The sequence below is a fragment of the Parasteatoda tepidariorum genome, chromosome 5 (genome assembly GCF_043381705.1).
Source record: "Parasteatoda tepidariorum isolate YZ-2023 chromosome 5, CAS_Ptep_4.0, whole genome shotgun sequence".
In the NCBI taxonomy this organism is placed as follows: domain Eukaryota; kingdom Metazoa; phylum Arthropoda; class Arachnida; order Araneae; family Theridiidae; genus Parasteatoda; species Parasteatoda tepidariorum.
This window is the reverse complement of record NC_092208.1, coordinates 77,073,968-77,146,056: the sequence shown is the minus strand read 5'-3', so window position 1 is coordinate 77,146,056 and position 72,089 is coordinate 77,073,968. Positions and strand designations below refer to the sequence as shown.

General features: G+C 28.7%; 1 protein-coding gene across 2 annotated transcripts; it reads left to right on the top strand.

Annotated features, from left to right (window-relative positions):
• Nucleotides 1–26,452: 26,452 nt before the first annotated feature.
• Nucleotides 26,453–71,461, top strand: LOC107451332 (uncharacterized). 2 transcript variants are annotated; one of them, XM_043051221.2, is made up of 5 exons: nucleotides 26,453–27,589; nucleotides 65,278–65,481; nucleotides 66,767–66,829; nucleotides 68,172–68,270; nucleotides 70,905–71,461. In XM_043051221.2, exons 1-5 carry the CDS (start codon nucleotides 26,716–26,718, stop codon nucleotides 71,324–71,326), a joined length of 1,662 nt encoding a protein of 553 aa, XP_042907155.1. In that variant the 5' UTR covers nucleotides 26,453–26,715; the 3' UTR covers nucleotides 71,327–71,461. The 2 variants fall into 2 exon arrangements, with proteins under 2 accessions (XP_042907155.1, XP_021003654.2); XM_021147995.3 differs by lacking the exon at nucleotides 65,278–65,481 and adding an exon at nucleotides 62,205–62,408 and having other exon boundaries at nucleotides 26,521–27,589.
• Nucleotides 71,462–72,089: the final 628 nt, after the last annotated feature.

Below are 72,089 nucleotides of genomic sequence, written 5' to 3'. Positions count from 1 at the left end.
GAATAGTCATAGATTTTTATTAAGGAAATATGTATCTTATAGCCATGATGGCTTGTCGGGGTTTTCCATTTAAAAATTGTCTAATTAAATAAAATCTTAAAAAAAACATTTAATTGTCCTTTTAATTTTTAAAAAAAAAAATCACAACTTTTTTTAAACGAACACCATAAGTTTAAGTCTCTTGTATTTTTAAAAACTTCTTCCATTTTTTTTCACATTTCAAATAATAAAAAATTTTATTTTGAAAATCTGCATCTTAGCTGAAAACATTTGTCGGGTTTTCCACTTAAAAAATATCGTTAAAAAAATTTAATCAACTTTTTATTTTAAAAGTGTCTGTTTATTTATTAATTTATTCTTCTCATTCAGTCTTAGGTAGGCCCTGGCCTTCTCGAGAAGATTTTTCCGAGTGTCTCTACATTGGGCGACTGTTCTGCAATTTTTAGTTTTCCTAATTGCCATTGTCCCAATGTCCATTTATTCGTTCAATTTCCTAATATCCTAATTGGTTCAGAATGCCTTTTTCGTGACAGTCGATCCATCTGAGGCCAGATCTGCCTTTTCGTCTATAGGCCTGATTAGAAATAGTTTTCAGAAGTTTCGATCTCCTTCGATTCTAACCTGGTTTCCAACCCATTTTATTCTTTGAGTTTTCAAGTTTTTCACGAGATCAAGCTCTGTAAAAATTTAATATAATTCTATACTTGTTCGCGTCCGCCATAAGGTGTCTACCTGAGTTCTACCACAAATACTTCTAAGAACTTACTTGTCTCTCGAAAATTGCCAACGCTTCATGCTACACATTGATAGCCATAATAAATTGATTAATAGATAATGATATAAACTATTCACATTGATAGCCACCTATCACGTTATCAACAAATGGGAACAACCGTTCAAATAAATTGGCAAAAATAATCTTATAAGAGGAGCACAGAAGACTTATTCCTTTATAGTTACAGCAATCAAGCACCTCTCTTTTTTTTATGTATTATACGTATAGTCTACTTTTCATTCCTTAGGATGCGTTTTTTTTTCCTTCTAAGCTGAATATTTGTTTATTTGTTGATTTCCTAAAGCCACATTGTTAGCCACCTATCACACTATCAACAAATGGGGACAACCTTTCAAATAAATTGGTAGAAAGAATCTTATAAGAGAAGCACAGAAGACTTATTCCTTTATAGTTACAGCAATCAAGCACCTTTCTTTTTTTTATGTATTATGCGTATAGTCTATTTTTCATTCCTTAGGATGCGTTTTTTTTCTTCTTCTAAGCTGAATATTTGTTTATTTGTTGATTTCCTAAAGCCACATTGTTAGCCACCTATCACACTATCATCAAATGGGGACAACCTTTCAAATAAATTGGCAGAAAGAATCTTATAAGAGAAGCACGGAAGACTTATTTCTTCATAGTTACAGCAATCAAGCACCTCTCTTTTCTTATGTATCATATGTATAGTCTATTTTCCATTCCTTAGGAAACGATTTTTTTTTCTTCTTCTAAGCTGGATATTTGCTTATTTGTTGATTTCCTAAAACCACATTGTTAGCCACCTATCACACTATCAACAAATGGGGACAACCTTTCAAATAAATTGGCAGAAAGAATCTTATAAGAGAAGCACGGAAGACTTATTTCTTCATAGTTACAGCAATCAAGCACCTCTCTTTTCTTATGTATCATACGTATAGTCTATTTTCCATTCCTTAGGAAGCGATTTTTTTTTCTTCTTCTAAGCTGGATATTTGTTTATTTGTTGATTTCCTAAAACCACATTGTTAGCCACCTATCACACTATCAAAAAATGGGGACGAACTTTCAAATAAATTGGCAGAAAGAATCCTATAAGAGAAGCACAGAAGACTTATTCCTTTATAGTTACAGCCTTGGGTTACAGCAATCAAGCACCTCTCTTTTCTTATGTATCATACGTATAGTCTATTTTCTATTCCTTAGGAAGCGTTTTTTTTCCTTCTTCTAAGCTGAATATTTGTTTATTTGTTGATTTCCTAAAGCCACATTGTTAGCCACCTATCACACTATCAAAAAATGGGGACAACCTTTCAAATAAATTGGCAGAAAAAAATCTTATAAGAGAAGCAAAGAAAACTTATACCTTTTATACCTTTACAGTTACAGCAATCAAGCACCTCTCTTTTCTTATGTATCTTACGTATAGTCTATTTTCCATTCCTTAGGAAGCGTTTTTTTTCCTTCTTCTNTTCTAATCTGAATATTTGTTTATTTGTTGATTTCCTAAAACCACATTGTTAGCCACCTATCACATTATCAACAAATGGGGACGAACTTTCAAATAAATTTGCAGAAAGAATCTTATAAAGAATCTTTCCATTCCTCAGGAAGCATTTTTTATTTATTCATTTTTTATTTATTTATTTATTTTGAAAATAATATTCAAAATTTAAGCCTCATTTGTATTTTAAAATCTTTTCACGCTTTACAGATTTTGGACAACGAAAAAAAAATCTATACCTTAGTTCCAAAAGCTTGTCAAGTTTTTTCACATACACAGCAAATAAATGTGAAGCGAAAAATTTGAATTATTATTCCCTCTCTAATATTGCCGATATTTTTTCTCATTCGCTTCTTTGTTGAGAAGGAGAGAAAAAACTTTTTAAGTAGAATATTGCGAAAGCATTTGGGACACAACAGAGATTTAAGTAAAGATATTTCAGATTTCTCAATAAGGTCATAAGAATTAATTCGTAAATCGTATGACTTGAGGTAAATGAACTTATCATTCCACAAATCGAACTATTGCATTCTTTTTCATACGAAAAGAAAAAGTTTCTGAGCTGAAATGTTATCCAAGATTTAATATCTCACTTAGACTTCCTTGACCTGAGACCTCCCACCCAACTCAAAGGGCACACGTATGAGCACAATAATCTCTCCATAATCTTCAAACAATTAGTAGCTATCCAGATAGGCGCCTAGAAAGATTCGAATGGAACAAAAGAAGAGGCAGGTCTACCTCTCTTACATCGTTTTTATGTGATTCTGTGTTTTATTGATCTAGCAGTGCTCGTGTCTTGTCACGTGATACGGTGGCTGGGGAACAGTAGTAAAAAAAAAAGTTATATCTTCGTTAAGTGTACTTTATTTTTATAATGGTGCCTTTTAAGTTTTCATTTATTTTATCTGTAAAAGAACATATAACCAGACTTATTTTGATTTATGGCAATTTCTGTCTTAAGACTGACTTAAGAAGTTACTTTAAACACTGTTGGTTCATCATCATAAATTATATTAGTCAAAAATGGAAGAAGAAATTTTTTTTTAGAAAGATGTACTTAAAGCTGTTTTTCGATGGCTATGTCGTGGCATAAAATGATGCCTTTTTGCGAATAATATGATGATTTCATAACTGCTGTGAGTTTGCAACAGTAACTTATGACTGATAAGTCAAGTTTAGCCTATCTTTTGCCAGGGCCCTTAGTTTTATTTTGAAAATGGCGCAAAATGAAAAAAAGCCACAGTTTTAATAAAATGAAAAGCGTTTAAGGTCTAATTTTTTAATATTGAAAAAAAAAAAGAATAAATCATTGATTTTGGTAATTGCCACCTGAGGGAGAAAATGTCACCAAATTGGCAAATATAAAAGAAGTTTAATAAATTTTAGAATATTTGAGTAATTTGTCCGGTCTAAAGCCTTCACGGCAGGATATATAATTTAAAATTATAGCTTTTTCTTCAAGTGAAAGGAGCTTAAACTAGGGCCTTTTTCTTTTCTTTGCCTAAAAAAGCTTAAAAAAACCATGTTAAAACATCCTGCGTAAAATAGTTTTAACAGGGTTTTTCGAAACTCTGTAGCCAATGAAAATATAAGGAAACAAAACCACAGTTTAAGTGTTTTACCACAGTTAAGTGTAAAAACCACAGTTTACACTTGAAGCAAAGCGATGATTTTGAACTATATATATCACCTTGCCATGAAGAATTATATGGGCTTTAGAGTAGACGAAAAACTTAAAAAAAAGATAGTAAACGTTTTAAAAAATCTCCAATTCCATGACATTTTTCCATCAAAAAGAAAATTTTTAAAATCACTGCCTTATTCTCAGTTTTTGAAAATTTTAATGATCCCAGATAGTACAGAATTGGAGTAAGATTTTAAATATCAAAAAATTAGACCACAAACGCTTGTCATTTCCACAAAACTGTGGCTTTTCTCCATATTGATGTTTTTGTGCCATTTTCAGAATAAGAATAGACAGCGCTAACTTTAGGTAGGATAAACTTGTCCTAACAGTCATGAGTAACTGTTACAAACACACAACAGTAATAAAAATAGCATATTATTCTCAAAAAAGCATTATTTAATATGACGACGAAGCCTTCGAGAAACAGCCTTAAGCATGTGAGAAATGAAAACATTCAGACATATAAATATATGACACAGAAATGCACAAATCCAACTTCCAAGAGAGATGCAGAACCTAATCGTAGGATGCAAAATATGCAGGATGCCTCAAAACTCCGGCATAATTCATTTTGGCAGAAAACTTAGGTGTTTAATTAAAAAGTCTGTTTTATTTATTTTTATTTATTGATATGTAAAGTATCCAGTTGTAAATGGTTATGTGCGAAATAACATATCGTGTAAATGGTCTGGATTATATGCACTCTTTTGGCGAAATTTTCAATCACTGTTGAGTTTCGTTTAATTTCAATTAGATTTATTGTTGAATTTCGTTTAATGTGGCTAAATTTCGTCGATACGGCCTTCAATTCCTTCTACAAAGTGTATGTCATTGTTGACTTGTTGGAATAGGTCTTAGACGTCCATAATAAAAAGTCTTTACGATGTTTAATCACATGGTCTAGACGACAGATTCTGATAACAAAAACGGGAAATTATACGTCATGGGAATCACTCAACAATTAAACACATTGTCCTTTCGTATAGTGTTAATAGTGCTCTCTTGAGCCGTGATGGCTCACGTGATAGAACGTTCGCCTTCCAATGAGGTGAACCGGGTTCGAATCCCAGCGACAGCTGGTCGATACGAATTCCACAGTGCTGACGTAAAATATCCTCTGTGGTAGACTGGTCATGGGTTAGAATCCCCTTGCGGTCGTTTCAAAAGTTGGAGGCTTTCGTAATTTTTCTCTCCATGTAACACAAACGTGGGTTAGTTCCATCAAAAAGTCCTCCATGAAGGCAATTTTGTCCCATTGCTTGATCCAAAAGTTCTTTTGTCTTCGGGATTAGGTTCAAAATTACAAGGCTACAGAGTTGAACATTGGTAGTCGTAAACTCACAATTAGGTCGGCTGTTCAACAAGGGTTATAAAAAAGAATAAAATAATGATCCCTTTTAATAACCCCGAACTATTAGTTGTGCGCATATTATTTTCACTTCGGCCACATTTTTTAGTGTATATATGGCTCGAATTTTAAATCTTGGTTGAATTTCGGGACATTATTTAGTATCTTTTTAATAAATGATAGTCATTAAATTTCAACTTGCATTCACTGCGTTTCCATTTTTGCATTGACTTTGAAATCGCTGGTTTTGAAAATAAAAAGCTAGACTAAAAAAAATATTCTATAGTATATTCTATATTATATTCCATTCTATATTATATATATATATAATATTCTTTATTAAATTTCATATTAGCTTGATGATTCGCTATCTTCTGACAGATTTAAGCTTGTCTCCACATTTACATTATTCTTTCTCCTTCGTTAACTACAAATTAATTACACTCCTAAATTAACTACACTATTTTTTTTACGTCAAAATGTTTTTTGTCCCTCCAAGGAACGAAAGAAAAATGTTGGTACAAAATAAATTGCAGAGTATGGAACAGTTTTGATGTAGCCGGTGCAGTTCATATCGCAGGTGTGACTTTCTACAATGTTCGTCGACCAACCACAAATAACCATCATTAACTGATCAGTTGTATGTTCCTTTTCTACAGCTTGTAATGGATTCCTTTTCCTGTAATCAATGTTGTGATTAAACACTGCAAGTTTTTTTTTTTTTTACACGAATATACCTTTTTTAGATTTTAGGCTTTTGCACATTATACACAAGGTCATTTCGGTTAATTCATGCAGCCAACTACTATTAGATTTTTTTTTCTTCCTTTTTTTTAATACTGTCTTACTGTTACAGCAATTGTAAATGGATGGAAATGCAAATATCAGAACTGAATTAATTTAAAAATGTGCATCTATTTTTGTGTCATAAATAGTTATCTTTGTCACTCTACCCTTCTAAAGCAAGTAGCTTTATAAATCCTAAAACAATACCAAAATCTGTCGGTAAATGCAAATTGGGACATGTTAGAGATTATTCAGAAGCGAAAAGTTTTTTATCGCTTTAAGAATTAAAATACTATTTTCCTTGTATTTTTAAAGTCTTTCTCATTCTTATTTAATTTTTGGCGGTGGTAATAATAGTTGAAAAAATTTTTAATTCATAAAAATATTCCACTTCCAATATCTTTCCAACATTTACAGAGATGGTGGAAGCAAAATTTATGTTTCCGTATATTCTTGGTTCAAGAAATTTATTTTAAAATTGGTTTGCCCACCACATATAAAACGCTTTTTTAATCCCGTTACTCGTGATGAGACTTTTAATGGATTTTATTTTATTTTATAACCCGCCATTGAACAGCCGACTCAATTTTGAATTTACGACTACTAATGTTCACCTCCGTAGCCTTGTACTTTTGAACCCAATCCAGAAGACAAGCGAACTCTTGGATCAAATATTGGGGGAAATTTGTCTCCGTGGAGGACTTTTTTGATGGAACTAACCTACATTTGCTCTACATGGAGGGGAAAACCACCCACGGTTAGCCTAACGACAAGGGTACTCTAACCGATGATCTGTCTACCACTGAGGATATTTTACTTCAGCACTGTGGTCGGTGCGAGCCTTGTGAGGAATTCACTTCAACCAGCCATTGCTGGGATTCGAATCGGGGTCAACTCATTGGTAGGCGAGTGTTCTATCCCCTGAGTCACCACGAAAGCATTAGTGGAATTAGCCAAATTTAAGTTAGTTAAAATTTTTATTTCACTACTACTTTGTAAAATATTTTGCAGAAAGCGGAATAGTTGACCTTCTTGCATTTAGAGATTAAATGAAATATTTACCCCGACCTACCCTAATTTAGGGCATACGGGTAAATGTTTATTAAAATCAAGAAAAATAGAAAAGTACATAAAATACAAAAAGGGCAAAAACAAGAAAACATTACAGAGTATGATGAATGCAACAGCAGTAAAGCAATTAAAATGCTCCGAGAGTCCCGCCTTATAGTGCCGAAGCCGACGGGACCTCCCTTATAATGAGCCAAAGACACAAATTAAAATTTTACAACACATCGCAGGATTTTAGTGATTAAATGAAAATTTAAATAAATAAATAAAGCAATAATAATAAATTCCATTATCGGGTTGAGTTAAGGTACTTTTCAGTTAAAAATTGACAGGCCATGTATCCTTAAATAAATGCTTGTCCTATTGCATTTTACTTGAAGGGGATTATTATAAAGTGAAAAAGACATGTTAAAAAGAAGTCAAACTATTGTAACGTATCAAGCTATATTAACAAAAAGCTCTGTTTTCTTTCTTTTTTTTTTTCTTTTTTTTAAATCAAAGCATTTATTTCACACCAACTAATACAGTAATGAAATTAAAGCACCCGTAACGGGACAGTAATAACTTTTCAAACAAAAATAGAAAACCCGCAACAGGCTAGTACAAACCTCAAATTCGAAAAACAAAAAATACTCTCCAAAATATCAACAACTCTCTGATGTTCCATCAAAATCTCATGCTTTTATTTTTTTTATCTCGTGCTTTTAATTTTAATTCATCTCATTATATGTTTTGTTTCTTTGATTCATGCTTTTGCAAGCCCGATAATTTTTAATATTTTTAGACTTTATACCATTATACTGCTACTTTCACTACATGCCAATGGAAAAGATTTAATTATTTATGAGCTTTGGAGATTCTAGGATAATAGAGAGAAATAATTAATAAGGAGAATCAGGATAAAAACGAAAGATTAGAGAATAGATTCCATGGATCTTCTAAGGAAAAAGCGTCATACCTTGTGTGATGTAAGGAAAGAAACTTTACCTGGGCTAATAAGAAGGAAGCAACACTGCAAAGGTGATATATTTATTTAAAAAGTTGTCTTTCGAAGGCCCCGTCGTCTTATGAAATTATGCTTTTTTCGAATAATATGCTATTTTCATAAAGTGTTTTTTATCATTGTTATTATTATTTTGCAACAAGTAAATTGTTATTTTTATAGAAAAGAAAATGCATCCTAAGCCACCATCAAATACAGAAACAAGTTTAAAATAAATTATTTAACCCGAGTCAGGCTAAGCTGGCCTCAATTTCAATCTATATTTCTTTTACACTGCTGTTTAATGGCAAAAGGATTATTACAAATGATTATTATAAATGGTTATATATATGATCATAATAAATGATTATATGAGCAATGTTATGGGTTTCATAGGGACTTCGAAGGGTGAGATGGTGATTTTCCTCCCGTATAAACTAAATAAAAAAAAATCCATCAGAAAAGTGAAATATGTAGCAGATATTTTAGATTGGATCTTCTCTACTTTTGCCTTGTCAGTCCCCAAATCAATTATAAGATCAGAGGTCTGCAACGCGCAAAAAAAAAAAAAAAATATCACTCTAAATAACTTTTGTTCTAATGATCAGATTCGCATGTACTAAGTGTCCATCTTAATGGTACCTGAGAGTGACTTCGAATATGCTAATTAATCAAGGCTAACTATTAATTAAAATCAGTCACAAAATGCACTTTCTCTGAATAAACATGTTTTTTTTTTTTTTTTTTTTTTTTTTTTTTTTTTTTTTTTTTTTTNTTTTTTTTTTTTTCCTTTTTTGCATATTTGAATTTATGAACCTCAAAATAGGACGAATAGACAAAATTTATGAAAAATTTAAAACAAAAACAAAAAAAAAGAATGCACAATAATAAAACTCTTTCAGAAATACGTATTTGTTTTGGAAAATTCCATCTCTGAGTTTTGATCCTTTTTTTTTCTATCCGTGAGGTCCCCCTCCTGTTAGGAAAAAGAGATATGTAGATTAGCTGACACCATGTTTTCATCGAATTTAGCATAGATAAAAAAAAAGGAAGGGAAAAAAACGCAGTGAGTAATCTGTTCCTTTCTCCGTATATATGCGACTTTAAATACTTAAAATGATTTTTTTCGCGATATTTAGTTACTTCCAAGAGGTGTAAGACGTATTTAAATTTTCTATCTGCGTTACCTACTTTTCTATTTACGAACTTAAAACTTAATTATTTACAAACGTGATATATTAGCCGATTTTAAATACAGACATCTCATTGAAAAGAAATCAAGCTATTTAAATAACACATACTCACTTAGACCTTGGTTTTTAACTCAAAACATTGCTCACATAATACAAAATATACATACGAAATTTTTAATATTTCTATAATAGCATGAAGAACTTCACAAAATCAACGTTCTTCAGAAAACGCATTTAAAATACAAGAATATTCTGAAACGTAAGAAAATTCTGAGGAAAAAAATACGTAAATGATTCGAAAATTAAATTCTAAAAATGAATTTTGTCTTAAAAATATAATTTATTCAAATAAAAAAATAAAGGTTAAAATAAAGTCATAACAAAAACATTTTAGTTTCGTTTTCAGGAATTTACTTCCTGTTTCAATTCCGTCTGTTAGCATACTATTATAACTTTATTTCTAGAAATCGGAGAACAAAATTTTAAAGGGCATAGAGAAGCTAATAAGCTGGAAGTTCAAATTACGATAATCAAAATAAAAAATTGAAATTTTCGCTAAAATTGCCAATTTTTAAGCGGTCTGATTCCTTGTAAGTTTAAATAAATTATTTTTTACTCATTTATTTTACATTAAACTTCGCTTTTGTATTCTGAAACTTGTAACTAAAATTCACAGCTGATATTTTTTTACACTTTTTGCATTGTTACGTTTGGTTACTTAGTTATTAGACGTTTTCTTTCTTAGAAATGATGCAATCAAAATTACTGTAGACCTTTACTTTTTCATGATTAAATAAAAAAAATAACATTCATTTTTTGAGAATAATAAAATATAAAAATCATTGAAATATTTTCTATCCAGCACCGCTTTAAATCCATGTTTATTTATTTAATTTCTTTTTCTAATTTAATACAATGCAGCTTACACAACAAAAATGTTTCGAATAATCTATTTTTTAAAAATATTAAAAGAATTATTTTATGAAAGGAAAAGATGTATTTTGGCGAACATACGAGCTTAATTTTATTGTAGTTGCCAAAATTCGGTAACTACAAGCATTCCGAAACACCCCTGTGGTTCATTTCTCCGAATTTTTGTCCAGAGCCGCCATGACTCATAGGATACAGCGCTCACCTCAAATTGAGAGGAACCGGGTTCGAATCCCAGCGATGCCTGGTGGTCGATACAAATTCCGCATCTGGCTTGCACCGGCCACGGTGCTGACGTGAAATATGATAGACGGATCATGGGTTTGATACCCCTTGCCGTCAGGCTAACAGTGGTATGATCTCGTGGTCTTCCTCACCATGTAACGCAAATGCGGGTGAGTTCCATCAAAAAAGTCGTCCACGAAGGCAAATTTCTCCTAATACTTGATCCAGGAGTTCCCTTGTCTTCTGGATAGGGTTCAAAATAACAAATCTTGAACATTAGAAGTCGTAAACCCGAAAATTGAGCCGCTGTTCAACGACGGTTATAAAATAAAATAAAATTTTTGTCCAGATGACTAATGTCAAAGGTTGTGACATCCTTCTTATCTTTCCCCATCTGCACAATTTATGGAGATAGAGAAGACAACTCGTGGCATCTAGAGTACTGGAGATTGACCATAACGAATCGCGCTTCAAGTATCTTCATGGTCATTGACAAAATAACCTTTTCACTTTCCCTCCCCCTCTGAGAAGCAGGAGAAAGAGGAAAATGAGTCATCCCCATGAGTTGCTCCCAAAAGTGCTGATACTGGAAAAGGCTGATCAGGAAATTTATCTCAGATTAATTCGAGCTAGAGACATTGGTCTGGAAATTGTTAAAAATCCCAATTTATGATTAAATGTGAAGGCGGACAAATTAAAAGAAATGGGGAGAAAGAGTCGTTTTTCATATTTCTGTGAAAATCAACGTTTGGTATCCAATTGAGGAAAAGGATATTTTTCAAGAAGTAAATTCATTTTAAATTATATAGAAAATACTCCTGTACATAAGGATTTAGAATTAAGATTTCAATGAAATTCCCTTAAAATTTAGTATGATGAAATTATCAACAAAAAAAAATCTATTAATTAAATGTGCAAAAGAATATTTTTCTTGAAATTACGACATCCATCCATTTTGGATACAATTCTAACTAACAATATAAAGAGGTAGCTAAAAATATTCAAATCAATTTAAATTCAATAAACAAGTTCATATCCCATATTTTCTCCATAGGAACATATAATTCAATTATACATATCATACAGTGTGTTAAATCATTTATCACTGCATTTAAACGCAAACACCAACGAAAAAAAGATCCATCTTCGGAATAGTACTGTAATTATAATTAGTACTGTAATCATAGTGCTGTAATAATAATTAAAACTTCAAATCGACGTCTATTTTTTAAACAAATTGAAAACTCCTCTTACTTACATTTAAACAGTTACTTATATTATATTGAAATCAACAAACAGCTAAACCTTCCCAACTTAATTTCCGTAAAGATAATTGATGTAATATAAAACCTTATCAGCGTTTTTAAGGAGAAAAGAAAAACATTAAAATCAACTTCTATTTTCTAAAAAAACGGTTTCAAATCTTCTTTATTTAAATATCCAGTATATACCAGGTTCAAATGAATGCTTAAAACGCAGACGAGATATCTTGAACTTTCTCTACCGTAAAGACGATAATTCTAAAGTAATTAAATACATCAAGAGTTTGGTAAGCGGACACTAACGGGGTTACCATTTTCCGTGAAAAGTGAATTACAAGAAAAAAGAAAAGATGGCGGGAAAATTGACTTATTCTCCGAATCCAAGAGCTTATCACACGCCCAAATCACTGTAAAGATGAATAGGATCTCACCTGGGGAAGATTTCTTTTCTTTTTTTACTTGACTCGTTATGATTTTCAAGGATATATGTCTCCTTTTTTTTTCTTTTATCTTTCTTTTCTCTAGTCAAACACCATTCAAAATATTTATACATTGTATTTTTACAGCCAATTATTTTTTCCTTTTATGGAGCCAAAGAACTAGATTATGGTAAAGGCTCAATTATGGACAAGTTTCAAAAAATTCAAATGTTCTAATTTTTGATATAAAATCTATTAATTATTTCATTATAAAGTAAATAAATAAACTAACAGTAATCTGGTTAATCACCATATCGAGCAAATACTTTTTATGGGAATTTAAAATTACGTCATTTTTATAAATTATAAATTATTTGATTTATTGTCACAATGACGAAAGTTCGCAAAAGGTTAGTCACACATTTTATTTTATTTCATAACTAATAATTTATAAAATAAATAAATAAACTAACAGCAATCTGGTTAATCTCCATATCGAGCAAATATTTTTAGGGGAGTTTAAGATTATGTTATTTTTATAAATTATAAATTTTTTTGATTTATTATCACAATAACGAAAGTTCGCAAAATGTTAGTCACATATTTTATTATATTTTATAACTGGCGTTCCAATTCTGCTTTTGCGAATGTCAATGTTTAACTCCATAGCCTTGTAATTTAAAACTGAACCCAGAAGACGAGAGAACTCCTGGATCAAGCAACTGGATAAACTAGCCTTCGTGGAGGACTTTTTGATGGAACTAACCCACGTTTGCGTTACATGGATAGGAAAATCACGAAAACACCATACGGTTGAAACGATGGCGAGGGAATTCTAACGAATGATCCATCTACCACTTAGGATATTTTTCATCAGCCCAGTGGTCGTTGCGAGTAGGGAGTAGAGTTCGTATCAACCAGCTACCGCTAGAATTCGAACCTCTGTCACCTCGTTATGAGGTGAATTCTCCTATCCTTTGAGTTGCCACGGCTCAGTTGCTTCTTTTGAAAAGTTTTCCTTTTGTTGTCGAAATAGAAAATTTTATACATTTTACCTATAACTTAGTGTTTCGATAGTCCCTAGTGAGCCCTGAACTCCTTCAAAATTCCATTTTTTGCCGTGTGTTATTATGAAGCTTTAAAGTTTGAATCTTAAATCTCTTTTTACAGAGCAGTTCAGTTCAGAAAAAGTTCGAGAATGTCGAGCTTTAGTTACTTAAGTAGTATCTTTCGTTATATTTTGTTATAATTTGTTATAATCTGTTTTGTTACAATCTTCCATTAAAAAGTATAGCGATTTAGTATTTTCAAATTTTTTTTATTTTTTATTATTATTTTCTTTTACAAGAGTTTCATTTAATAAACTGCACACATCTCGTACACAATGCGTTCAAAATCGTAAAATTTTGAATTAAAGTTCTTTTAATAATTTATAGAATGTGCTATCAAAGAATGATAAACCAAAGAAAAAATTAATTCTACTTACTGTAAAAGCTGAAAAAAAAAATTTTTTGTAGCATATATTTAATTTACTTAATTGTTCGGATTTTATTTATATATATTGGATAAATTGTATTTTAAAAAATATTTTTCTTAAAATTTGAAATTTCAAATTTTTAGTGAATATGTTCAAATTAAAGAGTTATAATCTTTCACAAGAAATTTCAAAATTAAAAAATATTAAGTAAATAAATAAATAATTACAAAAGGTCCAAACACATATTACATAATACGGACTTTCAACAAACTCTAAAAAAGGCTTTGTTGTTCAAATTTTTCCAGTATTCGTTAAAAATAACGATTTTAAATTTTAGGCTACTACATATTTTAGAGTTAAAATTTTATTTCTATGTGTTACATATTTTTAAACAAACTTTTTTAAAAAATTGCAAAAAAGATAGCAAATCAGATTTACTCAAACATACAACGATTTTAATTAATTTTTAAATAGTTTCGTAGTTTGAATGAAGCGAGCTTATAGTATAATTTTCTCTAATAAAAGTTTTTTCTTTTTTTTTTCTTCTTTTTTTTTACCTTACAAAAAAGAAAGTGCTATCCTTTTGAAATGAAGATCAGTTCATTATTCCAAGTCAGTTAAAAAAATAAAAAATTTTTTTAAACATATTGATTTAGTTGGTTTATCTGTTCTGACGACCTGTTTTGGTTTACCTGTGTCGATGATGTCTTTTTTTTTTATACACTCGTAAAAATGTTATAATACAGTATTTCCATTCAAATAGCATCTAAATGAATTCCTTTCTGTACTTGTTGGGACCCTGCTAATCCATACCCATTTTTGATCCAACTATTCGGATAATCCTAATCCAAACCGAACTCGTAAATTTCTGACTAAATAACTATAAATGCACATACAAACATCACTGGACAGCTTTAAAAATTGTAATTGCTAAACTGAAAGGATTAGTGTGAATTAATTATCAAGCTAAAACCTGGGAGGAAAGGAAAGTACAAAAATTTTCCAGGTGTATGAATGAACAATCATTTCTCATGGTGTCAGCTGATTTTGACTGAATAGTCTCACTTCATTCAAACAAGTTGACCTCCTCTACTTAAAAACTGTCTCAAAATCACTGTTTACACAAAAGTTTTCACACGGGGGGAAGGCTCTTTTCCCCCTGACCCTCATTTACAACCCCTTTATGATACTCCCACTGAAAGGAGGAGTGATTTAATAAATAGGAATAGCACTATAGCCATTGTTGTTTTTATTGTTGCAAAATTGTTTTTTGACGCATTGACTAAAAGAGTGTGGCATTAAAGATTCGCCAAGGACAATTTTCTGAAAAGACGGAGAAGGGTAAGAACTGATCATTTTTCAATTTAAAACAAATAAAATAATTGCAAAAAAATTTACTGACAAAAGAACATTCGAGATGGCATGGGATATTGTAAATAAGACTAAGAAAACTGGAACCTTTACAAATTAAGTGGAGGATTTAAACTTTTTTAGCTGAGAAAACAAACATGCTTACTAATACTTTTTTTTTCTTGATGTTTCATAACATTATAATATTATTTATTTATTAAATTTAGTAATCATCAAAAGCTTTTGAGTTGTAAGGTATGCATATTTTCTAATAACTTTAAAATTTATAATTTGACGCAGTATTTTGAAATTTTTATTTCACAAGGACCGTTAGATCATTTAAATTTCTTATTTTGTTATTTAAAACATAATATAAAACTTAAGCGAAATCGTGTTTGAGCAATAAAGGTTCATGACGCGGTATTTTCAAGTTTTTATTTCTTAAACACTGTTCTATAATTTAAATTTCGTATTTTATTACTTAAAATTACATAAGTTAAAACTATTAAAAAATTCCTATAACTCATAATTAATAAATTAATTTATAAAAAATAATAAATAATTGCAAGCAATTATTTGTGTATGAAATTATTTTTCGATAAGCAAGTTTAATAATTATGGTTTATTTATAGTTGTAACCCCAGATTACCCATATTTTGAATGGCAATAATCCAAATCTTCTGGAAAAAAAAAGCTATGTTTATTCAGAAAAAGTACGTTTTTGTATTTGATTTCATAATTTAAATATCAAGCACAAACTAATAAGCACCCTTCGAACAAATTAATAAGCATATACAACCCTTCGAACATCTTTAAAACTTAAAAATTGGATCGTTACGCAAAAAGTAGTTAAATTTTTACTCTTTTTAATTTGTACACTCTATAATCTGTTCAACAATTTCGCTCAACAAAAAAAAAATATTGCGTAAAAAAAATTTCCATGTCAAAATAATTTCTGTATTAAAATTTAAAACTCCAAACCTAATTGGGAATAAAATCTTTGATGGTCAATCTCTTCAAATTCCATTTTTTTAAAAAAAGAATGAGAAAATTTCACATCTAACCATCCCTATAACATGTAAAGATTCAAGAAGATTGATTTTTACACAATTGAACATGGCAACATCTAAAGCCTCCGATACCAACGGCTAAATGGAGGAAATTTGGGAACCATGGGAATGCTACAATTTAGATGTTCATAAAGAATAATTCACAAAAGCAATTGCTTTTGGGTATCTTTGCTTTTTAAAGTTGTCAGAAACATATCATTATCTTGTGAGAATGACTGTCCTCATTCACCTCATTCTAAAAACTGCTTCCTTTGTCCACCCCTTTTTGTTGGTCTTGGTTTCTTAACAATAGTTTCTAAGAACTTCACCTGAAAAGTGTGGGAAAATATCCCTAGGGCGAATATGTTACTTATATTATTGTCCATTATTAGTTATTCTATTTAGTTACCCATAATCTGTGAAACACCCTAATGTGTTGGGTACAAAGTAGAGAAGTTTTATTCCATTCCCTTTCAAGAGCTGCATCCCTTTTCCAGAAGTTAATTCCCTTTTCAACTGATTGTCCACGGGAATTTTTTTGTTCGTTGCTTATATCACAAAGGATTATAAAGTCCACTGCTTCTTGCATTTGGCGCTTTTCTTTGAATACCAAACATACGGAAAATTATCAAAGATAAGAAAAAAATAAAACTATTTTATTTCGAAATTAGTTGTAATTAAGAAACTGTACTCCCTGCTCGATGCCCTCAACAACCCCAAAACTGTTTTAATTTTTATTTCATTTTTTTTTTTATTTTTAAATATAAGAAAGAGACTATCTTGTTTAGACTTTAAACATACAAAAGAACAGGATTTTCTGAAATGAACTAAAAATCTTGAAAATTTAGCAGTTAAGAACAAATTTTTGGAAGTACCTTAGAAGAAAAAAAAATCCTCGTATTAGACATGATTTCCCAAAAAACTAATTCAGCGTCCACTTACCCACTTCCTCTGGAGAAACTTGATAAGAGATTAATTAAAAAATGATAATTAATAAAAATTTGAATTTACTGTTTAGAGGAATGCAAAAATTTGCGATTCCCAGTTAACTTTTAACAACTACCTTGTACAAAATCTTGCCATACAAACTTTAGGAAAAATATGTCATTCGTTCAATATCTTGACAATAAAGAGTGGGAAATATCTATAAAATCATCGAATAAAATTTCGAAAAGTTGTGTTCATCGACTTCAGAAAATAGTTTTAGTTGACTTCTCGATCAAAATGTGTTCAACGCATTAAGCAGAGTTTTCAAAACCCTCCTAGAATTATATTCCAAGTGATTTAAGAGCCCTTTTTCTTCGCCATCTTAGATTTTAGGTTAACTTTTAAATTTGCGCTTCCTTGCTTTTACTTTCCTGCTCTTTTTTTTTCTGCTCAAAAAATAATGCTATTTGTAGTTTTGAGAGAGCAATTTAAAACTACGTGTTTCTTGGTTTTTAGATACTATTTTAAAGTCTAATTTAATTTTCAATTTTAGCATACGAGAACCAATTTGTTTGACTCTAAGAAATTCTTTTAACGTTAATTGCATAAAAACAACGATACTTATCAAAAATCTAAAAACGACCAACTGTATATTTTTTTATATTTCACTTTATAACCGTCGTTGAACAGCCGACCAAACTTTTCGAGTTTAAGACTAACTCCGTAGCCTTGTAATTTTGAACCAAATGCAGAAGACAAGGGAACTCCTGGATCAAGTACTGGGAGAAATTTGCCTTCGCAGAGGACTTTTTGCTGGAACTAACCCGCATTTCCGTTACATGCATTTCTGATTTACGACTACCAATATTCAACTCCATAACCTTGTAATTTTATAACCTAAAGCAGAAGACAATGGGAGCTCCTGGATCAAGTATTTTATATTGTTATTTTATAATTGTCATTGAACAACCAACCCAATTTTATGGGTTTACGACTACTAATGTTCAACTCCGTAGCTTTGTAAATTTGAACCCAATCCAGAAGACAAGGGAACCCCTGGATCGATTATTGTGAGAAATTTGCTTTCGTGGAGCACTTTATGAGGAAAATAACCCGCATTTGCGTTACGAGAAGAAAACCACGAAAACCTCCCACGGTTAACCTGACGGCAAGGAAACTCTATCCCAAGATCCGTCTGTCACTGAGGATATTTCACGTAAGCACTGTGGTTGGTGCAAGCCGGATGCGGAATTCGTATCGGCTGGGATTCGAATCCAGTTTGCCTCAATCGAAGGCGAATGGTCTATCTACTGAGCCATCGCGGCTCTGGATCAAGTATTGGAAGAAATTTGCTTTCGTGGAGGACTTTCTGATAAAACTATCCCGCATTTGCGTTACACGGAGAGAAAAGCCACGAAAACCACCCACGGTTAGCCTGATGGCAAAGGGACTCTAACCCATGATCCATATACCACTGAGGATATTTTACGTCAACACTGTGGTCGGTGCCGAACCGGGTACGGAATTCGTATAGACGAGCCATCGCTGGGATTCGAACTCGGTTCATCTCAAGGGAAGACAAACGCCTGAGCCACCATGGCTTTGTATACTATTTAATTACCTATCAAAAAAATTTTATTCTAGAATTGTGTATGCACAATTATTGTCGCAAAAAATTATTAGAAAATTTAAAATACCGCATGCTTTATATCTCAAATTATGATTGGATGGCAGCCTTTTATTTTACATGTATTGAAAGATGCTGTCCAATCGAGTAAATATCCATCATCGGTTTATGTGTGAAAGCTAAATAAAAATTTATTAAAAGCATATATGGAATTTTCCCTACCCGTTTCCACCCCTTCAACAATTGAGTTCGGACAAGACAACTTAGGCAAATATTTTTTTAAAAATAAGATGAAAAAATTAGTAAATAAATGAAAATAAAAATAAAATTTCTTAAAATTTTACAATTTTTGCAATTTTTTAAAGGAGATTAATATTTCTGCTCAACAGTTTTAAATCACTTCTTGTCTTGTAAAAATGACTCAGTTATAAATTCTAGATGGTCGGGGAAAAAAAGCGAAAGTCACTTACCGCGATTTCCTGTCATCTAACCTTTATAAAGCGGTTAGCTCTTTGTCGGCAATTTATACTTCTTTTCCAACCTGTCTTACCCTCATTACAACATATTGTTACTCTCTCATTAACGTAAACCGATTTGCGAACATTAGCGCATTCTGCGAGAAACAGTAAACCAGAACCACACGCGTAGCATTCGAAACTTAAATTAACAAAGAAATCCACCCATTTAACAAAATAGCTTTATTAGTTCCCTGCAAAATGCAAAATTTTCCCACACAAAATTAAAGAACAGTAAAATGAGTCAAATTATGTTCTCTATAGTTACCAGTCACAGAGAGAATCTTTGTGGCGTAGACCACCCACTGTAAAAATAACCGTGAATTTATCCCTTCTGGGGGTACGCCCCCTTCAACAATGCAGTATTTGCCCGTTGAATGTGATTTATTATACGATTAGCGGAGAAAGTACCACAAACAGCAATTTATGGGTTCTGACAATTCAGGAATCGCCACCTGACAAAGAGGCGGCTCTAATTTCAAAGTCTTTTAACTCAATAGGAAAATACGACTTATAAGTACCCTGTCATTTTAACAAAAAGATCACTTCAAGCATTTTTTGTGAGATTCAAATGCTTTTAGTGACAGGTAAAGGCATAACAATATTTATGAAACTTAATTATTTGAACTTTTGTAAAGGCATCATTAGAGAAGTAATTCCTTATTATTTCATAGGAAATTTTCACAGAACAGCATGAAAATTAAAGATACAACTGAACAATATTTCTCATAATGTATAAAACTTACGCAAGATATAAATTTATTAAAATTTATACATAGTATATACTGAACGATATGCAATCTACTCGACATCTTGTTCACCCAGGAGTGTGTCTCGAGAGATTTTTGTTCTAATTTATAAGAAATTTTCCCGCACGATAAAAAATTGTATATCAAATTACGGTATAAGTATATATCATTCGTAAAATTCATTTTTACCATGAAATATTAAACAGTAATTTTTGCGTATCATATTTAATTAGAGTGATTTGACGGTAATTATTACTGTAAAAATTACGGTAAATCAGATTTTTTGTTCCGTGATATGTTCTGGTAAAAATGGTTTTTACGGTAAAATGCACTGGCACTCATAATTTTTACAGTAATAATTAGCATAAAATCACTGCATCACTCTAATTAAATGATATGTAAAAATTACGGTTAAATACTTTAAGGTAAAAATGGATTTTAGGGGGATGATGCGCACAAAGTGCACGCTCTACACCGTAATTTGATCTGGAATTTTTTTACAGTACGTTTTTACGAGAAATTTTTATTTAAATATTTAAAATGATAGTTCACATATCATTTTTCTAATTAATAAATTTGGTTCACTAACATTTTTATTACTACGATGCATGCATTTAAAAACTGCAGTGATGCTTTTAAATGATGTCAAAATCATTATCAAAATCAATAATGTCAAAATCATTCTGCTTACCTTAACTGTTATTTTACAAATACTTGTGGGCAGCTATAACTTACAGCAGGGGCACCGGGTCGGGAGGTCACTGTGACCCTTCACAAGTTTTTACTGGGAAAGTTGTAATGATATTTTATAACCGTCGTTGAACAGCCGTCCCAATTTTATGCGTTTAAGACTACTAATGTTCAACTTCGTAGCCTTGTAATTTTTAACCCACTCCAGAAGACAAGAGAACTCCTAGATCAAGCATTGGAAGAAATTTGCCTTCGTGGAGAACTTTTTGAGGAACCTAACCCGCATTTGCGTTACATGGAGCGAAAAACTACGAAAACGTCTCACAGATAGCCTGACGGCAAAGGGACTCCATTTCATGAGTCTACCACTTAGGATATTTTACGCGAGTACTGTGGTCGGTGTGGAATTCGTATCGGCCAACTATCCCTGGGATTCAAAGTAGGTGCACCTCTTTGGAGGGCGAGCGTTCTTTCCCCTGAGTTACCACGGCAGTAAATTTATGTTATTAACTTGACCACCAAGTCGTGCAAATGTCCAAATGTTTAAAAAAAACTCTTGCCAGACCTTCTTTGTTCACGAGGAAAAGAGTAGAAAAGTTAATGCTCAGGAAGTATTTAAAAATTGGGCATTATTAAAAACGCTTTGCGAATTGGAGGTCAGTTCGATGCCAATATTTTTAAAAATCATGTGTGGATTATATTGCTAAATCTTATATTCAGCATTCCTCACACATGACTCTTAAGATAATGTACATGTTAACATCATGCTTTTTTTTTTATCTTCGATATCAATTTGTGACTTTAAATGTGTTGATTTTCATAATTGCTTTTTTTTTTTCTGACAAGGACTTAAAAATATATATTATAGGAGGTAATTACAGAATACCTGAATATTCTGTATTTAGTTTGTTCTTTAATTGTTATGTTTCATTTTAATTTTAGTTTTAAAAAAATGTTTTATTATGATCTTTTTTGACTTATTATTTATGTATTAAATTTATGATTAAATATATTTTAATTCGGTTTTTAAATTCTTTTTTATCTGGTAGCAGTTGGAGATCACTCAAATTATGTTTACTGAATTGATATTAATTTATGCCATTGAATGTTTTATGCATTTTAATGTTATGCATTTTAATTGATGTTCTCATTGTTTCTGTCAATCAGGTGTTAACAATTAATTAATTGTGTGGGAATGTGTAGATTTATAATTCGGTAAATTTGAAATTGCAAACTAAGAATTTTTACCCTCCATAAATACGTGCTCGAACACCCCAGAGTTACACGCGTGTAAACTATTGTATTCTAAATAAATATGAGCTTTTTATGCGATGTTTTGTTATTCAAAAGTAAAAAATATCATTTGCAATTAAGATATAAATTGTAAAAAAAATTCACTATCCTGTAGAGAAAAATTGCCGTAATTAATCATACGCGCTAATTTTTTTTTTTTTTTTTAATTTTTTTTTTTTAAAGCAGCTATTTGTGGTGACTATTTGGCAATGTGTATTCCATTTATATTCTTTGGAGAGGAATTAATTCTTGTAAAAGCTTGGTACCTTTTTCTAGGTTACGTACAACTTTTTTTAACTAAGTTTTATTCTTTCTAAAATTTTAAGAATGTGGACATAAATCATACTTAAAAATAAATGCAAAAACACTGAATCGATTGAAAAATCTTATTTCACGCAAAGTGATAACATCAACGAGATTTTAAAAAAATTAATAAATAAAATAAAGAATGTAGTATTCTAAATATATTTCTAATTTTTTAATTCCAGTTTCCAAACTATATTCTTTATCCAATTCATGCTCATCGAGTGGTAATAGTTTATGGTAATAGTTAGTAGTTAAACTTCACTTCTTTTCAAGATTTACGAAAAAATAAATTATTATTTAAATATTCTTTTAATTATTGGTACTTTTAATTATTTAGTATCCAATAGATTTTACTAATTAATTAAAGCTTTCACGAATTTATGCTCTTAATATTGAGCTAATTCAGCATTTCCAGCATAGAAAAGATAGATACTCATTAAGCATCTATCTCAGGAAATTAATCTATGAAAATTAAATTTTTCGTATGAGGCTGGCTTTTGCAATCCACTCAGCATGATGTATCGCACCTTAAATATACTTCGTCTCTGAAGAATATTTCAGTTTCTAAGACAAATATTTAAAATATGAAGCACATTCACTCGTATCCTTAATATTTTCTCCAGGAAGTTGTGTTTTGGGCTTTGCAGTTGCACAGAAACACTTGCATAGTAATATTTTCGTTTTCATAAATTTTTATTTGGCCATCTCATCATGAATCTCAGATTTTTATTGATTGATGTGAATTTCACGTGAAGTTACCTTCAATCTTAGAAGATTTTAAGGCTAATAATTGATTCTATTTTTAAACCAAAAATTGGAGCCAAATATTAAACCAAATATTATAACCGCCGTTGAACAGTTGACCCAATTCTGAGTTTACGAGTATCAATGCTCAAGTGCGTAGTATTTTAATTTTAATAGTAATTTGATAGCTCGCAGTAATTCGATGGGTCACATGCACAATCATAAAAATCTTATCTTTTTAGCTGTAGATTATACGTGAGGCTAAAGCAATCCAAATTTATGAAGAAAAATATATTTTTGCAAATATTTCACGTAACTTAAAAATCGATTTTTTTTAAATATTTTTATAAAGAAAAAAATTTATCCAACATGAAATAGTTAGCACGTACCCTGAGCAAAAACTGCATTGTTGCAATTATGTTTAATAAGGTGGAAGAGAGAAATTAAGTAACAGAATTTAAATATTTTACTGCAATATACTTTTAAACTTACCTTACGGTATATGCCCACAGAACCTTAACACTATAAAAACTGAACATAGCTATATACCTAGAAAGACTGAAGGGGCCAGCTTGGAGAACATTCGATGAGGACTTTTTGATGGAACTAACCCACATTTACATTATATGGAGAGGAAAGACACGAAAATCTCCTACGGTTTGTCTGATGGCAAAGGGACTCAAACCCATTATTCCTTCTACCGCTGTTGATATTTTTACGTCAGCACTATGGTCTTTGTGAGCCGGATGCAAAATTCTTATCGACCAGCCATTGCAGGGATTCGAACCAGGGCAGCCTAGTAACGTTATATGTCTAGATATAAGTTTCCAAGAGTTATATGTATATTAAGTTATGCGTATATAAAATCAGCAAGAAGTTCTTCAAATTTACTAGTCGGAGACTTTTGCACGGCACTGAATGTGCTAGGGCTTCTTAAAGGCCCATTAACGAAAAAGATAATAGACTAGAAAAATTAATTTAATCTGATTTTATTCACATTTTCGTTTAATCTCTGACATTTTCTACCAATAAAGTATCAAAACTATTAGCATCGACATTAGTTGAGCCACGATAATTACGATAGTTATTACAATTTTTTAAAGTTCTTAAATAAATTGATTTTGCTGGTAAAATCATTTAAAAAAAGTCTTTGAGCTTTCCGTTTACAAACAAGTTTTAATTATAAAGGATGAAGTTACAAATATTAACATTAAAATAAGTCTAGATAAGTCTAGTCTGCAACAACTTTGGGATTTTATAGCGAAAAATGTGTCATTGTTTACCTTTTGACTCAGAATTTTTATTAAACGTATTTTTCATGATTTTTTCATTATTTGGCAGTAATCTAGGTCAAAATAATTGAAAAATGTTATATTATAAATGTTAAATAGCATTTTAATAATTTATGGTTATGAAATACAACATGAAACACTGGTGTCTTTTTCTGCTTTAAAAGTAAAATCCTCAAAATATGGCTCAATTTTAAACAATAATTTTTCTAATTTGCTCTTTTTTGCCGTTATTTGATCTAAGCGAAACAGTTATTCATCATTGGAAGTTCTTTAATTTGCTAAATTAATTGTTGACAAATTTTTGAATATGAGCAAAAAAAATAAAAGTTTTTTTTCGTACTTATTTTTTTGGACTTTATATTTTAATACAAATATAATTCCGATAATTTAGCAGTTTTTTTAATAGCAATTGGATCGGTTTTAATAATTAAAAAACAACAAAATATATTTTTGCTTGTACTTAGAAAAGAAAAAATACACAAAAGGGACACTGCATAAACAGTTTTTTCTTTTTAAAAAATTATGTTTCTCCTTCCGTGTTCGTTTTTTTTTTAAATATTATTCTAATATCTTTCAGAATATTACTTTTACATCTTATAACATCTTTTTATGGGTTCGATGAAGAAAAAATAATTTACCTACATAAACAAAAACCACCCTAGTAAAAGTTTTTTTCAAAATTCATAGCAGGTTAAAAGTGAAACTTAACTTAAAAATAAACTTTGAATTAAACTTTGAAAATTAGACTTTGAAACTTTTGAAAAACAAATTCCAATACTATGATTACATTTATATTTAATTTCTAAGTATTAATCAGATTGTCAATACTATTAGATTCTATTAACTATATCATCTGTATGGCATTAATTATAATTATAATATTTAGACTTGTGCAAGGAAATGTGGTTTCAATTCTATTCATTTAGTTTTTTTTTTTTTTTTCAGTCATCACACTTATTAACAACCACTTTCTAACCTCATTACGAAGAAAAAATATGTAAAAAAAGAATAGAAGAAGCAAAATGATGTGAATTAGCATTTGTCTCTCATTTGTTGGGAATTACCGTAGTTTTCCCAGTTTAAAGAAACAATTTTTAGGGTTACAACTCCTACAATCATTTTCTCTCAAAAGAAAGAACTATTCCTTAAAAACTTGTTTATTGATAAATACCTGTATATCATTTTTTTTTCTTCTTTTATGTACCTTTAAGTTAGTCACAGTCGTTGTTTTTGCACATCCAATTTCTTTTTCTTTTATTTATCCAGATCTATCATACTTTTTGGAACTTTATTTACAAAATAATTTTAATAGTTGTTGAAAGCAAATTAACAAATTAAACATGCATTATTTTCAGTTTTTCTTTTCCTCATATGTCTAAATTAAATCTTTAATAAAAAAAAATTTCTCTTAACATAGTCAGAAAAATTTAAACTATTTATAAGGTATTTAAATAATTTTTATTATCGTAGTGATATGTTCATAATATAAAACTAACAAATAGAAAATTATACAGAACTTTCAAAATTAAAAAATTTAACAAATACATAGTTTATGAAAAAATTTAGAAATGCGAAGAAAAAAATCTTGCTTTAAAATCAATAGTGGAAAAAAAATGTCTGCAATTTTAATCCATGGATTTTAAACATAAACCTTTTTCTTTTTTTAATCATTTAAAAAACCATTCCTGAGTTAATTAGTTGAATAACTTTTATATGCAATATATTTTTTGTTTTAAAAATGCACTGCGAAACATAAATGAAAAGTAGTAGCAAAGAAATTGATCAGCTATATTTATATTAAATAATTGTTTTTTTCTTTCTTGCACATACATCTACATATTTTATATTTTAGTTAAAAGTTTAATAAGTCAATTTTGCATCAATCTATGTAAGCAAATGAAAAAATAAAACTATTAGACTATTTGTAATTATAAATTCGCTTTTTTTAAATTAATATTTCTAACAGTCGCTTCGAAATAAAAGAATGGAATAGATTTTAGATAATACCGCCAAATCGGGCGATTTATTGCCAAGAAAAATAAATAACCAGCTTGATCTAGTAACTTCAAAGAGGGAAAAAAAATGATAATTATTGTCAAAGGGTAAAATGAGCTGAATGGGGGTGTTGCAAACTTGCGGTAGAGGGCAGTCAAAAGATCACCTTTTCTAAACCGAATAAACAAACCAATCGCGAGCCTGCTTTACGACTTTCCCCCCTCAGGGCTTCATAGTGCATTTGAGAGGGGTGCTTTATTGAAAGGTCTTTTTTATTGGTAGAATGCCGGAATTGACTTCATTTTCTCTTCTTCGTACTCCCCTTAATATTCCTCCTCATATATTGATATTCGATTTTTATCGCTTGACGTGGATTGGAACTGTTTTGAGAAAATGTGCTCTTTTTACTTTAAAATTTATTAGTGTTGAGGCACTTTAATTTTACCTAAAAATAAAAGTTAATCAAACGGAATATATTAATACTTCTCGCATGGATTGAACAGTATTTATAATATTTTATTACACATCACCTGAAATATGGAATCATCCACGTATTGCCAGAATGATATTAGAAATTATGCAGCCCTTTTTTCATCAACTGAATTTACTGACTTTTATTCCAGTTTTGAAAACTCTTTAAACATGTTTCAAGAATCTGACAGGACATTTGAAATCAACTCTCAAACTCAAGCAATGGAGAAAAAGAAATACGATTTTACAAATTACGAAATTTCAAACAATAGCAATGACTTTGAACTTAATAACTATCCGCAATACTTACCGCCTCTTACGAATCAGAACTTTTTAAAAGAAATAAACGCGGTTTCCCAGCGATGCTTACCATCAAACACAGAAACTGTCTTTACGAACTTGGACGATTTTAACTTCGAAAAAGCCTCTCATCCCTCAATGAAAGAAAATCAATGGTCAAGAACAGTGGGCAGTCCGGATTGTCATCGAAAACGTGGACCACCTCCTCCTTATCGACCTCTTCATAAAGAACCGCCACCACCTTACGCAATCACTCAATCTTGGATCGATAGTTGCAATAATTTTAAAAACTCTATTAGTGATCAAGACATGGAAATAATTAGTGATGACTGGGCTACGGAGGTGCAAAATTCTGACTTCTTTTCATCGGAAAATGATTCCGATTTCCACGGAAGCCGCAGCGAGACGCCCTCACCCTATCTAACCGCAAAATGGAAAGATTCTAAAGCGGGTTTTTTATCGTCGACCGTCGCCTATGATCCTACTTCGAAGTTGTCTTGGAAAACCCCACACTCATTTGTGGATGAGGCAAGCTCCGATTCCGTTCGAGAACTCTCCCCGCCGTCCAAAAAATATTGCTATAGCTCTGAAGATGAGGGATGGAACTATAAAAATAGCCAAATTGTACAGCTTCCTAAAGGTAAGATAATTTTAAAATATTTCATATTTTATGAGATTCGATATTTAGTTGTCCATAACATTTAGCTATATTTTTCGTTATCATAATATAAATACAGCCAAATGTCTACAACATTTAGCTATGTTTTTTGACATTTAACTATAGCTCTGAAAATGAGGGATGGAGCTATAAGAGTAGCCAAATTCACAGCTGTCAACTTTACTGGATTTTCCAGAAGACTACTGGATTTTCCCTGTTTCTCTTGGCTACTGGTTTTTGTACATTTTAGAAAATTTTCTAAAATTTTTTCAAAAAAATCCCTATTGAATTAAAATTTTTGCAGAGATTATTGCTTACTTGAATATTTAAGTAAGTATTGCTAATACATAATAAAGCGAACTTCCTTCATAGGAATCACCTTTTTTGTTCTAAAATGTTCATTTAATTTCTACTCAGAACTCCTTTTTTAAATTAATAAATCAATTAATAAGTCAATTGATAAGTTAATTGCCTTTGAATTGATAAATTAAATGCCTATTATTATTCAAAATTATAAGTAGACATAATACATAACATTTCTAGTTTATTAAATGTCAATTACAACTAGAAAATAATGCAGTTTTTCTATTTTGATGACTAACAAAATTCCTGAAATTCCATATGTGTGAAATATTTAGTACATTATACCGCAATTATCAGGAAATTTATATTATTTTGTAAAATCTCCGGAATTTTTTCCAACCCATAGCTATACAAATTGTACAGCTTAATCGAGGTAAGAAATTTTTAAAATATATAATATCTTATGAGATTATTCGACAATTAGTTGTCTGTAAGCTTAAGAAACTTATTGTCAGGTAATGTTTTGATTGATACACATTTTATTGATGAGTGCCATATTTTTCGTTTCATTATTTTATTTTTCAAATTGTCTGTTAACATCAAAAACTATCAATAACTGCATATAATTATCGTCATCAATGCAAAGATTGTTAATATGTAATATTCTACATAATAGCATATAATGATGCTTCGTCAAAATGAGGAAGTTTAGTTTTATTGCTGCTAACTTGTATTATAATAACTGATTGATTGGAAATTAAAGAATCTAAATAAACTAATTTTTTCCAAACTTTATTTTACAAATTGATTCTTATAATTTTGTATAATTGCATCCGATAACTGGTAGGGCTTCGATAAAAATAATGAAATTGACTTATATTATTAACGTTTTTGTGGCCCGGTACTGATTTATGAGATTTAAGGAATAGGAAAATTCAATAGATTACGCTTTTAAGAAATGTTTATGTAAAGGCGTTAAGATACGTTTTTAATTACTGTTGTGTTAAAATTTTAAGTAAATATACATAACAGTGCCTTGTTAAAATTATGCCGTTTATTATTTTTCATGTCATAGTTTGTTGCTGTAACTAATTAAGAGGGATTAAAGAATGGAATTAATACCAAGAAAAAAAGTTTTAAACACTTTATTTTACATATTGATATTTTTAATTCAGAATAATTTCCTACAATAGCAAATAGAGTTTTCAGCATACTGTGATTAACTTTTATTATTGTCATTTATGTGGCACTGTCCTACTGATTCATGGGATTAAAAAAATTCTTTTTGAATAATTACACAGAATAGATAGTAGTAATTCGTTAAAATAATCAAGTTTATTTTTTGGTGCCATATTATATTGCCAAAATTGACTGAAAAAATAAGTTTTTAATTACTTTATTTAACATATATTCATCAGTTTTAATATTTAAAACTGCGCATAATTGCATGCATTAGATAATAGTAATTGATTTTAATAATACAATTTACTTTTATTCGTGCTACTTTTGCCGGTACTGAAACTGATAGATACGTTGTAAAGAATCTGTAAAATCAATGAAATTAGCTTTTAAATATTTTAATTAATAGTTAAAAATAATGCAACTGTGTTGAAAACCAACATTTATGGTGACACATGAATGTGTTGCTCAAATTGATGGATGAAGGTTAAAAAAAAAATTAAATATTTTATTTTATGATACAGTATCTAATAATGTCTCTTTAACATAATGAGAAAAAAATACAAACAATATGGTCAAAAAATAAAAATATATTATAATAAATATCAAAATGAAAAAGTATGGTCAAAACAAACTGAATATGGTAAAATTTACCGTGTTTCTGACTCGATGGAAACACCAAAAAGGACGGTGAGTTTTACTAAAGTACTTTAGTATTGATTTTGAAAAAATTAACTACATAAAATATGGTTTTATAATATGTGAAAAAAATTTGGTAATTTTACCATGGAACCGTAGCGCGGCGGCTCCCAATTTTTTTTTTTCTCGCCTGCGGAATTTTAAATAATTAACTATCTTTTGGCGGAAACCAGAGACTCTACGAATAAATATTATTAGCAACTCTAAACATATTAATTAAAGGCTATTAATTATCTTAAAAATATTTAATGTTCCAAACTTTATTAATTATTTTGAAAATACTTAGAGATGAATGAAGAGCGAAAATAAATTAATGGAATTTAACCATTAAACCAAGGGAAGTATGAATAGCTATTTTTATGTAATTTTAACTAACTCCAGCATAACAATATTGTTTTATAGGTTCTTATAAAAAGTTTATAACAGTTAAATTATTTCAGTTCATTTTAAAATTTGCTCTAATATCTACTAACTCAATCTCTTATTGTTTTGGAAGGAAACGATAATCTTATTTTAAATTCCTAAATATAATTTCAGCGTATAAAATTAAACGTATTTTGGGCATCTAAAAATTTCTATGAACGGCATCAAATTATAAAAAATGAATTTGAAACCTCGAACATTTTATAAAATCACCGGAAAAGTTTTTTTTTATTCCAATATTTTTAAAATGTTACAGTACCTACAATTAAAACAAAGAATTAATTTTAAACATAGTTTGAATTTGTCATTTAACTTCCTGGAGTTGTTATTAAAACTTGTTTTACTTAATGTTGCGAAATTTAGATAACTTGCATACATTATATATATTGTATTGTACATGTACTAGACATATATGGTACATATGGATACATAGGATGTATGTACATGCGTACATATATTGTACATATCGGTATACATACATTTAACATACATGTATTGTACATATGTTCATACATTCAATGAACATACAATATTGTATACAATTGCATGGGACATATATTGTACATATATGCATGGGACATACACGGTACAAACAATGTTCGTATGTTCGTACAAACAAGAAGCAAGTACATTGCATATACATAAGTACACATACACACGTACCGACGTAATCACGATTATGTGTAATCGAAGATTTCGGTCATTTCTAACCACGATTTCCTGCTATCGCTTCTTGTTATGATTACAATAATCGCAGAATTAAAATTGTTGTAACTTTTGTAACTATTTCTTCTGAAACACGATTACATGCAACTTATTACTATGCATTTTTTACATTTTTTATTTGTATTTAATCACAATTGTAGACAATTAAAGTTTTAAGCGTCCTTTTCTGTTGATCAATGAAGTTATTCATTTATTTTTGACTAAAGAATAATGATTGAAAATAATGACTAATATATTCTTTATTAAAGATATTTCTGACTAATGAATAAATCTTTATTCATAATTCAGGAAAATTTTGACTAATTATTCATTATTTTGAATGACGAATGCCCATCTCTATAGCTAATACTTTTTTTCTAGAATAATGCCATTTTGTTGACAAAGCAACTTTTATTGAATCTTCAATTTAGAATTTGTATCACTAAAAAATTGTTTACTTCTTAATTCAAAACTATATGTAAAGCAATTTGAATGCTTTGTAAGTAAACACTTTTTTTTTCTTTGAAAGAAATACTTTTAAAGACTTTTCTGGTCTTTCAAACTTAGATATTTTTATTTCAAAAGTTATCGAAATTCCTATTGTATTTATTAAATTTTTTTTATATAATTCTGGAATTTAGTTGTATTTAAATAAAATTGTATAGATATTTAAAAATATTTTTGTTTAGTTTTCCCTTTTAATTAGTTTTCCCTTTTTAGTTTATTGCTTAATCTCCCCTTTTATTATCCATTTATTATTTTACAATAACACTATTGATGTGGGATTGATAATAATTATGAATAAAAGCATTATTTTATTACTATTAACTTTTTTTTAGCTTATGAAAAATTACCTTAATCATTTAAAGTTAGTACGGCTTTGAATCGACACTTAATGTGAAAAAGTAATGGGTAGTTTCTATAATAAATTCTTTCTTTGGTTTGACGGGATTTAGATACTAATAATAAGTTAATGCTTCTTCTCTGTAAGTATCCCCTTTTACAATGTAATTTTTGCACTAGTTTGCCCCCCCCCCCCCAAAAAAAAATATTTAATATTTAATCTCGATCAAAAAAAACATCAATTCTTTTTAAAACGCTTTTTTTTTTAACTATTAGACAATTATTTACAACTATTGAAAATAAAATGCGTGAAATATGATAAAAATTAACTCAATATTTAAATTCAAATTCACGAAGCTACTTAGTTTGCAAATTCACATTATACGGAGCATTTTCAATGTCTAAAAACCTCAGAGTCTTGATTCACTTATTAAACTTTTTCTGATAAAATTGGCTTTTTTTTTAATGTAAAAAAAAGTCAAGTTACTACTGTAACATAATTTTTAAAACATTTAAATGTTAGTCTCACTTAGATTGAAAATTATATATTTATATATAATTTAAAATTAAGAAAATAATTACGTATTTGAACATACAGTAATAAAATGTAAATAATATTATAAATTTATATATTAGATATATGTAAAATAAATTAATAGTAATATTAAAATTTCAGTTGCTTCTAATTGAGTGATTTTATACATTTATTTTGAGTAATTTTATATATATATTATTTAACATTTCGTTAATTTCTATCGTTAATATTACAACACTTTTTTTTTTCAACTTATAAACTCTCAATAATTAATTGCCCATATAATATTCCTCTTGTTTAAGTTTGTTTGAAATTAAAACAAAACCAATAAGAGTTGAAATTATAATTTCATTAATTATTTGAATATTTAAACACTTAACTTTATTTCTTATGTAAAATTTATTAAAATAATGTTATAAATCTTAAACTTTTAGCTGCTTCTTATATAAAACAAAATATTTGAAAAGTTTTTACAGGTCAAAAATATGTTTTGAGTTAGAATTCATAAAAAGGAAAATAATAGAAGAAATGGGATAAAATAATAAAAATAAATTAACAAAAACAAAAAAGCTTTTCCAATAATCTCAAATTCATCTTCTCAAGGAACATATCAATCTTGAGAATTATCCATTTTTTTTAAATCAAAACAGTATACAATACGAAATTAAAAATTATTAGATATTTCAATATTACTTTAACAGATTTTAATAGTTATGAGTTAATAAAAATCTAAAATTATTAATGACATACAATAACCTATTTTAATTCGTAAAGGAGAATTTTTCTATAGTAATACAATTAATATAGGAAAAATTTATATTTTGAAATAAGTTCAATTATAAACTTTTCTCTGAGAAAATATTTTATCGCTTCACAAATTTTTTTCATTCAGTAAAATTCATAAGTTATTGAAATAATAAGAATTTTCTTTTAAATATTCTTCCCCATTTATCAATCTAAATATTACTATAAAAATGCAAATCATTGCGGTAATTTTACTATTATAACATATTAAAATAACATTCGTACTGTTCAAAATCTTACTGTTTAACTTGCATTCTTATTTTTTTTTCAACTGTTGATACAACATTTTTCTACACATGACTGCTTTAGATGGTAGCGTTTTCTAATTTTCAAAAATAAATTTTTATGGTTATGTGCATATAAAAACACGTCTTGGAAAGCAACCATTTCTCATGGTTATTCTTTACGTTACTATACATATACATACATACTATACATGCATATATTGTTACCAAGTTGATGTAATTCTCATCACAATAACAATTTTCCAAACTTCTCATAAAAATTATGAACACAAAGTTTTTCTATATTTTTCATTAGAAGACTAGCAATTCATTGCACTAGCATTTCATGAGCAATAACTTTCTGGTAAAAGAGAAAAGGCCTCTACTATCGCCATCTTGGATTTTAGGTAAAATTTTAGATTATCATTTACACTTGATATCTTTTAGTGTCTAACAAACTCTTAATAATATGATATACAACATATTGACATAATATGATATGAAACACATGATTGAATTGATCCTCTTATATTAAAAAACCTCTACTCTAGCCATTCTGGATTTTACGCACAATTTTTAATTTGTATTTTCTTGATGTTTTTGTATTTAACTTTTGATGATATAGTATTAGACAACACAATACCTTTCAAGTAAGGCAGAAAATAAAGAGAACGCTTTATAAGATTAGGAGAAATAGCGCTTGATTATTTTTAGAACTTCGGTTTGTTGTTTCGAGTAAGTAATTTAAAACTACACATTTGTCAGTTTTTAGACTTTTAAAAAAATTGTATCACAGTTTAAACTGAAGAAACCTGATTTGCTAAAAGAAATCTTATATAGTTAATTGAACAAAAACAAAAATATTTATTAAAAATCTAGAAACAGATAATTGAATACAAATTAAATACTTTCCAAAATTTGTTGATTTCAGAATTGTATTATCACAGTTTTACAAGAATTCTCAAATTCTGATTGGTATTTTTCATGCATCGAAAGGTGCTGCCAAACAGAGTAAATATCCACCATTAGTTTAGTGGGGGAAATTAAATTAAACGGATTAAAAGCATATTTAAAATTTATTATTTTATTACAAACATATTGAAAACTTCTATAACAAAATATATTGCGCATGTGGTCCGTTGGAAGACTTATTGAGCGATTTTTTTTTATGCTCAATTCTGACAAACTAAAAACCGCAAAAAATGTTTAAATCGAGTAGGATTAAAGTGTAAATGGCGCCCTTCATCCTTGGAAAGAACAAGGAAAAAAGAAAATTGCTTTACAAGTATCTTATTCTTATAAATAACCTATGGCGACTACAGGTGAAATTGTTTTTTCTTTTATAAAGATCAATGCCAAAGTGCACTTAAAAAATATTCGTTATGTGTCATTAACTGTATTTCAAAAGTTACTTTTTTATAAACAATCTCTTGTGTTGTAAAAAAGACGTAATTATTATCTATAAGGTCATTTTACGTATTCTTTTTTTTTTTTTTTACATTCCTTAATGCAAATCTTCTTTCTTAAACTTTTCCCATTCTGGAACCCTTTTTTCCTATTAACTTGACACTTTTTACACAATTTCATTGATCTAAAAGAGGTATAAGTTAGTGTATAACTATCAATATCTGTATGTACATTCATTTGTTAAAAGTTTAATATGCTTATTCAATTTTTAAAGAAAGTTTATAGTGGCCATAGCATCTATTTTCTATTTTTTTTCACAAATCAGTAAAATCATAGCAAAAGGATTCTGCACTAAAAAAAAGTTGCGAAAAATAATTTTAACATACGTAAAAGTAATTTAAAGCTGAATATTATGAAGAATTTTAAAAAAAATTCCCGCTTTTGCAAACTCACAGCATAGAACCGTGATGGCTCAGGGGATAGAGCGCTTGCCTTCCAATGAGGTGAACCGGGTTCGAATCCTAGAAATAGCAGGTTGATAGCAATTCCGCATCCTGCTTGCTCCGACCACAGTGCTGACGGAAAATATCCTCAATGGTAGCCGGATCATGGGCTACAGTCCCCTTGCCGTCAGGCTAACCGTAGGAGGCTTTTGTGGTTTTCCGCTCCATGTAACATAAATGGGGATTAGTTCCATAAAAAAATTATCTACAATAGCAGATGCTTCCTAATACTTGATCCAGGAGTTCCCTTGTCTTCTGAATTGTGTTCAAAGTTGTGAACTTTAGTAGTCATAAACTCAAAATTGGGTAGGCTGATCAAGGACGGTCAACTTGTAAAATAAAACACGCAACAACTATGAAAATAGCATATTATTCGCAAAAAGTTCATCATATTTTCCCCTAATTTTAAAAAAATCTTGTTCATTTTAAAACTTGTTTACTCCTTCATTTTCCTTACATTTCACAATATATTGTTTTATAAATTAACATCTTTTTCTTAGAAAATACAATTTTTCCATCCAATTTTTACAGGTAGAAAAGTCCTGAGCTTTTGCTCGGATAATTTGTAAATATTGTTCTCGTTTTTACCGAATAGATTAAGTAAACAAATTTCTAATCGAAATAATTCCGGAGCAGGTTTAGTTAGAAATGGTATTGAGCTCATTCTTCCAAAATTTTTAAAATTTTCTGTTCATTTTTTTAAAGTAAATAAACAGCAAATTATAATAAGTAAATAAACAACAATAAGTACCGGCACCCTGAGTACTGTCACTGTTTACCGTAATTTGATCCAGAGTTGTGAGAAACTAGAATTCACTAAATTTTAAGAATCTAATTCATGTTTATCTGTTAAATAAACAAAAAAATTTTAATACAGAATACTACTTTTTGCATCTAATTTTTATCAGAGAAAGCTCATTTTTTGAAGCAATTTTTTTTATTAAAATGTTTTTTTTTTCCTAATTATTTTTCTAAGAATAAGATTTTTATTTATTGATGTTAATATTTTTATATGAGTGAATAACTTACAGCAATTGTTTATTTTACTGTTTGTTACCCAAATGTTATTCTATTATACAAATTTCTACAATTCAATTTTTTGCAATTAATTATTTAATTACTACAACACAATTTATTGTCAGGGCTTATAGCATTGCTGTTACTTTAAAATCTTTAAGGTTTGGGAACTGAAAATTAGCAATCCAAAGATTTACCAATATTTAAAAAAAATAAAAATTTAAGATGAAAGTTAAAATGCCAAAGTTTTGTTGCAAATATATCAATCGCTTCATTCTTATTTAATGCTAATGTGTTATTGTTTTCCTCAAAAAGCACTTCACTAAACCTTTTCTTCATTGACTTGAGTCTGGAGTACATTTATTTTCTGAGTTGGATTCTTAAATAATAAAGTTAACTGTTGAGTTAACCTAATGTTAAACCTTATATTATGTTAATAGTTTATGAAAGGTAAGAAGTAAATCTGCTGAGGCGTATGAGATTAAAATTAAATAATTGTTTCAACAACAACAAAAATTTCTCATCGTTTTTTATAATTTTATTTTACAGTGCTTTTTTATTATGCTTTTAATAGTTTTTGAGCTTGTTGATCTACTGCAGGGTTCAAATTTACTGCTCATTAATATGGTGCTAAGTTGAATGTTATTATAGTATTTCTTAAAACTTGATTCCACGATGATTTGGTCAAAATTAAATAGAAACATGGTTCAATTTAATACCTTACAAATTTGCACGAGATTATGATTAAAACTACCAATATTATGGTTCCATATTGAACCTAAGTTTCTATGAGGGTAACGTTTTAAAGAAATCCGTGCTCAGTGATGCAAATGACACTGTCATTTTAATTTTTTTATTTTTTTATTTAATCATTTTCAAACTACCTAGTAGAATGTGACAAAAAGATAATAAGCGTGAGTCACAGACAGATTTTTAAAAAAAAGATGGAAAAAAAAACTTTTTTCGCTAACAAATTTAACTTTCGTTTTTCAGAAGCCCTCGAAAACTTATGTCATGAGTCACGGTGCAAAATAACTGTCTTTAGGCTCGGAATTTAAGTAAACAATAACAATCGCCGGTTAATAACACTTTAGTGGGCGTGAGAAAGACCCCACAACTTATTATGAGGAAACGGATGAAGTTCAACACGTTGTTTCTTTCCTTTACATCACCATTGCGCAATACCTGTTCGTTTTGTTTGACAACGCTAGAGAATCACCTGGAGAAAAATGACTCTGAATGACTCATCCTGACATCATTCTATTCATGGTTGAATGGATTATTAAGCATTACTTCTAAGAAGGAAGACCGTAATTGACAATATTAAGAAGATCATGTTATGAACGTGTGAATATTTCCTTCATTTATTAATTAATTTCTTATTAATTAATATTCCTTGATTCTTTAATTATCATAATAACATTATTATTACAATATAATGCTATAATATATTGTTATAAAAACAATAATAATTAATTATTAATAATAATAATTAATTCATTATAAACTATTAATATTAATTAAAGAATTATTAATATTTTAATACTTTACTATTAATTAACAATAATTAATTAATTATTGCTATTATTAATAATAGTTTTTATCATTATTACTCAATTAATTATTTTTCATTCATTAAATAAAAGGGGCAGTTAGCTGTGTTACTTAAAAGGAAGTTTTTTGTGAGTAACTTTGCTCTTCTATTAATTTTCTAACAGTGGAATTTAAAATAGGGTAGTGAATTTCTAACATTATTATATTAAAATAAATTCGAAAGTTTTCGAAATAACTTTGGCACGATGTTAGCGAAAATAGTCGGCAAGATAATACGTAAATAAATTTTTTTTTTTTTGTTTGTTTGTTTTTTTATCTGAAAGAATTTTTCCCAAATATGCGATTATTCTTTCAAACGCTCCGAAATTACGTCCGCAAATGATCACCAATTTTTTAAAAAAGAATACATTAAAACCAACATATTAACTATGCGAAGTTTCACTTTTTAAAAATCATTTCCTAATTAGTTTCATCAAATTAATTTTTTTTGGGGGTACTTGCGTATTATCCCGTCACCAAATCTGAAAATAATAATAATTAAATTTGAACCGTAAATGGTTCAAATTTAAAAATTATATCATTTTTTCTGGGTCTCATTTTTTGTAATCGATTATTATATTAAAATAAATGTATTATATATTTTATTATATCAAAATGACTTTGGCACGATGTTGGTGGAAATGGTCAGTAGAATAATACGTAAGTACGATTTTTTTCCTAATATTTTTTATTTGAAAAAATTTCTCCAAATATGTAGTTTCAAATTTTCCAACTAATGACACCACCAAAAATAAAAAGAGAGCACTTTATAGTCATGAAATGTCTGGAATTATTTTTATTTGCTCATAAAATTTCTTGCTCTATACTTAGCTTTAATGAATACATATGTAAATTTTTAACTGAGAAAAACTATATTCACTTAGCTGCTTTCAAAATTTCCAATAATGTTTCGCCTAAGTAAAAAAATTTGAAAGAAATTATTCGATGGAATAAGCGCTAGATAAAACATGTAAACTAGTAAGAATTTTTTTTTCTCTTTTTGACGCTGTACTTATCAGTAGGTTAATATAAATAATATGTAGTAAGGAAATCATACCGATAAAAATACATATTAAAGCCAAATTGGTATTAAAAAAAGGAATAATTCAATTAGATAAAAAAAACTATTTATTATGATTTGATACCAAAATAATTTATTAGATAGATTTGATAAAAAGTAAAGGAAATTCATTTTTTTAATGTTATAAATAAGTGCATAATCAATCTAAAACAAAAGAAATAATATTACTGCTATTAAATTCGTATTATTAAATTTAAACTATGTTCCCTTTTTTTATACGGGATGGAGTAGACTGTTTTCCCTTTTATATAATCCGAATTTATAAAATTTTTATTGAATACATAAGTATTTATAAAATAATAGCATTTGATTAGGAGGGGGTATAAAACTTCATCAAATCTTAAAAACTCTCCGATTACACAAAATCCCTTTCCGTTAGGAAATAATTGTTTCAATAATTTAAAATGCAGGTAGCTATCGAAGGAAATTAATCAACAACCAAAAAAACATCATAATTTGATGATAATTTGTATGTATATATTTACAAAAGTGGGCACAAAACAAGGTCACAATTATGTAATTTTCTAAATATAAAGGTAACTAACAAACAGTTTTTTTTTTTTAAGGTCACTGCTCTAAATGAGAATTGTCACCGCAAAAATACGTGCGCTAACTCTTTTTATATGTCAGCACTTATCAATATAATTATCATCTCACTACAGTGACTTCCTGTATATCGTATATTTTATTAAGTTTCCTTGATTTAAAAATAAATAAAAAATGATAAAAATCAATCTCGCCATGTTTGTAGCCGTGAGCGAATTCTGAGTCATTTTCAACCTGAGTTACGAAGAAGAGACTAAAACATAATGACTCATACCTAAATATCTGAAGTAAAAAAACCAGGTGTGCGTGAGAACAAATGATCACTGTTAACTTTTATATTAAACTGCGATAATTTTAAATTTTTTGATTATTATTAATTTAAATAATGTAATAATTAGATTAATTAAATTGTTCGGTTTAATTTTTTTATTTCTTGCTTTCATTCGTTTGCTTTTTTACCCAGGAAAAAAATTTGATGTATTCGATGTTGAAATAAATTCTTGAACAAAGCAACGTTTTAATCAATGAAATCAATTATGAACCGTTAATGATTTATTCTTGGTTTTTCGTAACTACGGGTTACGAAAAACAAACTTGGTTATTCGTATTAACTATTTAAAATAAATAACCAGGAGTGCGAAAAAATGAAAAAAATTTGAGGACATGACAGTTTTCTCATTATTATTAGAAAAATTGTACGGAATATAATGAAATTTAATTTTTTGTAACGATTTTGTTAAATTTAATCTAGTTGTGATATTTTACGAAATAGAATTAAATTTAATTAGTGTAACGCTGACTTTGAAAACATGATGGGGGAGGTTAATGTCACGAAGTCAAAATTCAGGAGAAGCATATGAGAGGTTTTATCTACCCTAGTTTTTTCATATTTATTTATTTTATTTATTTTATTTATTTTATTTATTTTATTTATTTTATTTATTTATTTTTATTTATTTTTTTATTTATTTATTTATTTTATTTATTTGTTTCATTTATTATATTTATTTTACGTCTAAACATTTATTTAGTAAATGAGTATCAAATTACAGAATGGTATGAAACAGTTACATGTTGTTTATGTCTATCATTCATTTAGAAAAAAGTTCAAAGAGAAATTCCTTGTCATATTATTTTCGTCGATTTGCTTTATTACTATTTATTATGTAAGATCTATTTACGGTATTATAAAAAATTAATACTTTGAAATTTTTCTTCGCATGAAATTGAAAAAATTAAAAATTAGTATAAACTAAGAAGATCAAGAAACAAGTAAAAAGTCGTGAAATAAAACTACCTTTTGATCGATTCAAATTTGAAATTAATTTAATGATTTCAGTTTAGTTTTGTTACTTTTAATTAATTAACAAATATTAGAAATGTCTTAGATGCAATTTTTGACTGTAAAAATTTTTTTAAAACGTTAAATTATTGCTAAGTAGCTATAACTCTTTTAATTCTCATTATTTAAAATCTCCCTCATATTTAACCTTCCTCGAGTAAGGAGATTCGATTCAACTGTTGAAAAAAAAAAATTTAAAAAAAAAAAAAAAAAGATATTAATAAAAAGGTAAATTGTAATGTAAGTGAAAAATAACAACTATGTTAACATAAAAAAATTGGTGAAAGCTGGTTTAACTTTCCATGTTTCCTCAAATTCAGAATAATTTCTTCTCTGATGGAAAAGAAATACACAAAGGTAATTTAATTTATAATTGTTTGATTATTCTTCATGCTGCTACTGAGAACAAATTGACAAATGATAAAAGATAGCTATTGTACATAATATGTTTAGATATTGTAAAAAATGTAATTTTCACTAATTATAAATATATGCATAAGTGTCTTCATTTAACAAAGTTCAATATGATATAACTAATATTATCTATTAGTGTTTTCAAGTTGGGTAGAGTTATTGCATCAAACAGTTTTAAAAATTTAAAGTCAAATTAGCGGGAATATTTTTTTTATCAGAAACTTATAATTGTCAGCCCCCCCCCCCTAAAAGCAATCCTTTTCTTTTAAAAAATATTAAAGAAAAAAATTTTAAAAATGTAATAATTTTTTTCTTTTTTCTTAATTTAAAATTTATTTACAATTTATACTTTAATTTTTCTTACGTAATACGGCTAAAAATACAGTTTGAAACTTCAAACTTAATTATACCTGAAGACTATAGAATATTCAATTTAAATTATGGAATATTCAATACTGAATATCACCTTACAATTTAACATTAAGTTAATTAAAAATTTAAATTTGAGGTAGCTGAAATATTTTTTAATGAGAAATTTATTATTAACCAAAAGAAAGTAATCCTTTTCCTTTTTAAAAAAAAAATTGAAGAAAAAAATCATTAAAAATTAAAAAATTATTAAAAATGTCTAAAAAGAAATTTAATAGTTTTTGCTTCTCTTACAAAAATGTTTTTTTTTTTTTTTTTTTTTTTTTTTTTTTTGGAGTGTGTATTACATTATAGCTGAAAGCACAATTTGAAACTAAAAAAACTCACTCAAACTTATAAACTTTTAAATATTCAATTTGAACTATACTGTGTACGAATGTCACCTTACTACTTAACAACAATAACTTAATGGAACTTTAACAACCGGTTCTAAAAAAAATCTAAAAACGTCCCACTACGTTCGAAAACTGAAGTAAAGTATAAAGAAAAAGAATCAAACGAATTCCATACTAATAACACCTCAACAACATTGTTGAAGAGATACTGGCTATCGGTCTTCAGTGACGTCAGAAGTGAAACTACTGTGGGAGAGTCCGTCACGAACAATGCAGATTCTACGCGTGCCGAACATACTTGACTTCGAACCCCCCAACAGAACAGCTCGCACTCTCTCTTTCTTTTTTTTAAAGTAGTTACCTTGATAAGTAGAAGACACTGCCTTAAATAGTAGCAAATTAGACTGCCCCCTGGTCATTTGTTACCGATTTATGATACGCTTTGAGATGGAATGTGAACAACAGTGTTGAAAAGCATATTTTCTTATTTCTAATTTTGCTATAGCATTTTGTGGAATGTTGATAATCCAGAATCCAGGGTAGTCAGTTTTAGAACATCTGGAACCTTTTTATTATGGAATTCTTTTAATGGAACATCAGAATAATTTAAAGTCCCGAAATTTCGGTTTTTAAGTTGATTTCTGACTCTTTGGTGCAATTTAAGTAGCAATCCTCATTCGTGTTCTACATTGGTTTATTGGATTGTTGAATTAACAAGACTGGCTAGTGAAAATGTTTTTTCAAATAATCGTCTGATTATAGTTTTCATAAGGGAGAAACTATGTATTAAGAACTCTAATTGCTTGTAAATTATTATTAAATCTATTGCAATTATGTTAGTCAATTGAATGTCACATAATGTCCGATTATAAATACATTATAAATATTCAATTAAAAAATAACTTCAATTTGATCTAAAACTGTTTTAAGCGTACTTTAAAATACTCCAATCATGCTTAAAATGGCTCAAATTATTTGTTGCAATTCACTTAAATTAAAAGAAAATGAAATGTTGCAATTTAAAAACAGTTTAATGTAAAGGAAAAGATATTATGTTAAGATGATTGTTAAGAAAAACATGGACGTCTTTAAGGGGATTGTTTGAAGAAATTTTACAGTCTCAATCTCTGTAAGAAATATACCATCATTGAAGTGGTTACTAACTGACAATTGACATAAAACAATTTATAATTCCAGGTGATTTTTAGTTATCAACACTTGTTTAAAAAAATATTGCATTTGTCGAATTATTTGTTTAAAAATCTATAATAATAAAATCAATAGTTTATCCGTTCTGCGTATGTATCTCTCTTATTACTCCAGAACCGTTGTTTTTTTCACCCTGCGATTTCGACAGCGATAAGAGGTAAATTTTGCCCCAAATCCTAAAATTCGTTCGAAATTTTAAATTAGTTCGTCAAGTAGAGCCCTTTGAAAAAAGGAATTTTTTATTTGTTTAAAATTTGCCATTCATGAAAATGAAACTGCAAATGATTATTTGTTTTTGCCAATTATGCTTGAATAATTTCGGTGATAAGTACTAATTAAAATTTTTAAAAATAAGCTACTAACTAAAAAACAAGAAATGGTAAAAATTTATTAAGAAGATGTGTGCACCATACAACTACTGACCGAAATAATGCTTAATTAATTTTAGAAATAGTTTCTAAATGAAACAAGAAAAAAGGCTTGGTACTGAAAAGCAAAATTAATGAAGAAATGGTACTAATCCGTTTCGTTTAGGCAGTCAGCAAATATTCTGTATTTTATTTATTTACTTAACTAATTTTAGTGATGGGTAATTGAAATAAAAAAATCAGTTATGTACTAAAAAGCAAAATGAAAGGAGAAATAGTTCTAAGTTGTTTGAGAAAAACATAAAAAATCGCCATGCTATGATTGACATCAATGATATTTAATTAGTTTTAATATTAGATACTACAAGATAATAAACCATGTAGTAAAAATCAAAATTAATGGAGAATTGGAACTATTTCGTTTAGGAGAAACGTAAAACATCGTCATTTCGTTATTGGCGCCAATGATGCTTAATTAATTTTGGTAATAGGTACTATTGGTATTATTGTGAATGGTGCAGTTTTAATTGGTTTCAAAAATACTAGCATATGTATAATTGGTACACATTAAAACGGCATCAATATTATGCAATTTTAATAGAGGTACTGTGGAAAGGATTTTTTGCGGCCCTCGAAAGGGATAATTACCAGCGAAAATCGCTTGATGGTAGTAAATTTTGCCTATCATGAGTTGACACTGAATATCGAATGATACTGAATTCTGTTAATCTTTATTTTTATAACATGAACTAGTTAAAACGTGTTTTACTTTATCCAATAATGTAAATCCAACGGGAAAAACAAATAATAATAATAAATAAATAAAGTTTTATTAATTGTGTTGGTGCATGTCTTTCAGTTTTTTGCAGAGTTGTTCGGTTCTGATTTGTTGATTGTTTACTTTTTTTACACCCCGTTCGAATTTCGGGGATTCAGCTAGTAAATGATTTCAAGTCTATGATAGGTATAAAATAAATTATATATTTTTGATTTCTGTAAGTTAAAAAAACATTATTTATTTTATTCTAGTTTTCACGATGTTTAACTTGTTAATATGTTGGAAAATACTTTTGTAGTATTAAATATTAAATTAGTCTTCTTTTTTTCTTTTAAGTTGTATCATTTGCTCAAAATAACAACTATCAATTTTAAAAACTTATAAAATTATTGTACATTATGAAATGTGTAAGTAAATTCACTCTATACTTAGTTCAAATTATATAAAACACAACAATGGCTCAACGAATCTATTGAAGACCATAGTATTTGTGAAAGATCATCCGTAAAATGAGCTAAAAAACACCAGCTTTTACTCAGTTTTAACTGAAATAAAAAAAATTTAATTACTTAAAACCCGTTCAGAAACACAATTATTCTATGAGGTAATGTCTTGTATTTACTACCCATCTCTTTCAAATTCTAAAAAAAGACAAAATAAATAGATAAACAAGAAATATTCTCACACGTCAAAAGAATGCGTCTCTATCTTTTTGCCGCCAGAAGTGAGTAAACAGTAAGTGACAAATAAAATCTTCTCCTTCTCAGCATGAGTAGGACCCCAAACACCCTTCAGGGGGTCCCCAATCCCAGTCATCCAAAGTGGATGGAATCAAAAGGAAAAGAGCCGCTATCTTAACCCATCCCCCCCTAAGCTGATAAACAGTGTTAGTGGTGACAAAGGTAAGGTAAAAATACCTGTGTTATTGTCCTTTTTTTTGGAAAAATCTCCAGTGGGAGGTCCCCTTTACATCCTGTTTCAGGGGACCACACCAATGCACTTCCTTTGTGTTGGAGGAAAAATATCTTTCTCTTTTGCGTAAAAATAGCGGATGAGTTGTTAGAATGAGATGTATTTTGCAATCTTTAACATTAGTTTAGTTAAGAGCACTTTTTATTAAAAATTTTCAGTTGATAGCTAAATGAATATCTCAGTGGAGAAAGACCGCTTTGCATGAGCTTACAATTCAGTTATTACTGTTACTTTTAAATGATTTATTTCTTAATACCAGTGCGATGAACTCTAAATGAACATATTTATAAAAGTTTTGCTAAAAATTGTTCAATGGAGCTATTTAAATATTGCGTGTGCGCATTGAAAATTGTAAAATCTTGAACAAAGATACATAATGTGTTTTTGTTTATCTTTCGTGATTAAAATTCAAAATCATCCAAAACGTGCTTACATCGTTATTTAAACTTCCTACTTACCTGCATTACAGGGTTGTAATGTCATATTACAGGGTTGTAAAAATAGAATGACATCGAATACAAACTATTTCAATCAAATACACTGTAACTAATTACGATCAAATTACCACTACTCTTTCAGGTGATTTATACCGTAAAATCCATTTTTACCGCAACTTGTTGCAGAACAAAAAATCTGCCAGTAATTTTTACAATAATAACTACTGTAAAATCATTGAATCACTCTAATTAAATTAATATTACTGTAAAAATTGGGGTATAATATTTTACGGAAAAATTGGATTTAACGGATAATGCATCCCAAGTGCCAGTACTTTACTCGTAATTTTTTACAGTGCAGTCAGCAAACCTTAAATTAATACAGTGTATAGTAATTTATGTTTCCATGTTTGGGGCCTTTTAAAAAAATGATTTTTTTCAGAAAAAAAAAATCATTTCAAAACATATTTTTAGGTCTAAACTGTTGTATAAACTTCTTAATCTACTTATATCTAACCTTTTTAATGTTCATAAAATTTTTATTTGGAATTCCAATTTCTTTGTGAAACTTCTTGACAACAGATGTGTCTACTTCAGTAACTATAACTGCGAAACATACAACATACCTTCTAACAATAATGGTAACATTTAGTGTAAAATAAAACAATATTGAATATTTTACTTACTGCTCATGAGTCATTCCATAGGAAACATATAATGGTTCTTGTAATTTTTCAGTTTATTTTCCACGTAGATTTAATTTATAGGACAAGAGAATGTTCAAATTAAGTGTATAAACTGTGTCTTGTGCTCAACGAAGCAGTCGTCACTGCAAAATGTTTGAAAATTATTTCCTATTTAAGTATCACATTTCAAAACTTAGTTAAAAATTAAAATTTTATAAAAGAAATAAAATGAGAGAAAACGAATCAAATAAAAAAAAATTTTGGCAGAAAGTAATTTTTTGCTTTTCTGGGAATCATTTACAAAATATACAGAAAGTAAAATAAACATTTTAATTATACATCGGGTTTGTTCTCATGAAAAAGAAAACTATGAAACAGTTTGCTTAAAACAGTGCAAGAATTTTTTAAGGTTCAAAAAAATATATATAAATGCATACATACATAAAAAAAATTTAAAAAGCAATTACAAAATAATGAAAGGATATAATCTCTTCATTAGCTCACCCGATTATATCCGCAAAAAAGGAGTGCTTTCTAATATTGTGTTAATACAGCCAAAGCAAAATATATCAATACAATACCGTGAGGTGAACTCAAAAAAATGGAAAAGAAAATAGAAAGCATCAAGAAATACGAAATAAAACAAATCAAGTAAAAAACAAAATAAAATGCAAGAAAAATACAGAAGAAAACACGAGCGTAATCTATAAAGCTAGTAGCGAATTCAAATGAACGTATCGGATTAAAAATATTTTCGTAACAAGATTGCCAGATTACAAAAGCAAATTATGGAAACAGAAGCGCAAATAGAGGAATCTCTTATGGCACGTTTTTACTGTAGTACTGAAGCGCAGTACTGAATATATAACGTTATATATTCTTTGGTACAAATATTAAACGATAAACTAGAGCTAAACATTGTTAAACGAGAGAGAAAAATGAAGGAGATAATTTTTCTTTCTTTCTTTCCATGAGTATATACAGGATTTAGATCAAACCGCAAATCATACGGATTGTTCTCGGGTCAAATAACTACAATGTAATGTTTCTCAGATATTTGGGTCAATAATTTATTTATTTATTTATTTTATTTCTTGAATTTCTTAAGTGTTTAAAAAAATTGCACAAAAAAAAAGGATAATAGGTTTAGAGAAAGCATTAAAAAAAAGAAAGAACGAATGAAATTAAAAAAAAAAAAAAAAAAAGAGTGTACCGGTTAAAAAGATTTGATTTAGAATTAAACTGGAAAAAGTGTCAAGTTTCAAGCTCTCAAAACAAAAACCACACGTGTAATTTTACATGCGCAGTTTTAATTTCTAGGAATATTATTCCTTTAAAAAGAAAAGAAAAATAAATTTCCACGTATAGTAAAACAAATTCCTTTGATTGAAGGCTTAAAATAAATAAACCGAAATTTCCTATGCAGTTCAAATATACAGAATGCTAGAAATTAAAAATAGCATCCAAAACCGAGATAAAAGGTATTTTGGCCTGAACAAAAAAGTGTAATTATTGAAAATTAATCTGAGATAATATATTTTTCAAATTTCTTAAAATGAATGCCAAACAATTAAGCTAGAAAATAATTATAATAATTTTTATTGCTATAAAACTTTTCTCTTTTGCGTTCTACGAGTTTTCATGTTTGTTTTTCCTCCCTTTTCTTTTCTTTTACTTGTTTTTGGAGTTTTTTTCTTTCAAATTTCGTAATAAGTGGTCTAAGGACAATGAAATGCTTCAACTTTTTTAAACTATTCAGGAACCTATTTAAGAACTTTTTTGGTGAAAAACTCCACGATTTCCATTTAAACACTAAGAGGTTTTACCTCGCCTCTCTGCTTCGGAAATTTAAGAAGAAAAAGAAATGCTAATTTTCTATAGGGAGATCCCTATAGTCCAAATGGCGTCATGTTTTTAAACAAATCATGATCTCTGAATTTTACCGTTCGAATAACGTTCGATTATGTTAATAGGATATTCCTGCAACCAGTTCCCTTTCGGAATCCCTACATAAAAAGCGGAAGCCATCAAAAATGCGTGTTTGCTTTTTTTTTTCATATTTTCTTGGTCAGATATCTCTGTGCCCAATCCCAACATTCCTGATGTGGGGAAAAACCCAAAAATAAAATATAGAAGAATCTAACGTAAGCTGTGAAATAAAGTTAATCTAAAATAATAAAATGTTTTTCCATTTGAAATAGCTTAATTCTTTTGTAAATTCTAACCTTTAAGAGATATTTTATTAGGTATATGAAAGACCGTTTCAAAAGATCCGTTTTTGAAGCGAGTGTTCCGGATTTTCGTTCCGCATTCATACCATCAGCCACTCAAGACCACGTGCCATTCGCCTGGCACAGTCACGATAGGTCAGAGGTGGATCCCCAGGTGGCTGAGCACCTATTATAGGCTCACGAAGCAAATAAAACAAAAATTGATCAGTAGAGACTAATTCATCTTTATGAGAATTCAATCCCCTCCTTGCGTTACGGATATCCGCGAAAGGAAGGAAAAAAAACGAGTAGTCTTCAGTATAACTTACGATTTAATCCTCTCCGTTTTTCATTTATTGGTTACGATCTCTTACAGTAGAAATGAATTGACAGTTTGGCGTTATTTTCTTCGGAACAATTACTTTTTAAATTGATTTTCATCATAGAAAAAAAATGGGTGAGAATTTCTCACCCTTTCTCAAAAACAGGGTAAGATTTCAAAAAGTTAGGTGAGATTTCTAAAAACTAAAAAAGCACAAAAACTCTTGAAAAAAAATCATTTCTTTAATTATAATACATTTTTAACGTCTTCTATTTTTTAAAGCATTGAATATTTTTTGTGCATCAGAATAGAAGATTTTGCCTTTACAAGGTATTTGTCCATCTTACATAAGTGCATAAAAAATTTGAACGTCTTACATGAAGAAACTTTACCTACGGTAAACACGTGGTTGCAGAGAAATGTGTTCTGAAAGGGGTTCCGTGGTTGTGTACTGTTGTTCGAAAAGGTTCTGAACAATACTGGTAAATAGGGAAGCTAGATAATGGGGCAGATGTTGAAAATAATGAAAGATCCAAGAAGAACAGATAAACGGATTTTATTCTAAATGGCGTAGTTCGAAGCTTTTTCCAAAATGCGAAAAATTCGCGAATTTTGAAATTGATTCATAGAATGCGCGAATTTCTCGCGGTAATCATTTTTTAATGCGAGATTCTCGCGTTCTCGCGCTGTAGTGAAATAACTGTGTCGTGAGCAGTGCTGTACAAAAAAAGAAGAAGAAAAAACATTAGTTTGTAGCTACTGTTGGCAACTATTCTAACGATAGTTTAATAAAGAAACAAGGTTCAAAAGCAACCAATTTTTCGAATCTCATTGATACAAATCTTCCCAAGTCAGTCAAAGGACTTAATTAGAATGTCCCTTTGGCTGAGCATTAGGAAGAATTTCGTATTACAAATATATAATCTAGCCATAACAAATATTAGCTAATTTATCAATCTGGCCATCTTTTCAAGTGCGAATGTACACTTATTAAAAATCGATACTATTGCAATGAAAGGGAACCAACCTATCTTGAACCACCTTGAATAACTTTTGATCCAATGATTGGATTTTTACGTTTTAGAACTCAATCTTAATGTTTCGATGGGTGGTCTCAAACATGCTATTTAACCACTGTAGATTGCTAGCTAATTATTGTATTTGATAACAATCGAAAAAATTTCGAGTTGTAAGGTATGCAATTTTTTTTATATCATTTGGAAAATTGGGATTTTAAATGACCAACTACAAAATTTGAACGAAATCAATTGAATTGTTCCTAAGAAAGCGAAGGGTGAAAAATTCGCATATTTAAAATTTAATTTCTTGCAACTTAATAAAGTCTTCTTCAACACCATAAAACAAATCTGATTCTTGAAAACAAAAAAAACAAAAAACACATAATTTCTGTAGTTTTTTTTTTTTTTTTTTTTTTTTTTTTTTTTTTTTTTTTTTTTTTNTTTTTTTTTTTTTTTTTTAGGAGAAAAAAAGAAATCGAGATAAGTCAGTTTTAAATGAAAGTTAAATAATAAGCGAAAATGCCAAAAGCTACCTTAGGATCCTACAATGCGCTGCATTAATTTCTTTGAGTAAATTTACTTACATTACTCCAACTTTTTTCTTAAAGTATGATGTAACACACTGAGCTATAAACGAAATAAAACTATCAAAAAGTTAAGGACAATTTTAGAAAAATTACTACACACAAATTGATATTTTAATTGATTCTATCTAATCGATATTCTGAATTGAATATTTGAACATTCTCTTTTAAAATCGTTTTTAATGCAGAGTGTATTTATATATATATATAATCAGTAGTAAAAAAATTTAAAGGTGCGTAAGATTTTAAAAAAAGTTCCTTTCAATATTTATTATTTAAAAGGTTCTGATATTTAAAAGCTTATTTCTTGTTACTATTAAGAAGGAAAAAAACGGAATAAATAAGTTAGCGTTTCTTTTTTTAAAGGATGCTGTCCTGGTCAAATATTGTAGTGAAGGTAAAAAATGCTATTAGTGTTAAAGAAAAGATAGAAAAAAATATCTCGTAATCTAGCTCATAATGATTCGTTTTGTTAAATAATAATAATAAATAAATAAAAAGATCCAAGGCGAACAATACCAATTATAACTGTTCGTTTTTTACAGTCTATCGTAATGGATCAGTCATTTATAATAAATGTGGATACTGGTCTACCAGAGTAATTACCGGTTTCTACTGTAGACGACATTAAATATATTCTACAGTGGCTGGAATATACAGCTTCAGGGTGGAAGGAAGCGATCTTGAAGATTTCTACCCAATCCTCACACTAAAATCAATCAGACGGGTGGGCACAGTCACGATGTTGCATCAAAAAATCCCCCTGACTTCCTCTTCAAACTCCCTGTTTGTATAGGTCAGATGGGGCAAGTTGCATTATATGTCAGCACGTGTTCCAATGCGCTTTAACCCTCCCCCTGATTATTCATTTCCGATACTCTGCTATACTTAACGGTAATTGTCTTTTGGAAGGAAAAAAGCGTACAGATATATGATAGATGTGAACACTTCTGCAATTGTTCCTACCCTTCAAGATTTTCAGGTGTCTTATTTTGCCTTACAATTTTGAAATGTCCTTATTTTAATGAGATAAGCTTCCGATAAAAATTCTCAGCATACCAATGTCAATATAATGGTTGCAGTTCATAAGTCAGCCACTATAAGAAATAGAACTTCTTTATGAAATAGAACTTCAATAAGAAATAGAACTTCTGTAACAAGATCCAGAACTTGATTCTACACTGTTAGAAATTTCTCGGAAAAAATGGTTAAATAACAATTTATTGAAGGGTTATTTTACCATATTTAATCAAAACAGTCAAATAACCATAAACAAAATGGTATTTGTTAAGTCTGGTTGTTAAGTTTGAGAAAAACTGTTTATTAACTACTTTTCACCTAATACAGTTAAACAACCAGAATTTTATCGCACCAACTAGAACCACCTAATGAAGCTACTTAGTTCTTTGCAACTGCGTACATATCGCAGCTGAGCAGGCTTACCTGTCAATCTCATGACCGACAGAACTGGAGTTCGAGTCCTAGTGTTGATACCACAATATTTCCTTTATTCCCTTCAACATATGAAAAAATTCCAGTGTCCGGCACTTTCCAATGCCTATTGCCTTACGAAAAGCCGAGCTCCTATGTCTAGTTAAATAAAAAATTTTTCACGTTCTTGAAAAATCCTAGTTGTAAATGGTTAAAAAACCATAAAGGAAAAAAAAATGTTCCTTACCGTAAGATTTACGGTTAATCGGATGGACAGACAGCTGCCAGTTATTTTACCATAATTTTAGATTGAAAATTTCAACAGTGTAAAGGTTTTTAGAGAAGAGGTGAGTCCATTTCGATCCCAACAGTTTGAAGTATTATTGAATACAATTCGGAAGTAGATTCGCCCAGTAGTCCATCTGCCTATCTTATTAAAACGACAATTATAATTAAATAAATTGGATTACTAGGATTATAATTACATTTACATCAACATACTTAGTAATTAAACAAATTTTTCAAAAATACAATTTAATAATTGTTTTGATTCTTTGAGATGTGCCGATGTTTATAGTTTAGCCTAAAATTTTAATTTACTCAAATGTAACTAAAATAGTAAATTTTATTAATTAAAATTTTAATTTTAGCTATTAGTGGTTCAATAGTTAACCACCACGTTGAAAATTTGTATGCCGAAAATTTTTAACAATTATATTATTTATTTATTTGTTGCGTGATAGTCAACGACTAATAAAAGTACTAGAATGAACACTTCTTGGGTCAGATTCGAAACTTACATCTAAGATTAAAATTTTTAGAATTTTATGTTTCAAAATTTATAATTTTTGCAGAAAAAGAAAAATATTTATCAAAAAATCTAAAAATAGACAAATATATAATAATCAACTACCTCAAAAAACGTTGATTGCAGAATCGCATTAGTACAAAATTATCAGGAGAAATCAATTTAAATTCTAAAATTACGCCAACTATGCTTTTTCCATTCACCTCTTATTTTATATGTTTTGAAAGATACTGCGGATTAGGATTAATATCTAGTATCAGTTATTGGTGAAAGTCATATGAATATGATTAAAAATGTGTCTAGAAATTTTTCTCTCCGTCTGCTAACCCTTCGAATTATATTAGTATTTAGTTCAAACCAGATGTATTGACTATATATTGCATTTTCTTTCTGGTGCATATGCTCCGTGAAATAAAATATAGGCATATTTAACCGCTTCCTTTGCCAATTTTTTCTTCGAAAAAAATGCAAAAAATCAACATAATTTTTTTTTATTATTAATAAATACAAGAAACTAAAACAAAAGTAAATACACAAGTTTTAAGTTGAAATTTTAATCTTTTCTTTTTTTTTTCCGTGTAAGAAATATTGAATTTACCATCAGCTTACTATCCCGACTTATCTTGGTTAAATGAAAAAAGTTAAACATTAGTCTCTGGATAACACAAAGTGATACTTTCCAAACGTCATTGAAGTGATACCCTATTTTTTCAACTCTTTTTTTTTATGTAAATTCAGCAACCATTGTATATACAATCGCACAAAACACATGTACAGCCCCATAATACAACAGCAAAATTCTCAAGCAAAACTTAGCGAGGTTCCAATCACAGCAGAATATTTTTCTTATTTTTTTATTTATTAACTTTTGTTTTATTTTATAGATTAATTTTTATTTCATTTTACTTATTTTATTTATTTATTTTTTATTAATTTCTGCTTTATTTTATTTATATATTTATTATATAGCTTTTCTTCTCTTCTTTTTTTTTTTTTTTTTTTTTTTTTTTTTTTTTTTTTTTTTTTTTTTTTTTTTTTTTNGCATACAAGCGATATGGAATTCTCTTCCTCAAGCAGATATTCAACATCTGTTTGACTCCATGCCACGTCGTATAGCAGCACTTATTGCAGCGCGTGGTGGCTGCACCAAATACTGATTTCGGACGCTTAATTTGTTTCTTTTGTTTTGAAAATTTCATCATTTATTTGTATCAGTACAAGTCGTTTCTGCATTAAATTTCATTTGATTCTGATGATTCTTTCATGGTGTTGCATTTTCTACAAACAGCAGTTTATATTATTTATTTATTTCATTGTTGTGTGATAGTCAACCTCTAATAAAAGAAAGTACTGGAATGAACAGTTCTTGGCTCTGATTCGGAACTTATCTAAGATTTAAAATTTCATGCTTCAAAATTTAGAATTTTTACAGAAAAGCAAAAATATTTATAAAAAAATAGATAAATATATAAAATTCAACTGCCTTAAGAAATGCTGATTGCAGAATCGCATTAGCACAAATTTATCAAAAAAAAAAAACAAAAAAAATCAATTTAAATTCTAAAATAACGCCTACTATGTTTGTTCCATTGGCCTCTTATTTTATATGTTTTGAAAGATACTGCCGATAAAGATTAATATCTAGTATCTAGTAATTATTGGTGAAAATCAAATGAATATCATTAAAAACGTATTTTTCTCTCCGTCTACTAACCATTTGAATTGTATTATTTAGTTTAAACCAAATGTATTGACTATATATTGCATTTTCTTTCTTAAGCATATGCTTCGTAAAATAATTTATAGGCATATTTAACCGCTTCCTTTGTCAATTTTGTTTTTGAAAAAAAAAATCAAAAAATAAACATATTTTTTCATTTCATTAATAAATACAAAGAGCTAAAACGAAACATAATACACAAGTTTCAAGTTGAAATTTTAATTTTTTTTTTGCGTGTATAATGCATAAAAATATTTAATTTACCATAATGTGTAAAAAATTACGTTAATGTGCAAAAAAATATTTAATTTGCCATCATGTGTAAAAAATTACATTAATGTGTAAAAAAATATCTAATTTACCATCATGTGTAAAAAATTACATTAATGTGCAAAAAAATATTTAATTTGCCATCATGTGTAAAAAATTACATTAGTGTGCAAAAAAATATCTAATTTACCATCATGTGTAAAAAATTACATTAATGTGCAAAAAATATCTAATTTACCATCATGTGTAAAAAATTACATTAATGTGCAAAAAAAATATCTAATTTACCATCATGTGTAAGAAATTACATTAATGTGCAAAAAAATATCTAATTTACCATCATGTGTAAAAAATTACATTAATGTGCAAAAAAATATCTAATTTACCAAATGCCAGTGAAGTAATACGCCATATTTAACTCTTTTTTTTCTATGCAAATTCATCAACCATCTTATATACAATCGCACAAAACACGTGTGCAGTCCCACAATCGAGCAGCAAAACTCCCAAACAAAATTTGACAAACTTCCAATCACAGCAGAATATTTTTTTTTTATTTATTTATTTATTTTGCTTCTAGCCGAGTAAAAACGTGACAAAACAAAACGTGCTGACAAATTCAGCAACGCCCGAGTTTTCTCGGCATAATAAATATTTGCAATATATGCATACCCGAGTAAACTCGGGATGATCAGGGAAGTGGTTAATGCGAGGAAAAATGATAATAAAAAGTAGTGGAAATTCCTTATCACTTATAGATTTGTGATCCAACTAAACTTGAAAAAAAAATTTCTTTTTCTAACTTAGTTTTTCTAATAATTCGTAAAATGTGAGAAATTAATGTACAGTTTTTCTTTTTTGTATTTTTATTAAGAAAATTGTTGTTGCTCTGTGATGTTACTAAAATCCTTTACAGTAGTATAGCGTGAAAATCATCAAATTTTCGGAATTGATTATTATTCGAATTATTATGGACGAGTAATAAATGTTGTAAAAAAACCTTAACAGTTTTGTTAAAAGTCTTAGATTATTATTGGAAAACCATATGTTTATGTGGAGAAGTTTTTATTACCACACATGACACTAAAAGTAGATTTTTTCCTACCATACACTGTTCGAAATTTTGGAGTTTATTATACCATGACATGATTCAATTCAAATTTAACGAGAATTTAGTATGTTACTAAGTTGAACCTTTATTATCGTATTTATTGTACTTAATTATGGCTCAATTTAAGCAGAAATCTAGAAGCAAGTTTCGCATCGTGTTATAGTTCAACGTGCAGATATTAAGGTTGAACTTTGAATCGATTACTCTGAATGTCTGACGTCTACGACGTTAAATGATGTCTACGACGTCTCTAGTCTAAAATATATCTTCTAATATGGAAATTGTGAAGAAAAAACTCTAAACAAAACATTCTTTACAAAAAACGGACGAAGAGCAGCTTTAAAATTCGACAGGACCTTTGAAAATTTGGGAGGGTCTGGGTCAGTAGCAATGTATGTTGCCCTCAACAGAATTCTGGAATACGCGTTTTATTGCCCCAGTTAGAGCACAAACAATATTCTCATTGTGCACAAATGATAGCTTCCACCAGGATCAAATGCGATAATTAGGGTGAAGCAAAGCGTGCTACCAAATTGTGGTGGATTCCTAAATCCATCAGGAAGGTGGCTCAGGTCAAGGGAGTGGCACCTACACCTGCGGGTGGATATTTCACTCCCCCCTTCTCATCTTTACAGCTTTTCCCACGCCAATGTCTTCTAGCTCCCTTGAACTTTATGGGTGGAGAAAGAACACCGTTTACCTGAAGATCAGGAAATAGCCCAAAGCAGTTCGATTCCAGATATAGCTTCCGATGGACCGCCTCTCAATAAATTTGGATAAACTGAAAAATGCCCAAAAACTTCATATATTTTGATGTTGATTAGAGCACTTGACTACATAGTGTTCTTTTTTTCAAAATCTTTAAAAATTTGAGGTAAAGTTGAAATTTCAATCACAGAAGTTTTATATTTTTTAATATAATAGGAGCTATTAGAAAGCTAAATTTATTACGTCCTCAATTTTTCAGAATATTTTTGGTTTTTTATTTAGTTATGTTACTTATTTTTTAAGAACTGTTCTTAAGTAGTTTTATAAGCTTGCATTTTCATTGGTATATTGTAGTTGATAGCAATGCAAAAGTTTCTAATTATTATTATAACACTTGAAAAAAATTAATTTTAGCTTTTATAATCGCTTATATAAATCAGGTGATAGAGAGATTCAGTCAATAGTAATAGTCAATATTAATAGTAATATATGAAACACCATTGCACAGTTATTCATTCTGAAACATTTATTTTATTTATTTATTATTTTTCCTTTTAAAAACAGTTGAATAAACTTGGGAAACCAAACTGAATTATTTTCATGAATCCTATTATAGACTGCGTCAAATTTCGTTTTCGGACATGAGTAAAAAAAAAAATACATTGGTATATTTGAGGCGGGAAGCAAGCGAGGACATAAGGAACCTGGTGGGTAATCGGGTAACATTGATTATTTTAAATAGTCTATCACTTAAAAGTCTCAAAAATCAGCTCAGCATCTTCAAAATTGACTGGAATTTTTTTAAATTATAACTTAAAATTAGCTACAAACGAAACTAACTTCGCGTGATTTAAAACGAAACGAGGATTGCTTATGACGTCAGAATTTTGCTTGCCGTGTAAACGGAAAGAGCCGAACCAAAGCGTTGTTTACAATTTTTTTTATTTATTTTAATCTTATTTATTTGACAAAATTGGGTTAACTTTTCGATATAGTGAAGACAGAGAAGGATATTTGATTTACGAATTGATATCTTTTAATCAGAAATATCCATTTTGTCATTCCAGAGAGTGTTATAAGTAAACTGATCTATTCATAAAAATAAGAATTGTTTTGAAATTTTTCACGTAATCGTTTGATGCCAGAAGGAATATGGAAATATCTAAGATTCGGAATTTTTAAGTTTTTTTACTAGAAATGCGAATAGTTCTTAATCCCATATTTTTTAATTCTAAAAAATCTTTTCCCTTGAATAATTGCAATAATAATAAATATTTTTAACTAGTAATAATTTTTTTTATGTGCTCGAGTAATGAATTGATAGGTTTCATTTTAAAAAATGTGTGTTATTGTTGGTAAAGTTTGTTTTCAAGATGCTTTTTGCACAATCTGAATACTGTAAAATTGAAAAAAAAAAAAAAAATAAAAACTATGAAACACAAGACCAAATTGTTTTTCAAAAATTTTTCTGAAAACACTAATTGGTTGCATTAATCTTTTTTTTTTCCTGATTGCATTCCAACTCTCAATAATAATAAAAATAAATAAATAAACAAACTATAACAACTATAATTCCAAAAATTTCTCCACCTGTTATGACTAACGGACATCCTTCTCACGATTCACACTTTTTTCCCACGTGGCGCACCCAAATACCAAGAGATGACGTCACGTTGCCATGGGAACTCCTCCAGGAAGATCCCTTATCCTTATTGGATCGCAATAGATGCATCCAACGGAGCCTGATTGCTCCGTTACAGGAATTTACTCCGCCTACAACGCCTTGACATCCTTGTTTCCAGTAATTACCACATACCATACCTTAGGACAGTGAAGACAAAGTAATGAGTTTAATGATATGTTCATCGACAGAGTGAAAATGATCCGCGTCTTCCCTTTATTAACTTGAGACTCGCATCCAANGTGTTCTTTTTTTGATTCACAGAAGTTTTACATTTTTTAATATAAAAGGAGCTACTGGAAAGCTGAATTTATTACATTTTCAATTTTTCAGAATATTTTTGAGTTTTGTACTTAGTTATGTAACTTATTATTTAAGAACAGTTTCTACAGTTCTTCACTTAAAAAATGAAAAGTGGTTTAAGATTTTAAACTTAGATAATAAAAAAGATGTGCATACTTATAGTTTTAGTATTCATAAATTTGCATCGATGACCATTGAGACATTGACCATTGATGATCGATGACAATCCTTATTACAAATTTTAGATTGCGTACGCTGTTATATTGTTTGATTCCAGGAAGGATGTGGAAATATTTAAGATTTGAAATTTTAAGTTTTTTTACTAGAAATGCAAATAATTCTTAACCCCATATTTTTTTAAATCTAAAAAATCTTTTCCCCTGAATAGCTGCAATAATAATAGTAATAAATATTTTTTAACTAGTAATAATTTTTCTTGTGTGCTCGAGTAATGAATAGAAAAGCTGTATTTTAAAAATTTTATGTTATTATTGGTAAAATATGTTTTCAAGATGCATTTTGCACAATCTGAATAATACAAAATTGAAGAAAAAAACTATAAAACACGAGACGAAATTGTTTTTTAAAAAAAATTCTGATAACACGATAATTGGTTGCTTAATTTTTTTTCTTCCTGATAACATTCCAACTTTCAATAACGATAAAAAAAATAAATAAATAAACAAATTATAACAACTATAATTCCAAAAATTTCTCCACCTGTTATGACTAACGGACATCCTTCTCACGATTCACACTTTTTTCCCACGTGGCGCACCCAAATACCAAGAGATGACGTCACGTTGCCATGGGAACTCCTCCAGGAAGATCCCTCACCCTTATTGGATCGCAATAGATGCATCCAACGGAGCCTGATTGCTCCGTTACAGGAATTTACTCCGCCTACAACGCCTTGACATCCTTGTTTCCAGTAATTACCACATACCATACCTTAGGACAGTGAAGACAAAGTAATGAGTTTAATGATATGTTCATCGACAGAGTGAAAATGATCCGCGTCTTCCCTTTATTAACTTGAGACTCGCATCCAACCAGGATATACTCTTTAGAGTTTCTTGCCTGGAGCACATAAAGGATGCGAGAACAATTATTTTTCTTTCTTTTTAAGATCCTGTTACTTCTTAATTGAAGAGAAATAAAAGCGAATTCCCGTAATCCTAATAATTACATCGATTTAGAAGAATCTGATTGATTGCTAATGCGTCTGGATTTTACTTTCACTCGTTTGTAGTTATACTTCATCTGATTGGTTCTGAGTATAGATTTTTGTGTAGTAAAAAGAAAATTCATACATATCTATATTGCATAGGATTTATTATACCTCTAATGATGTGACTGAAATTATCGACATGGAAATAAACTATTTCAACATGTTCTCTGTTAGAATATTAAGTATCAAGCAAATTTAAAACTTTTAGTGGACAAAGGGGCAAAGTGTCAAGAGAAAAAAAAATTAGGGATACGCCATTCATATCTTGACATGTCACCTTCATGACCTTAGTACCTGCTTTTAATACGACAATCATTATTTTCTAAAATAGCTCTCTGTTTTATTTTTTTTTTCAATATTAAATACCATCAATATCCGCTAAACCTATTAACTATTAGTTATGAAATTCTATTAATTTATTATAACTAATAATGTGGAACAAGAGCTAGAAATAGTAAGTTCGAAAGAGAAAGAAACGTAAAGAAAGAATAGGTTAAGAAATAATTTTTTTTTTCTTTTTTTAAGTAAGCTTGAGGCTAGTGGCTCTTAAAGTATAGTTAAACATTCATAATATATTATAAAAAAACATTTTAGAATTAGTTTTAATATTTTCCACTCGAAAAATTACGCATAAGTTTATTTTCGATAACCAGAAAAAATCTTGATATTTTATAACTTACGCCTCTAATTATTATTAAACAATAGTAAATATTATCTATTTAGTGCATAAAAATATTATACAACATACAAAGAATAGAAAGCTTAGACTGGAAATGCGAAATTAAATTTTAAAAAATGAATTCATATTTTTTTTTTATTTATAAAGCTTAAGGTATTCATTCTCAAAGTATAAACATTTGCTATTAGAAATATTTTGGAATTAGATTTAAAATTTTATACTTTATATAATGCACACAAATTTACATTGTAACCCAAGAAAAAGAGGCGTTATATCTTATAATTCGTATCTCTAAATGCTGTTGAAAAAAATATTTAAAGATAAGAATCAATGTTAATTTGAAGTATTTTTTACAATAGGTAATTTATTTCGATTGCCTATTAATTTCTATAGTTGATGATTTTTTTTTTCTTCCTAGTTATCCGGGTACGGTTTCGTTATTTCGTATTACCTGAACTTTCACAGAAAACCTTAAGTTCTTGAAAGATTTATGACGAAAATAAATAAAAAAAAAACATTGTAAGTAATAAATAAATAAAAATTATTGTTAAAGTACGTAATAGCACTAATAAATAATGTATAGTCACTATCATGACTTCTAGTAATTAAAAACAGTTTGGCGTTTTAGAGAAGGTAACATTTAATAATTACACACCATGAAACATTTTTTTCTAACATGTATTTAGTATTATAATTATTTATCTTAATTCTAATGATCAATTTCTAAATTTCGGTAATTTTCATCATTAAGGGAAAATCACCAGTGCAAAAACATGATTTTGGCCAACATTTTTGAAATTGAGTTTATTGTAAATTTAGAGTTCCTGTTTTTTTTTGCTTTCTAAAAATACTCTACTTTTTCTTGTATTTTAATTATTTACAAATTTATAGCAATTTTTGTGCAAGGTAACAATACTGGATAGACTTATGATTTTAGGACTTAAAATGTGTTTATCTCAAAATCAAATTTTTTTTTTTCACATTTTACACCATCTTAGAAACGATATCAAATGTTGTTTTTAAAATAACTCTCTGCAATTTCTCATGAGTGTTTATGTTTATGGCACCCATGTTTTGAAATATAGAATTCGAGAAAAAATAATAATATTTTCATTTTTTATGCATGTTTTTTCGCAAAGACGAGCGAGGAAATTTTTAAAAGGAGGAAATTTTGCTCTTTTAAATACATTGATCCCTAACTCAGTAGTATATGCACTTGTTTTTAAGATAATAGATCAAAACATAATTGATATCCTTCTAAATGAAGTTCTTAAAGGATTTTTTTACAGTGTTTAGTGTATACGCAAAAAATGCCTTATTTTTACCTAAAAATCACTATTTAAAAAATTATGATAATAATTATTATAATACTGGTTTTATATGCTTTTACACATAATAAAATGAATGAACTAGTTTTTAAAAAATTTGAAACTTGTCGTATACCTTAATAAATTCACTTCAAAGTCTAAATTTTTAAATCATTTAAATATAATTATTTTAAAGATATTTTTCTCATTTTTCAAAACAAACTCTTCAAGTCAGCTGAACAATAAACACGTACATAATAATTGTGTGTATGTGAAATCAGATGATAAATTTAAAAACTTTGATACTATTATTATTCCACTGATGTAGATTTTTTAAACATAACTGGTTTAATTAATTATTTTTATTTTTTTCATTTTTAGATCTCGTAGAATGGAATGAGAAACATGTGTCACTCTGGTTGAAATGGTTCTCCAGAACTTTTTACGACTACAAACCAGACTTGAATCTTATTCCCAGTGATGGTGTTGCTCTCAACAAACTTACCCTGACCGACTTCATAACTATCACCGGTGATTGGAAAGTGGCCAATATGTTATGGGATGATATTCTTCCTTACAAAAGAGGTAATATCACTTCGTTATTTCCTTTATTTTGAAGTTTTATCCTCTGATTAGTAATTTTGTGTACACATTATGTAACGCTTTAATTTCACTCCGATTTTGTCATCAATGAAAAGGTAAATCTATATTTAATATTTTTCGAAAATATTTTATAATTTTATTTTATAACCGTCGTTGAACATCATCATCATCATATCTGGCTAGACACCCCAGGGTGGGCCAGTGCCTTCCTTTGAATTCGAATCCAATTCTCTTTACTTATACACTTGTTCGCCAGTTTTTCTCCTTTAGAGTAAGGAAATCAGTCTCAACTAAATCCAGCCATCTCAGCCTGGGTCTACGTCTTTTCGTGTTCGTTAGGGGTTTGTGTAATAGGATTTTCTTTAAATTTGAGTCATCATTCCTTCTGAAAATGTGATCTGCCCAGTTCATTCGATTTATTTTTATGAATTTCACAATATCTGGCTCTCTGTAGATTTTATACAGTTCAGTATTATATCGTCTTCTCCAGGAATTATTTATTTTTATCCCACCAAGGATGGCCCCCAAAACTTTTCTCTCAAAAATGGCAATTTTATTTTCACCAGCTTGAGTTAGGTTCCAGGTCTCAAAGCCATAGGTAAGTATTGGCCTAATAAATGTTTTATAGAGTAAAAGTTTTGTATTTTTTGATAAAAGAGAGGATTTGAAAAAAAAAACGTTTTAAACCATAAAAAGCTTTATTTGAACAAATTAGACGACTCCGAATCTCATTGTCTATGTTATTGTCGGCAGTAACTATTGAACCAAGGTAAGTAAAATTCTGAACAGTCTGAAACCTGTGGGAACCAANTATTAGTTATGAAATTCTATTAATTTATTATAACTAATAATGTGGAACAAGAGCTAGAAATAGTAAGTTCGAAAGAGAAAGAAACGTAAAGAAAGAATAGGTTAAGAAATAATTTTTTTTTTTTTTTTTTTTTTAAGTAAGCTTTAGGCTAATGGCTCTTAAAGTATAGTTAAACATTCATAATATATTATAAAAAAACATTTTAGAATTAGTTTTAATATTTTCCACTCGAAAAATTACGCATAAGTTTTATTTTTGATAACCAGGAAAAATCTTGATATTTTATAACTTATGCCTCTAATTTTTATTAAACAATAGTAAATATTATCTATTTAGTGCATGAAAATATTATACAACATACAAGGAATAGAAAGCTTAGACTGAAAATAAGAAATTAAATCTTAAAAAATGAATTCATATTTTTTTTATTTATAAAGCTTAAGGTATTCATTCTCAAAGTATAAACATTTGCTATTAGAAATATTTTGGAATTGGATTTAAAATTTTATACTTTATATAATGCACACAAATTTATATTGTAACCCAAGAAAAAGAGGCGTAATATCTTATAATTCGTAACTCTAAATGCTGTTGAAAAAAATATTTAAAGATGAGAATCAACCTTAATTTTAAGTATTTTTTACAATAGGTAATTTATTTCAATTGCCTATTAATTTCTGCAGTTGATTTTCTTTCTTTCTTCCTAGTTATCTGGGTACGGTTTCTTTAGTTCGTATCACCTGAATTTTCACAGAAAACCTTAAGTTTTCAAAAGATTTATGACGAAAATAAATAAATAAATGTATTGTAAGTAATAAATAAATAAAAATTATTGTAACAGTACGTAATAGCACTAATAAATAATGTATAGTCACTATCATGGCTTTTAGCAATTAAAAACAGTTTGGCGTTTTAGTAAAGGTAACATTTAATAATTACACCATTAAACATTTTTTTCTAAAATGTATTTATTATTAATTACTATTTATCTTAATTCTAATTATCAATTCCTAAATTTCGGTAATTTTCATCATTAAAGCAAAATCACCATTGCAAAAACATGACTTTGGGTAACATTTTTAAAATTGAGTTTATTGTAAATTTAGAGTTCCTGTTTTCTTTGCTTTCTAGAAATACTCTACTTTTGTTTGTACTTTAATTATTTGCAAATTTATAGCAGTTTTTGCACAAGATAACAACACTGGATAGACTTATGATTTTAGGACTTTAAATGTGTTATCTCAAAATCAAAATTTTTTTTCTTCACATTTTACACCACCTTAGATACGATATCTCATGTTGTTTTTAAGATAACTATCTACAATTTTTCGTGAATATTTATGATTATAGCACCTATGCTTTGAAATATATATTTGGGGAAAAAATAATAATTTCATTTTTTATGCATGTTTTTTCGCGAAGACAATTGCGGAAACTTTTAAAAATATACTCTTTTAACTACATTGATCCCTAACTCAATAGTATATGCACTTGTTTTTAAGATAATAGTTCAAAAAATAATTGATATCGTTCTAAATGAAATCCCCAAAGGATTTTTTTTTTGCTCTTAATTCGATAAAAAGAAAATAATTTTACAGTGTTTAGTGCGTATGCAAAAAAATGCCTTATTTTTACCTAAAAATCGCCATTTAAAAATAATGATAATAGTAATTATAATACTGGTTTTATGTGTTTTTACACATAATAAAACAAATGAACTAGTGTTTTGAACTTTTATATTAATGTTTAAAAAAAAGTTGTTGAAACTTGCCGGATACCTCAATAAATTCACTTCATAATCAAATTGTACAATAAACTCTAAATTTCGAAATGATTTAAATATAATTATTTTAACGATATTTTTCAAAACGAACTCTTCAAGTCAGCTGAACAATAAACAAGTACGTAATAAATGTGTGTATGTAAAATCAGATGATACATTTAAAAACTTTGATAATATTATAATTCCACTGATGTAGATTTTTTAAACATAACTAATTTAATTAATTATTTTTATTTATTACTTTTTTTTATTTTTAGATCTCGTAGAATGGAATGAGAAACATGTGTCACTTTGGTTGAAATGGTTCTCCAGAACTTTTTTCGACTACAAACCAGACTTGAATCTTATTCCCAGTGATGGTGTTGCTCTCAATAAACTTACTCTGGCCGACTTCATAACTATCACCGGTGATTGGAAAGTGGCCAACATGTTATGGGACGATATTCTTTCTTACAAAAGAGGTAATCTCACTTCGTTATTTCTTTTATTTTGAAGTTTTATCATCAATGGAAAGGTAAATCTATATTTGAGATTTTTCGAAAATATTTTGTAATTTTATTTTATAACCGTCGTTGAACAGCCGACTCAATTTTGGGTTAAAGACTACTCATGCTCAACTCCGTAGCCTTGTAATTTTGAACTCAATCCAGAAGACGAGCGAACTCCTGGATGAAGTACTGGGAGAAATTCGTCTTCGTGGAGAACTTTTCGATGAAGCCAACCCGTATTTGCGTTACATGGAAAGGAAAAGCACAAAAACCTCCCGAGCTCAGCCTGACGGCGAGGGGACTCAAACCCGTGATCCATCTACCACTGATTATATTTCACACCCGCACTGTGGTCGGTGCGAACATGGCGTGGAATTCGTATCAGCCCGCGTTCGCTGGGAAACGAAACTGGTTTATGTTACTGGAAAGCGAACGCACTTTCCCTTGAACCAAAACGGCTACCAAAAATAATCTGTAGGTTGGCACTAAATGTCAAAAAACTAATTGGAAAATACTTAATTTGATTTGAGGAATTCTAAAGATCGTAAATAAGAAAAAGCCAAATTAATCAAGCAATTTAATATTACCTCTTCAAAAGAATAATTACATAATTCTACTTGCAACTTTTAGGAATGAAGATTAAAAGAAAAACTTAGAATATCGTGTGCTCCTACACTGTAAAAGATTCCGGCAAAAAGTACCGATACTATGGATGCATCATCTATAAATTCCATTTTACAGTAATATCCATTTCTATCTTAAAATACTATACCGTAATTTTTGCATCAATATTTATGTAATTAGAATGATTTAGTGATTTTAAGAAAATTATTATTGTAAAAATTACGGTATATCAGTTTTTTTATTCTGTAACATGTTCCAGTAAAAATGCATTTTACGGTAAAAAGTACCGGCACCTTGAGTGCCCGTTCTTTTTACCGTAATTTGATTTGGAATATTTTACAGTGTAATAGAGAAATTATGTGTGTATAGAAAATTTTTATATTTGCTTAAAGTTATGTGTTTCATGGTACGTTTCAATCAAATTTTAATCAAGAGCAATATTAAAGCAAGAAGAAAACTAAATAAAAATTTAGCCTAAAAACAAAAATAAAGTCAGAAATGACGGGGTAATGTAGTGACAAATATTAATAATTTGTGTAGGAGACGTTTTTCTTAAATCCCATATTTACGAAGCTTTTCGCAAAACTTGCATAACTTAGTATGAATTTTATTATAATTTTTTTCTCTTTTCTAGAGTTATTTGGAGGCGAGGAAAAATCGTCAGGTGAAAATGGATTATCTAGTCAAGAACATTTAAGTAAGTAAAGGCATTACTTGTTTGTTTAAAATCATTTGTTATAATATATGAGTGCCACTCTAAAAAAACTTCAAAACTGAACTTATTTTTTGACCAATTAACACGATCTAGCATTGTTTACCACAATTTTCAGAAATGTATAGCTCACTGGCTCCAAAATGTACTTTTCCATAATAATGGCACAAATATTAAATCTATGATTTGGTTTTTTTCTGCATTTTGTTCATTTATTTTTTCACAGTAAACAAGATAAAAATAATAGTTAACCTAGTAGATCTTTTTGCGCCTATCACTGGATAATAAACTACTTATTTTTTTATGAAACAATTTATATGTCTACTTTTTTCTCTTTTTTTTTTTTGCTTCATCATTATTTATTTCTGGTCACATCTCTATAATTTTTTTTTTAAATAATCTTAACTTCGGTCAGCATTTTGAAACGTTAGGGAAAAATGAAAACCCAAACAAATTTAGATACAACCATAGAACAAATTTTGTTTAAGCAAGCAGGCGCTGAAGTTCAATCAATCCTATTCTTTCATTACGGTGCGACATCACTTCGCAATAATTATGAAAAATGACAATGTTTCCATTTAAATGTAATATTTGTATAAAATTAACTGGAAAAATAAATAGAAATTTTTGCAAAAAAATAGCATTTTTAAGGTGAAAAGGACATTTTAATTTAAAGAAGAAATGGAAAAGAGATATTAATTGATGAAATTTAGTTTCATAATTTTTTCGCAAGACTGATTTCAGTCCCTAGAACTGAAGAGTGACACCCATATTTTTAAAGCTTATAACTTTAAAGAGTTTAAGATATTTTTACCTAAAAAATACCCATTTTACTAATCTCCTATTAAAAGCTTCTTTGAAGAAGCTCAATTATTTTTTTTATCTATAAATTTCTATAACTATAATGATATTCATCTTTCGATTTATTTAAGCTATAGTTCAGTTTTATTTTCATTAGACTTTACGATCTTTAAAGAATTCAAGTTATATACATACTGAGAATTTGCGATGAATTAAACTAAAATTAATGTCGTTAGGCTATGTAATAGCTTTTTTTTACATGAAAAAATTATTCAATATCATTTTAGTGATAAATTATAAAAATAATTTATTTCTTATTTTAAATGTTATACCCATAAAATTTTATATTATAATGTAGATAAAATATAATTTTATACTACATGTTCTTTTATTGACTTCTTCTGTAAAATATAAATTTTTGAGTATTTGGCAGGAACAGATTTCATTATTTTAGGTATATTCTAATTCAATGATTCTCTAAGAATATTAAATATTTTAATCACTGAAATAAAATTATTCTTTCTAGATACCATAAAAGATAGAAGAAAGGATGAAAATTTAAGTACCATAAAAGATCGAATTTTGCAACGATTTGTGACAGAAAAGAAAAAAGCAAAGAATGATAGTAAGTATTATGAAGTTTAACTTATATATTTAAAACAAGAAATTCTGAAGTTTACAGGGTTTGTAATCGAAATTTACAAATGTTGACTTCAATTCTTGATATTATAAAAGATTATAGAAGATTATAAAAGATATATTATAAAAGGTTACATTAAAAACTAACGATTGCATATTAAAGATTCAATAAATGATTGAAATTCATCATTAATAATTAATATTTACAATCATTATCAAATTTAAAACATAATTATCAGTTATCAAGTAAAAAATTCTTTCAGAAGCTCATGCTAAATAATTTTTTAAAAGTTCTTCAAACTTTTAAGGGAAACGCTTTTATCAGGTATGAAAATTCTAATCATCATAAATGTTAAAGGGTATTAACACGGTTGATGTTGATACAAATTCTATGTTAGAGTAATTACTATTATTTTTTAAAGCACCTCGTAAAATTTGTGGTGTACTATTCTTCAGAATTTAATATTGAACAATTCAAAAAATTGGTGAAGGAAGACTTTTTTTTTCCAAGTTAACACCAAATCGAGCTTTCATTTACAATTTAAAGGTTATAATTTTTTTTTTAATTTTATTTTTTATAACCGTCGTTGAATAGCCGACCCGATTTTGGGTTTACGACAATTACTATTCAATTCAGTATCCTTGTAATTTTGAACCCAATCCAGAAAACAAGGGAACTAGATCAAGTATTTGGGAGAAATTTCGAACAACGAAAACCTCCCGCGATTAGTCTGAAGGCAAGGAGACTCTAATCCATTATCCGTCTACCACTGAGGATATTTTATGTCAGCACTGTGGTCGGTGCAAGCCGGGTGCAGAATTCGTATCGACCAGCAATTCCTGGGATTCAAACCCGGATCACCACATTGGGTGGCTAGAGCTCTATCCTGTGAGAAATTCTTAGTGTTTCGTTACGCCAGGATCTGTTTTTGGTTCTACACTATTTTAATGTAAAGTAGATGTTAAGTTACGCACTTTAATGTAAAATTGGTGTTAAGATACGAATTTTTTTTTTCGAACGATGTACGGAATATGAAAACCGTTTAAAACTTTTTCAGAAAATGGTTAATTTATTTAATTATATGTTATTAATTATTTGAAGTATAATTAAACACATTCAAGAAAATGCGATGAATATGTATAACGTCTGACTTAGTCTGTTAAGAGATTTTTTTTAACATGAAATAGTTGTGAACGTTGTCGAAAAATAAATGTACTGATCAAAGTTATCATAACACTGTTCTAGTTAAAGAAACTATTAATATATTGCATTAAAATTTATACACATTTGTTACAACTCTATTGAAGATATCTGTTTTTTTTTTCTTTTATTTTAATAATTTTGAATGATAGAGCATAATTTAAAAGCACTATACCTTTAAAAAAATACTAAAAAAAAAAATTTAAAAAGTCAACTTTATTTGTTAAGAAGAAATAGTGCTTAGTAATTTTGAGAATTTCAAAGGATATTTTTTCAAAAATGTAAAGCCGCAAGAAAAGGCAAAAGTAACTTTCACGAGTGGAATTTACAAATTCAAAACATTCTTGAATCAAAAGTTTGGTTGATTAATTTTCAACCAAGTACCCCATAAACATAACTCTGAGGAAGGCCAAACATTTTAGCAAATTCCAAGACGGGAAAATCGAGAAGAAAGGTGTGGTGAGGTGTGAATCCTTAGAAATAGGATAACTCTTCAAAATACTTTAAATTGCTGACAATCCTAAAGCTTATTATTTACTCAGTGCTATAGGAATTATATGATACCTAAGATTCCGAAAGTTTTAGTTTAACTGGTTTGGTGTTTTTATGCGATTTTACATTTTGTTTATTGCAATACCGTGAAGTTCAAACTAGTGACTCGTCTTTACAAATGTGTAGAGAAATAAATAAACAATGTTGTTTTTTTCTAAATATATTAGTAAATGCTTTTTTTTTTTTAAGTGTCAAAGTAATTTAACTTACTATTTAATCTGTAACTTTCTTTTATTCCTAAAAGTATGATTTTGTAGTTGTGTGTAATAAGGATCTTTTTAAACATCTAAAAGTACCCAACAATTAAATTGCTTATTACTCTGTTTTATGCTGATTTTAAGCATACATATTTCTTCTAAATGTTAAAAAACTATTTTTTGTAAAAAGAGTAGTAAACGCATTAATTGTAGTCTTTATTATGATAACTATTATTATTATTATTATTATTAAAGACTATTTTTGGAGATTCTTGATCAGTAAGCCCTTTTGTTCCTAGAATAATTTATTCGTATTTTTTGTAAGCTGATCTTCGGTGGATAATTATCAATCATTGTATATTAAATGGCACATGGTTCAATTCAAAAATACTTTTAATAAAAGTAAGTTTTTTCATGAAAAAAACTCATCTTTATTACTTTAAACGCTGTAACATTTTCTTGAGGCAAATTTTCTTAACAATTTTTTAAACACAGCTCAATATAGCAAAATTTTTTCGAAACTATTTTTTTTTCTTAATTCTATTATAGCATTCTTTAATCTTCCTAAAATTCAATATTAAAAGATTCACAAGATTCAAGTTAGTGTTTTATACAAACTGAAGATTTAAACTTTTTTACTCTGAAGATTTAAACTTTTTTTTTTCTACAGATGGTGGACAAACTCCATTATGGCAATTCCTGTTGGAGCTCCTTTCCAAACAAGAACATTCTGATAAAATCGAATGGGAAGGTGTGGACGGTACTTTTAAACTCAAGCTTCCAGATGATGTGGCAAAAATGTGGGGACAAAAGAAAAAGAAAAAAGGCATGACTTACGAAAAACTGAGTCGTTCCCTTCGCTATTACTATGACAAACAGATCATGAGCAAAGTGAACGGTAAACGATTCTCTTACAAATTCGATCTGGATGGTCTCATTCGAGCATATCATCCAACAGGTGTGAGTGATTCGTGTTTTATACAAGCAGATGATTTAAACTGTCCATCTAGAAATTTCCCCTTTACTGCTTTCATAGTACAAAAAGACATTCAAAAAAGCGAAGATGAAGACAGTCCAGAGAGTGGCTTTTAAACTGAAATATTCCGAGCTTTGAGGAGTGCTCGCAGCGAGATGTCCCTAGCAGCAAAATAACTTGGGCTCTCATTGGGCCTATATTCACGAATCTTGGGTGAATAAAGTTTCAAAGAGCCGTTATTTTTCCAATATTGGGCTTATATAGAATTGCCAGCTCCACCCGATATTTTATATCCATTATTTAGGCAATGTAGGTTCGATATCGGCCAATATATGCACCCTATATAGGCAATTCTAGAACCAATTTTAAAGAATCCAGGCATCCCAGTATTGGTCCCTTGGTGCATGTTCTTATAGGACCTATATTGAGCCAATTTTACACCCAACTGAGGCCAAGATAAAATTGTTGCTAGGGGTTCTTTTCGATAAGTATTTACTAACTTATGTGTTTTTGGCAAGCGATACAAGGTACATTTGACAAATACCGTTTGCCCAAGGTGCTTTTTATCTTTAATTTATTCAAGTGTTTTTAATATAAAGTGCTTTTAAATAAGTATTATACTTTCAACCCAAGGTGCTCTGGAAAATTTCTCACAACACGAGGTGTTATTGAAAAGTTACTTGTAACTTACACCCTTGTGCAAATTAATTGAAACAAACTCAATAAATTCAGAAAACTAAGAGAAAATGCTTTTTTATTTAAATTTATACAAACTCAAAAATTTTTCGTACATAATATGATCTCCACGACACTTTATTAACATTTGGACATGATTCGGCATGGATTCCACTAATTTTTTACAGTCATTTATAATATCTG

Excerpts from the sequence above, each read along its gene's own strand:
- LOC107451332 (XM_043051221.2), top strand. The coding sequence starts at position 26,716 with ATGGAATCATCCACGTATTGCCAGAATGATATTAGAAATTATGCAGCC. Across the intron at positions 27,590-65,277 it reads AATTGTACAGCTTCCTAAAG|ATCTCGTAGAATGGAATGAG; the intron begins GTAAGATAATTT and ends TTTTATTTTTAG. Across the intron at positions 65,482-66,766 it reads TATTCTTTCTTACAAAAGAG|AGTTATTTGGAGGCGAGGAA; the intron begins GTAATCTCACTT and ends TCTCTTTTCTAG.